Source organism: Entelurus aequoreus, linkage group LG11 (genome assembly GCF_033978785.1).
Source record: "Entelurus aequoreus isolate RoL-2023_Sb linkage group LG11, RoL_Eaeq_v1.1, whole genome shotgun sequence".
NCBI classification, from domain to species: Eukaryota; Metazoa; Chordata; class Actinopteri; order Syngnathiformes; family Syngnathidae; genus Entelurus; species Entelurus aequoreus.
In genome coordinates, this window is record NC_084741.1 from 36,729,249 (window position 1) to 36,790,028 (window position 60,780).

The window sequence follows — 60,780 nt, forward strand, 5'->3', positions numbered from 1 at the left end:
ATGTAAATTGTAATGTAAAACTGCATAATGGATTGTGATTTAATTAAAATGCTAATTTACTGTATCACCAGATTCTAATTTAGCAAATTGAGGTTGTATTGCGAGCAAATGTTTGCGGGATTTCAGACGAGTGGAGCCGTGCGCTTCTACCCATGTTTACAAAAACACCTCACATGTAGACATGGCGATTACTTTTCAGGTGCCCCTCATATTTTTTTAAACAACAATAAGGTGCAAATTATATTGAAAGATTTAGTGTACATCGAGTTTCATGTTTAACTTCTGCCCTCAACATCCAGCGCAGACGTGAGCGGATTGTGTTGCACCATTTAAAACCATCCCCGGTATGAAAATGGCGCCGAATGTGCGACGAAACCAAATAAACAAACTCATCCGTCAGCACTAGCGTCATCTTTACATTCAGACTCACCTGCTGCGGGTTTGGCATCAACTAGGAAAAGCAAATGAGAACACAATTAGGAGCCCTCGGCAAAATAAATCCAGTATTGGTCACGTTCACAAGACGAACAATGTTGAGGCGACACACATGCTTTGTTGTGTTCGAGGTGTCCGACGCTCGTAAAGGAGGCGGAGCCAAACCTCCTCGGTCTCGGACCCCACTCGAGCCACATGCAAGGTGCACACAACCGAGGATCGAATCGAACTTAAAAACTTACAATGCACTCATGCATGGATGTCTCCTTCAAAAAAATAAATAAACAGAGTTGATCTTATATCCCCGTATCTAGATGGCTTGCAAAACATAACTCAACCTCTATCTCATTATGTTTTCATGTCATCTGCATTATTCAAACAAGTTATTTTATTTACTTTCCTAACAAGAAAACGATTCAAACTTAAAGGGAAGCTGCACTTTTTGGGGAATTTTGCCTATCATTCACAATATGACAAGCACACATATGTTTTTCTTTACTTATGCATTCTAATTCGTAAAATATAGCAAGTACGAGGTGGATAACAAAGCAGCTAATGGTAGTCACTATTGCGCCCATAAACCCTCTAAAAAACATCCATAAACGCTAACGATACTCCATGTACATCTTGTGACCTGAATATTAACCAAGTGTTAGCAATATTTTTAAGCCCTAACACAGACAAACTATTTTAGTGGTGTCGTGATCACAGATAGCTAACTACCATGCTAACGTAGCTAAGGTATTAACATACTGAGTTGGTAATAGTTAATTATAAATTAAAAATCATGCCTTTCACCTGGATAAGCTTGTGGCCATAAACCGAGAAGTTTTGCGGCACCTTTTTTTATTTTTACCTGCGTGAGGATTATGATTATTTCGTCATCAAAACAGGAAGATAGGAACATCCCACCACCGGCATCTCAGTAAAAGCAGACAGTGTACAGTAAGTGGTTGTTTTATTATGTTGGTAGTTTGTATTTCCTTAGCAGTAGCGCCACTAGCTGGATCTGCTTAACAAACAGCTTCTAAAACTTGTAGCTCATCCTCCGTACATTCAGGCTCTCTGGATCATCATTCGTACCAAAGTAGTTTTTATTGTTTCTCAGAGTGCCATGATTTGTAGTTGTTGTTGTTGTTGAAGGGAAAAAGAACGTTGGGATGCGTCTGTGAAATTAATACGCCGCCGTATGCATAAAATGAGCAAAAGAGGTAATTTTTACATGTTATTATGAATGTGCCTTTTACAACATTACATAGATATTTACACTGTGTACATAAAACGATGATGGAGATTTGTGGATGTTTTTTAGAGCGCTTCATAGGCGGAATAGAGCAAATACCATTAGCTCCATTGTTAGCTGACTTTTGCTAGCGTTTATTTACAAGTAACAATGCATTAAAAAAAGAAAAACGTGTTATTGTCTTACATAAATATTTTTAACAATAGGCAAATTAAAAAAAGTGCAGTTCCCCCACACATACAATGAAGTTGCATTGTCAACCACTTTCATCCAAAAGTGTTACAACCTAATAATGCCAAATTCAAAAATGCACACGCTCGAGCGGCGTCTTAATGGACCCCTAAATGGTCTCCACCCATCTGCCTGACCCCATTAGGGACATACGGCTGATAGGCAGTGTGGGGGTGGAGAAGGGGAAGTGAAGGGTTTCATTATTTCCTTTCAGACACCATCACCGTCAACTCACACAAGAGACAAGTGCACAGTGCAACCACCAGCTATCTCTGAAGCAACATTAAATCAAAGAGCTTACCAGGAAATGGGTGATTGTGTCAATGAGTCCGAAGCAAATCAAGTCCACGGAGGAAAAATCCAAAAATACCCCCGAAACACAGCAACAGTCGTGTTTTTCTTGTAGACTTTGGTCACAGAGCAGCGTGACGTAAAATCGGGGCGTCCAAAGAGCGGTTAAACATTTACTAATGCATTAACAGCACAGACCTGCCTAATCCCGCCTGGGTGCAGACGGAAAGCAATCACTTAGTTTGTTCGTTTCATCCCAGTATGAGGTGGTTATATAGTGAAAGAAACAAAAGGTGATATGAGGCTCAGTTGCTTAGGAGACTGGTGGGGCCGTGCTGCAAAGAGCAGGTGTTGAGCAGGACCCAGGAGAGCGACGATGAGACGGAACCAAGGAGGGGAGGAGCGGCATCCACAGACCCCAAATCCCCTGAGACAACGCCAGATTGAAGCCCTAGACTCCCAGACACCAGCTCACACTCACAAGGCGGACACACCCTTTAAAAAAAGTGGCACACGCTCTTGGGTTTGTTTTCATATGCCTGCCCCCTCACACAAAAAACGGGTACATGCATGATGGTGCATTTCCAGCAGAGTGCACAGCGGATGGGGGTGGGGGTGGGGAAGGGACTATGTTTGTTTGGAACATCTTTATCCCTCTCTGGCTCCCTCACTCAACGATTACGTAATAAAGTTCATTCCACTTCCACCCAGTTCATCTCCCTTTGACTTTCAGCGCTGCATCTGGGCACACATTTCACATCATAAAGCGCCTTTCCCAACCCATACGTCTTATTTATTTATGTAAAACTACACGCCGCTAGGAAAATGCTGCAAAATATGAATCGTGAGTGCACGCTCGGAGGGCATGGTTGCCGCGGTTTTGTTTGTGCTCCCACCCAGAGTTTTCAAGAGCCTTAATGGGATTGCAACCGTACATCAATATTCATAAAGGCACTGTTATATCATGAAGAATTCATAAAGCGAGAATGTTGTATGTTACTGCTTCAGTCTACAAGCAGACATGTTGTCTCCCCTCATTGTTGTCTGGTTTTTGATCATGAACTTGCATTAAAATATCATATATATAACATTCAGTCAGAAATTAATACTAAGTTGCTCTTTTATTTCGTGGGAACTAGCGGCAAACATTATTTCATAAAAGCAATTAAAAATGTCTGAGAAATATCAATAAAAATCCCAATTCTTTATATAACATGTGTTTGTTGTTGAAAGAAGCAACAATGAGATTGCACTGACAAAAACAGGGATGGCCACTTTTATTCACCTCAGTACATCACAATGTATCAAGATAAACTAGTGTGTACTACCACCTAGTGGACAAACACTACATGAGCACATTTTCCAACTCCATTTTCAAATATTTACATTATAACTAAACATGGGAATCTTTGGGCAATTCATGATTGGATTACGATTAAGATCCAGGAGCTACGATTCAATTAAAAAACGATTATTGATGCATCTTTAATTCATGTACATTGATACAGTTTTACTTTTCACTAAATAAGCACTAATGACTTGCAACTTTTAAAAACAGCGCATTTGAAATAAGAACAGTTGAATAATTCCCATTACATGTGTTGAATTAATGGAAATGTGTGCAAAACTGAAACATAAGTGCCCTAAAATAAAGGAGCTGGTCGGATCTTTCGGTGTGGTGCCTCGCTGCGGTCAGCCACATTTTAGAACTGTCGGCATTACTTTATTTACAATGAAATTTGTTTTTTTTTATTGACGTTTACTTTTTTAAATCGCCCATGTTCGAATTTGCAATGCATCCAAAAATCCCCCACCTCTAATTATAACCGAAGACAATTTTACTTTGGTATTGTTTCATCTTATGTATTAATGCTATGACTATCATCACAATAATTAAATCAATTTATTTGTTGACTGGGGTAAAAAAAAAAAAAAAAAACATGTTAGTTACTATGTTTGTAAGGTTCTACTTTAGTCTTTTATTAAAATGAAGAATATGCACCTGGCAAAACATAAATAGCATATTAGAGCAAGGGAATCCCCGCCATTTCCTGGCTACGTTAACACATTGCTTGTAACATGTGTTCACAGAAGATAAAGATGTGTTTGCGTCCATATGCCTCAGGGTAATTCTGGACCCCACCCCTCTCGAAAAAAAGCTGCATAATGTGAGTGCCGGAAAGCCAACAGCAGTGTCCCCAAAATGTTTCAATTTCATATTAATATTCCCACCCCTCTGTGCTTTGCTACCCTATTCCCCTGTCAAATATTGTTAAATATGACTACACTACACTTGTGTATCAAACAAAAAGTGCTCGAGGAATCCATCCATCCCTTGTCTACCGGTTGTCCTTTTTGGGGTCGCCGGGTGCTGGAGCCTCTCCCAGCTGTACAAGGGCGCAAGGCAGGGTATACCCTGGAAAAGTCGCCACCTCATCACAGGGACAACACAGATAGACAACCGTTCACACTCACATTCACACCATCCATCCATCGTGCTGCCCAAGAGGCAGTTACATAAAAATATGCGTAGAGATGGTGGACAAATGGTGCCAGTGGTCTAATACACCAGTGTCAAACTCAAGGCCCAGGGCTAGATCTGGCCCACCATGTCATTTAATGAGGCCCGCGAAAGCCTTGAAATATTATAAAAGTATTTTATCCTTTCTTACTAAATGTATTTGTTCTTTCCATTTTGACAAAAAAATTACATATATTGCATGCAATTGAATATATTTTAAACTTTAATATTATCTAATAATTAAAAAAATATTATACCATCATAAAGTTCAAACTTGTTTTAGTTCAAATAAAAATAATAATTAATATCTGCTTGACTTATAATTTTAAAGCAAGTTATCCCTCAAACTACATAGTGTAAAAATGACAATAGATTTTGACGTAAAAAAAAAAAAAACACTGGGAGCTCAGTTTCTAGAGTTTTACTGTAAAAAAATATAGTACCGTTTTTAAATTTACAGTAATATGCTGTAAAAAAACAAAAAAAACACACACCATAAATTGTACAGTAAAATTGTGGCGACTGAGCTGCCTTTTTGACTGCAAAATCAAGGGTTTTTTTGTGTTTTTTTACAGTGTATGTAAAAAATATAATAATCAAATGCATAGGCAATTGTATGAAAATATCATAAGGCGAATCCCTATTTATTTATTTATTATTTACGGTTACAAGCGGCCCTCTGACGGCAGCCATAACTGTGATGCAACCCTCAGTGAAAAAAAATTTGACCCTCCTGGTCTGAAACATTTTTTTTCAAGGTAAAAAAAAATAGAATGGATACTTACCACATCAGGTCACCAAACATCCCACAGTGTCCATATGAAAAGGTGAGAAAAAAAAGAGTGTCAATTTTGCAAAGAGATATAGAAAATGCATATTATATCCACTTTTCCTCTACAAAAAGCCATAGTAAGAGCATAAGCAATGACAAAAATATAAGCAGTGTCCAGGTAAAACCAAAAAAAATGTAATATCGTCCATTAATTTCAGCAATTCAACTTTAAATGTGAAACTGATATGAAATATAAACTCATTACATGTAAAGTGAGATATGTCGGGCCTTTATTTGTTAGAATTTTGATGATCACAGCTTACAGTTTTTGAAAACCCAACATTTTCTGAGATTTTTAAGTTGAGGTTTTCATAAGCTGTAAACCGTAATTATCAAAATTATGTCAAAAGAAAACTTGAAATATCTTCAGTTGCATGTTATGAGCTATGTCTTATTAGCTTCACCTTATATATTAAATTGCTGGAATAAACCATCCTTTGCACGATATTAAAATGTTTTGAGTTTCACCTGTATATAACTAAAATATAGGGGTGTAAAGATTAATCGATATATCAATTAATTTTCCTTAGATTCAACTACATCTATCTGTGCCCGGCATCGATACTAGAAAAAGGAAACATTGGATTTAAGAATGGCAGACTGACTATACGTATATGAAGATTTTATAGTAATCTTCGGAGTAATAATTGATAGTAAACTATCATGGAAACCCCATGTCAGACACATTAAAGCAAAAATCTCCAACAGTCTCTCAATTATAAACAAAGCAAAACTATACCTTAATGAAAATGCACTGCGTACTTTATACTGCACCTTGGTACTGCCATTCCTTACATATTGTGTTGAAGTGTGGGGGAATACTTACCACAACATAATTAATCCTCTGATCATGTTACAGGAAAGAGCTGTGCGGATCATTCACAACGTTGGTTTTTTAGAACATACTCATAATCTGTTTATGCAATCAAAGGTGCTCAAATTTGATGATCTTGTTAAATATAATACATCAAAAATCTTATACAAAGCATTGAACAAATTATTGCCGCCTAATCTACAACGTTTTTTTATAACACAAGTGCAGGCTCAAAACTTGAGAGGTTTTGGATATTTCTCCTTGCCGAGAGCTCAAACCACTCGTAAACGTTTTTGTGTGTCTGTATGCGGAGTAAAACTATGGAACAAACTGGATTTACAACACAAGCAATGCCAAACTATTAATCGATTTAAACTAGTATACAAACATCGGGTCTGGTTCAAATATAGAGATGAGAGTCTTTCATTTGACTTGCTGTTGTACTCTGTCTCAAAGTGTGAACATGTGCTCAATGTTTCTTTACCATTATTGCTATGTTGACTATTACCATTGTTGGTATTTTGTCCCTTACCATTGTTGGTATTGTTCATTCTTCCTACATTGTTGATACAAATTATTGTTACAGTGTAATAATAATTGTTACCTGTGGTAATGCCACCATCATACAACATTTGTATTATAATCCTTAAACAGAGTAACAGTGAAACTCAGTGTATTAATCACTGAATGAAGAACTGGGGGTGGGATTAAATAAATTATCTTCTTCCCACTCCCTTATAGGGAAGCAGGATCACCATGCTTACATACTGTACATAACCTTTTGCGTTATATAAATGTATACTATTATGTACTTTTTTATGTCATTGCCTGAAATAAATGAATAAATAAAATGAATTAGCACTTGTAATGATAAGGATGTTAATCGTTATTCAAATATGGCTGCCCATCAAAACAAAAATGGCGGATATCTAAGGTAGTTGAAAAATGTCACAACAAATCCAAACCCCACAAGACAATATCACAAATGAAAACACAAAAACTTTCAGCTACAGCACAATTGTAAAGCCACAACAAAGACAAACGACGCAATACAATAGTATAAAGCGGCAACCCAACTTTAAGCCACAAAGGACGCAACCGACACAAGGGATGTGACAGTGGATTTTGTTACGGCAACGGACCAACTTGCAGAACACAACACTATGAAGCCACAACACAACAACTGGCACCCCAAGGAAAAGTCTTTCAATCAGAAACAAATAAATAGCTCTGCTGCTCAGGCCCTTACAAGAGATGGATGAAGGAGGCTATTATACTGTTAAAATGTTGGTTACTGTTCTTTTATTGAAAATTGCTTGAATGTTGAGAATGTGAGCAGAAAAGTCACACAAAAGTCAAGATGTTCATCATAATTCTTGTTCACAAAGTACACAGAAGAAGAATTATGACAAACATCTTGAACCCTTTCTTTCCTTTTATAAGATTATTTATGTATTTAATATTTGTTTGCTTACTATGGTATATTATTTATGTATTATTTATTTGTTCACTGTTCTGTTACAGAGAACAGGCAAATTGTATAAAATTGCTACGGTATGAAAAGGGGTAGGATTAAATAACCTCTGCTTCTTCCTACTCCTTTTCGGACGTGCTGTAATGAAACAACTGGAATTGTGTGACGCATTACATTGTATCATATGCATGTTCGAAATAAACTGAAACTGAACTGAACTGAACACTGATTGAATTTTGTTTTCGAAAAAGTTACTGAATCAATTTTAACTTACTGAATTGTTTCAGATTGTATTGTTCTAAAAAAACAACAATATCATCCCTGAATCGTTTTGTCAACCATAGGTTCTGAATGGAATGGAATCATTGTTAAAACTAATCGTTACACCCCTACTAAAAAACAAAACTTCCATAACAGAGAGCATATGCTGACAATTCCATTTATCTTAGGATTGCCCAGTGATTATTGAAGACATGCATGGACAATTACAATAGAAAGGAAAAGAGCATTTAACTTAACTCTTACAACTTTTGACTCAACGTGAACGTTATTTTATCAGAAATAATTATATGTGACATAGTGCTAGCATACTTTTTGTCAACACAAAAACAATGCCAACTTGACATAAAGTATATGTATACGTATAAAACAAATATTTAGGTAAACACTGAAAATGGAAAGGATTAAAAGAGTGTTATAGAGGGTAATAGAGTGTAATATTTATAGTTGATGTGAGTCTAGCTGAGCAGTAGCACAAAAAATGGAGGTCTTGTTTATTTTTAAAAGCGGGATATTAAGTTGTAAAAACAAATATGCAAAGAATGTCATTATAGAGGTTTCCTACCTGAGGGTAGACATGGTTGGAAGATGTGTTGTCACCATCTTTAGTGAGAAGCCAGGTCATTAGTTGGCGTGTTTCCCTCCTAAAGGGGCAAGACTAGGGAGTGGCTCGCAGGTTTCCACGGACGCGATGACGCAGCCACAATGACCAAGCAAATCCACGTCCTAATGGGTGGGGTTAAAAATGTTGACTTTACTCATCATAACCACTCGTTTCTAATTGACGGTCAAAAAATGGTCATTTGGAACGCACCTGTCGTGGTAAGATGGCAAAAATGTCGTTGCTAATGTGGCTAATGACGCTAGCACAGGTGATCCAGCTGGAACTACCTAATGGTAGGCAGGCGCATGCGCAGATGAAGGGAATATCACCCAGGCAGGACCAACAACAAAGCATAGTCTAGCAATGAGTAGCTGTGCAATAAGTGTGTTTTTATAATATTCAGTGAACGTTATACCTCCATTCAGATGACACATTTTCACAAATTACCAGAAGAAGATAACTGCTATTGCCTTTCACGATGTTAAAGTAGATTGAATAATGATGCAAGTTGGAGGCTCCCAGTCAATCACAGGGCACATTGTGAAACAAAACAAAACATTCAAACCAATGTACAATATTAGATCTCTAAATAATTGTTGAACAGTATTTAAACAGTAGGACTGAAGTGCCATATTGCACACACTGAATTGCATGAATATTCATACAATGGGAAATATGAATGTGTGTGTTTAAATGCATTCCACAAGTTATCTTGTGAAAAAAGGTTGCAGGACCAGTCTTCACCTTTCTCTGTGTGTGATCAACTGGCAGTCCCTATTATCATACTAAGCAGTCACTGGATCCACCCAGTGTGCTTAATGTTACACACACACACAAATACATACGCATACATACACACACACACTGCTCTGGGCCTCCTAGATGGTTGCATATAATGATAAGAGCAACTGTCGCTTGCAAGGGCAGTACAAGTGTACTTCGTATACTGTATAGTACATGAGGGTGTACAGTAATGGCCATCGGGATGGAATAAAAAGTGCATCCGTGATCAGCTATGTTATTGTATTGTCCTTGCAGCCCATTGAATAAAGTGATTGAGTACTTTTCTGACAGCATACCTTTTAAAGATACTTTTTTTTGTCTATAACGGTATATAGATTCCATGTTATGATCTAATATTCAATATTTTAACCAGAAGAAAATAACATATATTGCAATTATGATACTGTACATAGTAATACATTGAATAAAGTAAGTCTCTTTGTCAACCAAAAATGTGTAAAATAAAGGCCACCTCTATAAATACTGTACTTCAATGATGATGTATTATCCAGCATTTTAGAATGGATACACATTATAATTTTAATACATAAAATATTTTGACTACATTTTAACTTTTAATTAGAATTTTACTTTAAATGTTTAGTTTAATCTAAACATTTGTAATCAACTATTGTAACAAATTATTATCATTTTATCATCCATCCATCTATCCATTTATTACTGCTTGTCTCTTTCAGGGTCGCAGGGATGCTGGAGCTATCCCAGCTATGATATAAAATAATGAATTAATATTATATCACAATATTGACACTATACATATTAAGCAGAAAAAAATACACATGACAATTATAATGTAATAACATTTTATCGCAGCTAACTATAGTATTTCTAACATACGTTAACTAAAATTTTAAATTCCTAATTATGTTTTTTATAAGTCAATACCCGCCTTCCGCCCGATTGTAGCTGAGATAGGCTCCAGCGTCCCCCGCGACCCCAAAGGGAATAAGCGGTAGAAAATGGATGGATGGAATATTATTTTTTATAAGTCAATATTATTAACTTATTAATATTGTTTACTTTTTATTGGGGTTTTTTTTACACTGAATTGGAGACATTGCAGACTTTTATTGTTTTTTTAGTGTGTGGTGGTGAACATTAAATATATCAAATATGATACCATGCCTATTAAGTTTTAAAAAGCAACAATGCAGACAATAACATGATATTTAACAGGTTCACATTTACTTAGATCAAATACCTGCCATAGAATAGTATGCCAGTCTATATTACAGTGATTATATTTGCTCACATAATCAGATATTTTGATAGAATTAATGGTTTATCGTTTAAGTTTATTTCGAACATGCACCCACTTACAACATGATACGTCACAACTTCCAGTTTCTCTTTACAACATGTCCAAAAAGGAGTAGGAAGTAGCAGAGCTTATTTAATCCTACCCCCATTCCATTTCATAGCAATTACTAACACACTTGTTAACTTCCTGTTCTCAATTTGCACACAGCTTAAATCCATAATTAATAAATAATCAAGCTGTCAAGAAAATAAATACTTCAATAAGTTGTAATTAACGTAGTCTTCTTTAACAAAGTTTATAATATTTATCAGAGTGCTCCTTCTTTGTACTTTGTAATCACCTTGTGTTTGAACAGCTTCTTAAACCGAATCATATTGGTACTTTGTTTGACTTCTTCGCTTAATCCATCCCGTAATTTAATTTCATATACTAAACGTTTTAAGTGTTGTGCGTGCACACATATGTTTTATATTCAAATTGTCTCTAAGTTTATATTTCCCCCAATTAAGATTATAATATTAATCAAGTATTAATGAAATAATGTGTATCTTCCATGCAATTAAAAATATTTAATAATCACATTTTGTGAATAACGGTATTTTCTTGCTTTATAGTGTGGTGTGCATTAAAAATGGTTCACGGGAATGATGCACAATGAAAGTTTTTAGAATTAGACAAACTTTATTGATCCACAAGGGAAATTGTTCCACAAAGTAGCTCAGTTACAAAGGATGGAGAGGGTAAGGATGGAAAGGATAATGCAGGTATAAAGTAGACTAAAAATGTACCATAGTAGCAATATAAAATATAACATACAGGTAATATTTACATTATGTATATACAGAAATATTATATTATATTTGTATATAATATATAACAAATCCCAATGACTATGTACAATATTACAGTATATATAACAGCTGCAGCAAAAAAAAAAGGGCAGCATAAAATAGAGAGTAGATCCAGCAGAAAATATACATTATAAACAAAGAGAGCACAAAACTATGAGATATTGCTATTATAGAATATTGTGTCACAGTTTACAACGGCATTGGGTTTTTTTCCTTTTTGCTTACAAGAAGAACAAACAAAAAAGTTTTTAACCAATCAAATCTCGCCAACCTTCACCACCAAATGACGTCATTCAGGTGCCTAAACAATAAGAGTTTGCAGGGAGAATGTGTGTGCGCACTGCGTACTAATGTGTGTGTGAAGTCAACTAAAGGCATGTTTTACCGGGCAGAGAGTCGGTGAAGGACTACCAAGCCTAGAGAAACCGGAAGAAGTGAAGTTATGACGAGAATATGGCTGATAAAGGCCCTTTTTTAACATCGTGTATCATCTTCTACTTGTCCATCGGAGCGGCGATATTCCAGATCCTCGAAGAGCCCAACTGGGAGTCAGCCCGCAGCAAATATCTTCTTCAAAAGGAAGATGTTTTACAGAAGTACCCTTGCTTGAGGAAAGAAGATCTGGATGAGATTCTGAAGGTATATGGCCTCTTTCAAATACATATTTAGTTCACTCGCTCTTCAAGAGCTGGAGATGAAAGTTTAGTTCGTCGTAGTTTAAAAGTGAAAAAAAAAAAAAACCCAGCAAGTTGGAATGTTGGGACAAGGTGTGTCTCAATCGTGGGGTGGACGAATGTGTCGATACTAATATCCACACTGACGATGTTAATGATATCAGAACTAGGTCTATACTTGCCCAGTGAGGTGAATGTTTTGCAATTATTTTCATAAATATGTGTGTTTGTTTTTTATTATTCATTGTACAACATCGTTGTTATTGGTAGATTATGTTACAGGTGGGTAGTACCATTTTAATGAAGGTGTCAAACTCAAGGCCCAGGGGTCCAGATCTGGTCCGCCACATTCAATATATGTGGCCCACCACATCATTTTATGTAGACCGCTCTATTATTAAATGTGGCCTGCCACATCATTTATGCAGACTTTGAAAGGCTGGAAATAATAAAGCACCTCCTGAATACATGTATTTTTGTTTTAAATTTTTACAGAAAATTAGTTGCATGAAATTAACTTTAATATTACTGATCATGCAACAAGATGTTCCAAGCATTTTTTTAAATGTTTATGGTCACATTATTACATATGGCCCACTATCATTTTTTGTGGCCCACCACATCATCTAGCCTGTCATATAATTTTATGTCACCCACTGCATCATTTTATGTAACCAGCCACATCATTTTATGTGGCCTTCCTTATCATTTTATGTCGCCCACTGCATCATTTTATGTAACCCGCCACATCATTTTATGTAACCTTCCTTATCATGTTATGTTGCCCACTATATCATTGTATGTAACATGCCACATAATTTATGTGGCCTTCCTTATCATGTTATGTCGCCCACTGCATCATTTTACGTGGCCTTCCTTATCATTTTTAAGTGGCCCACTACATCCTTTAAATTTTTTCCCCTCTATCGGGATTGCGGGGGGGCTAGCTGCATTTGGGCGGAAGGCGGTGTACACCCTGGACAAGTCACCACCTCATCGCAGGGCCAACATAGATAGACAACATTGACACTCACATTCACACACTAGGGACCATTTAGTGTTGCCAATCAACCTATCCCCAGGTGCATGGGAACCCATGCAGTCTTATCAAAAAATAATTTTACAATATCTGTTTGTCACCTTGACTTAGGATTTTAGAGCAAGTTATTCATCAACCTGTTAGAAAAACATATACAAATCAAAATAAGCTGCCGATGCAAATTGTGTAATGGAGCTATTTTTATGTGTATATTAATATATAATTTCTGTTGCAAACGGCCCACATATATACAATTATACAATTATATATAATTATACATACATATAATTACGATGTGGCCCTTTAGAAAAGTGTGTTTGACGCCCCTGAAGTAAGCACAAAATGTTATTGTTACATCAATACAAGTATATTGCCGTTGTATTTACATATTGTTAAATAGATCACAAATAAATGTGTGTTGTTTGACAAAAATCATTTTCGGTGTTTTTTTCTGTTTAATAATGAGCAACAAAATAAAAAAATAATAAAAAAAGAAGTAATGGTATGACTACTATTCGTAACCCTGTATTTACTTGCTATCGAATCGATACCATATGTCCAGTATCGCCCAACCCCAGTTTCAATGGCTCACAAAAGGTGTGCTTGTTTTTGTTACCTCAAATCAACATTTTTAATCCCATTCAATCTTTTGTACAGGAAAGAACACACAAAAGTTCAAAAAGATACTAACAGAAAACAAGAACAAAAAAAATAAAGAGGTGGTTCGACACAAACAGGTTATTCTTGAATTTAAGTAAAACTAAAATAATGCTATTCGGTAAACAAAGAATAGAAAGTCAAACACTAATAGATCAGTGGTCCCCAACCTTTTTTGCACCACGGACCAGTTTAATATAGGCATTATTTTCAGGGACCGGCTTTCTACTTGTGCCAGATAAATACAGCAAAAAATAAGTGCATGAGAAATACAACTCATTATAACGCTGAATTAGTGGGAGCCCTGGGCTTGTTTCTTTGCAATGAGATGCAGATGGAAATCAGCCTTTGGCTACAATCTGTCACATATATATATTTTATATGTTCATTAATGTGCATTGTATCATGTCACAAATGTATAACAAATATAACAAATGGCAACTTACAATGAGGAGTGTTATTGTACATCTATAAACAAGCTTACTGGTGTGTATAATGGGACAGGCAAAAGTTAAGTCAGAGAAAATGCAGTCGTTTATAAATTATTTAATGTTTCTCTGCGGCCCAGTAGCAAATGCGTCACGGACCGGTAGCGGTCCCCAGACCGGTGGTTGGGGACCACTAAAATAGATGGAATAGACAATGATAGTGTACAAGGAATCACATTTCTAGGTGTGATTATAGATGATAAAATTAACTGGAAATCTCATACAACAAATAAGAATCACACATTATTATCTAGTCATGTGAACCTTATGTATGTTTGTTTTATATGTTTGTGTAACAGTTTGAGTACAGGAAGTGAACAAGTGTATTACAAATGACTCTGAAGCAGAAAAGGAGTAGGATTGAATAGGCTCTGCTTCTTCCTACTTCTTTTTGGACATGTAATGTGAAAAACATGTGATGTATACACTGTAACTGTGTGCATGTTCAAAATAAATTAGGAACAATAAATCTCAACGGGCCTTTTTAAAGATTATAATGCGCACTTTTGACAAAGTCATAGAAGTATTTATTTAACAATATGTTAATTTTTGTATTGTTTATTTGCAGGTAGTGTCGGATGCCGCAGGCCAAGGTGTGTCCATCACAGGGAACAAACACCACCACATGTGGGATTGGGGCAACTCTGTCATCTTTGCTGCAACTATTGTCACAACGATAGGTATGTGCGCTTAATATTTAACATGCGCGTAAATCAATCATTTTTATTGTGTAGAGTTCCGTCATAAAAAGATATCAGCTATTGAAAAGTGTGTGTCCTGTGGATTGAGTGTGACCTTATTCGTCTGTACGCGTCCATTGGTTTTCATGCAAGTGATATTTCTAACACCAACATGGAAATCAGATGTCTCATCAGAGCGTAGCTGCAATATATCAGTCTGTGCAGTGCAGTCAAATATTGCGGCTTCACCACATCGCTGATTGTTTTTGGACATAAAAAAAAATAAATCAAGTATGTAAAAAAAAATGTAGGTCTAAATTAGGCATTTTCAGGCATACAAATGGCTAAATGTAGAAAATATTAATGCAAGTCACTGTCACTACTATAGTGAGCAGGAAACGCACCAGAAAGAACATTTGTTTTTCAGGGAGTTGTGAAGAATCCAGCTGGATGATATTCTCTCATGGTTGAGTTGAGTTGAGTTGAGTTGAGTTTGTGTTTATTTCGAACATGCAAGCATACAACATGATACATCACAATTTCCAGTTTCTCTGTTCAACATGTTTGAAAAGGAGTAGGAAGAAGCAGAGCTTTTTTAATCCTACCCCTTTTCCTTTACATAGCAGTTGCTAAAACTTTTGTTCACTTGCTGTTCTCAATTTATTCACAATATACTCCATAAGTAATAACAATAAAAAATAAATAAAAATAATTGGTGAAGTAAGTTAAATGTCATATGGTGAGATGAGTAAGATTATCTAGAAAATTAATGGATGGATGAAATAAATTCAGAATGTTTATCATGGTTCTTCTTCTTTGTACTTTGTAAACACTTTAAGTTTGAAGAGTTTCTTGAAGTGGATCATATTAGTACATTGTTTGATTTCTTTGCTTAATCCATTCCATAATTGAATTCCACATACTGATATACTGAAGGTCTTAAGTGTTGTACGTGCGTACAAATGTTTTAAATGAAATGTATCTCTGAGATTATATTTCTCCTCTTTTGGTGAGAAGAATTATTGTATATTCTTGGGTAGCAGGTTATAGTTTGCTTTGTGTATAATTTTAGCTGTTTGCAAATTCACTATGTCGTGTATCCACTAAAGTCTATTTGTGATCTTGTTGTGTTGTGTAGGCTACGGTAACGTTGCTCCAAAAACCAAAGGAGGCCGTGTGTTCTGCATCCTGTACGGTCTGTGTGGGATTCCATTGTGTCTGGTGTGGATCAGCACACTGGGTTCATTCTTTGGAGACCGAGCCAAACGCCTCTCCCAAGTTCTGATCCGTAGAGGTGTGCCAGTGGTAAGTTGAATCCAGGATATCAGTGTGTTGAAGTCCTATTCAGATCTTATTCCGTTTATTTCTCTGTTCTTCTTCCAGAAACGTGTTCAGCTGATCTGCACAGCAATCTTCCTCTTATGGGGGCTCTTTGTGCACCTGGTGTTTCCGCCATTGGTTTTCATGTCCATGGAAGGATGGAGCTACTTGGAAGGCCTCTACTTTTCCTTCATAACCCTCACAACTGTTGGATTTGGGGATTATGTAGCAGGTACGGTTTGATTGGTGCCGTAAAATTTGCATGTATGTATTTGTATTTGTATTTGTTTATTTGAAGGAAAATGTGCAGAAGATGGCTGCACCAGATTTAGCACCATGCTAATTTCCATCCGTAGTCCTTTTATGGTGCATCTAACATCCACAATAACATTACACAGGATTGAAAATACACAACAATATTAAAATTACATAATCATAAACAATTTAAAATACAAGTACAATACATAGAGAGTATGTGAATTACAAATCAGTGGGCGGTCAAGTTACAGTATTTTAGCAGCTTCATTTAAAGTGCAGAAGTATATAAAGTGCAGCAGTTTGATGATACCCATAAAGATATCATTCAATAGCCATATACCACATTGATATTGCATACATAAAAAAGTTTGCGATGTTACAAGATTGGAATTGTACTCTGGTGGCCATCAGACTAGAGATGTCCGATAATATCGGCCGATAAATGCTTTAAAATGTAATATCGGAAATTATCGGTTCGGAAATTATCAGTATCGGTTTCAATAAGTAAAATGTATGACTTTTTAAAACGCCGCTGTACATAGTGGTACACGGACGTAGGGAGAAGTACAGAGCGCCGATAAACCTTAGAGGCACTGCCTTTGCGTGCCGGTCCACTCACATTATACCTACGGCTTTTCACACACACAAGTGAATGCCTGCATACTTGGTCAACAGCCATACAGGTCACACTGAGGGTGGCCGTATTAACAACTTTAACACTGTTACAAATATGCGCCACACTGTGAACCCACACCAAACAAGAATGACAAACACATTTCGGGAGAACATCCGCACCATAAAACAACATAAACACAGCAGAACAAATACTGAGCTGGATTGCTGTCCAATTACGTTGTTTCCATACAATGACAATAAAGGTATTCTGATATTCAGAACAAATACCCAGGACCCCTTGCAGCACTAACTCTTCCGGGACGCTACAATATACACCCCCCACCCTCCAACCCAGCCCACCTCAACCTCCTCATGCTCTCTCAGGGAGAGCATGTCCCAAATTCCAAGCTACTTTTTTGAGGCATGTTAAAAAAAATAATGCACTTTGTGACTTCAATAATAAATATGGCAGTGCCATGTTGGCATTTTTTTCCATAACTTGAGTTGATTTATTTTGGAAAGCCTTGTTACATTGTTTAAGGCATCACAACAAAATTAGGCATAATAATGTGTTAATTCCACGACTGTATATATCGGTATCGGTTGATATCGGAATCGGTAACTAAGAGTTGGACAATATCGGAATATCGTCAAAAAAGCCATCATCGGACATCTCTACATCAGACGGCTTCCGCCAGGGTATCATCTGATGGTCAACTACCTGCCTGGTATTTGCAGCACCCATGGTAGTATTGTTCAATTTGCAAATGCGTATCTCTACTTGTGTGCGTGTAATCAGATCTGCATGTCTGTGTTCAGATTTGTGTGCAACATAACCTGTCTCTTTAGAGTGCGCCGTTTTGTGGGTGGTCTTATTTACGTGCCCACGTCCTCCTCCAGGCCAAGCACCCTTCGACTGTCTCCACCCCGTCAGCCATGTTGTAGTTTTTAAGCGCTTCCATATCGAGTCTACTGACAGATATAAGACAGAGCTTATGCTACTTTGTATTAGAAATGGCAACAGTGGAGGATTTTTGCATACATGTGCATGTACAAGCCAGTCTGCCCCACAACAGGATAAAAAAAGAAGGAACACATTGACTACAACTGAATAAACATGGCGGACTCGCCGAAAGCGGATATGGATATATCTGCTGATGTAACTGAGGCAATATACATCACTAAGTCTCAAATTCCAAACGGCTGGATTGGAAAGAGGCAAGATGTTTTATTAATATCTGCGCCACGCCTCCAAGGTTTGAATTAAACATTTTGGGGACTTATGGGGATCCCAAATACACAAAAACAGATGCTAATAAGTAGGGAAAGTTGGTTTTGCATAATAGGAAACTTTCAAAATGTCATTAACATTGACAATTAGTCACTTTTGTGGTGCAAAATAACAAAAAAACAGCAATGTAACAAAAAAAATAAAAATAAAAGTTATGTAAAGATGAATTATAACAAAGTTTATGGTTTATGAAAACTTCCATCTGTTTGTGAAAATAGTTTAAAGTCATTTTAAAGCCCTTTTTACCACGTAGAACAGTGTTTCTTATAGGGTCGGAGCCCATTGTTGGGCTGCGAGCCCAAAAAATATCTGTTTCACAGCTGTGATCCGTATCGGCTGCAGCGGTTCTCAGTTGTAATGCACTTTTCCACCACTTGTGGCAATAATAACATTGATTGATTGATTGAAATTTTTTATTAGTAGATTGCACAGTACAGTACATATTCCGTACAATTGACCGCTAAATGGTAACACCCGAATACATTTTTCAACTTGTTTAAGTCGGGGTCCACGTTAATCAATTCCTGGTAGAATAACAAACAAAGAGAAGAAGACTGGAGCTAAAGTCATAGTCAAAGTTTCTTACAGCAAACATGACTAAAGTGGTGAAGATGTATTTTTATTTGCATTTTAATTTTAGTAACAGTTTAGTTTAGAAACATATTCATTATTAATTTTAACACAACATAATTGTAAGTAAATGTGTTTTCCATTAGTTATTTATGAGCCACTTCTTATGCAGTGTGGACTTAGACTTAGACTTAGACAAGCTTTATTGATCCACAAGGGAAATTGTTACACACTGTAGCTCAGTTACAAAGGATGGAAAGGATAATGCACACAAGGGCACAAAAAGAGGGCGAGAACAAAAGGTATAAAGTCGACAAAAAATGTACCATAGTAGCAATATAAAATATAACATAAATGTAATATAGTTGATTAGTACTTATTATTTCTAATCAGCCTAAATTAATGATACGTCTTTGTGATTAACACATGCTTTCATATCATTTGACAAGGTTGTAAACTGTAAATAGGTTAGGCATAATTATTGAATACGATTAAAATCAAGCGTAAGATTACTAATTCAGTGTTAATATTTGAGTGGGCCCTGTGCCCACCTGTAGTAGAAAAGTTGGGCCCCAAGGTCAAAAGGTTCGGAATCTGTGATGTAAACCACATTAGTTCAGGTCCAGATTAAAAATAACTGCATTTAAAATTCTCAAATCTGGATTACATCATCCCACAGACTCTCAGGATTAAAAAAAACACAATATGTGATTTGTTAAACTTTTATTCCATCTCTGAAATTATTTTATTATTTTTAATAATTAAATACAGCTGGCTTACTCTGGGATGCATTTTCAACAGTGAATAACTGATATGTGTAATATAAAAGTGAAAAATGAAGAGAGACATGTGATGGATCGGATCATTAAGGGTATCCATCCATCCATCTTCTTCCGCTTATCCGAGGTCGGGTTGCGGGGGCAGCAGCCTAAGCAGGGAAGCCCAGACTTTCCTCTCCCCAGCCACTTCATCCAGCTCTTCCCGGGGGATCCCGATGCGTTCCCAGGCCAGCCGGGAGACATAGTCTTCCCAACGTGTCCTGGGTCTTCCCTGTGCCCTAAACACGTCCCTCTTTGTCTGATCCCTCACCTAGGACCAGTTTGTCTTGGGAGACCCTACCAGGGGGCATAAAGCCCCCGGACAACATAGCTCATAGGATCATTGGGACACGCAAACTCCTCTACCACGATAAGGTGGCAGCTCAGAGAGGAGATCATTAAGGGTAGAATAATATATTTAATGCATACAAATAGGAATATTGCCTTGTCAGTAGAGATGTCCGATAATATCGGCCTGCCGATATTATCGGCCGATAAATGCTTTAAAATGTAATATCGGAAATTATCGGTATCGGTTTTTTATTATCGGTATCGTTTTTTTTTTGTTTTTTTTTTAATTAAATCAACTTAAAAAACACAATGTACACTTACAATTAGTGCAACAACCCAAAAAACCTCCCTCCCCAATTTACACTCATTCACACAAAAGGGTTGTTTCTTTCTGTTATTAATATTCTGGTTCCTACATTATACATCAATATATATCAATACAGTCTGCAAGGGATACAGTCCGTAAGCACACATGATTGTGCGTGCTGCTGGTCCACTAATAGTACTAACCTTTAACAGTTAATTTTACTCATTTTCATTAATTACTAGTTTCTATGTAACTTTTTATTTTGTTTTACTTTTGTTTTTATTCAAGAGAATGTTTTTAATTATTTTTTTTTTAAAAAAGGACCTTATCTTCACCATACCTGGTTGTCCAAATTAGGCATAATAATGTGTTAATTCCACGACTGTATATATCGGTATCGGTTGATATTGGTATCGGTTGATATCGGTATCTGTAATTAAAGAGTTGGACAATATCGGAATATCGGATATCGGCAAAAAGCCATTATCGGACATCCCTACTTGTCAGCAATTTAAAACAATGATTGTTGTTATTATCTTGCACTACAATAGTGACAAAATAATTCAATGATTATGACATTTCAAGTAAAACAAAAGTATCAGCCTGGTTCGGATCAGAATCTAACCTCAGCCTGCACTTGGTCCTCGGTGAGTATAAGCAAATGAAAGGTGAAGTTACAGCTTAATGTCTTTTACACGTACAGATTACTGCACACACGCTCACACCTGCCACAGCAGAAGTGTTGCAAAAGTCACATGTAAAAAAAAAAAAAAAAAAAAGGAAATCGTGGGTTCCTGCCTCACGGGTGGACAGATTGTTTTTACACAGTGTGTCCGTGTTCAACCTTTCCTTCCGTTTCGATACCGAGTAGAATTCAGGCTGGTAGCGTGGATACCGATCCAAATATACCTCATGTGTTTGGTAAAAATGTAAAAAAATTTGCATTTCAAGTGTTGCTGCTCTTGGGGAATCATCTTGAAATTATATAAATTCCCAGAGTGAAACAAATGATGGCGTTAATCTGCACTGAACGCATTATTATACACTATATTGCCAAAAGTATTTGGCCACCTGCCTTTACTCACATATGAACTTGAAGTGCCCATCCATCCATCCATCCATCCATCCATCCGTTTTCTACCGCTGGTCCCTTTTGGGGTCGCGGGGGGTGCTGGAGCCTATCTCAGCTGCATTCGAGCGGTAGGCGGGGTACACCCTGGACAAGTCGCCACCTCATCACAGGGCCAACACAGATAGACAGACAACATACACACTCACATTCACACACTAGGGCCCATTTTTTTTAGTGTTACCAATCAACAAATCCCCAGGTGCATGTCTTTGGAGTGCCATCCCACGGGATTGGCCAAAATGTTTTGGTATCCTGGAGCATTCAAAGTTCCTTTCACCGGAACTAAGGGGCCAAGCCCAACTCCTGAAAAACAACCCCGCACCATAATTCCTCCCCCACCAAATTTCACACTCGGCACAATGCAGTCCGAAATGTAGCGTTCTCCTGGCAACCTCCAAACCCAGACTGGTCCATCAGATTGCCAGATGGAAAAGCGTGATTCATCAGTCCTGAGAAGGCGTCTCCACTGCTCTATAGTCCAGTGGCGACATGCTTTACACCACTGTATCCGACGCTTTGCATTGGACTTGGTGATGTATGGCTTAGATCCAGCTGCTCAGCCATGAAAACCATTTCCATTAAGCTCTCTGCGTACTGTACGTGGGCTATTTGGAAGGTCACATGAAGTTTGGAGTTTTGGAGCAACTGACTGTGCAGAAAGTCTTTGCACTTCAGCTTCCGCTGACCCCTCTCTGACAGTTTATGTGGCCTACCACTTGGTGGCTGAGTTGCTGTTGTTCCCAAACTCTTCACTTTTCTTATAATAAAGTTGACTTCGGAATATTTAGGAGCGAGGAAATTTCACGACTGGATTTGTTGCACAGGTAGCATCCTGGCCCATTCTTTCACAAATGTTTGTAGAAACATTCTCCATGCCTAAGTGCTTGATTTTATACACCGGGCCAAATGATTAGGGCACCTGATTCTCATCATTTGGATGGGTGGCCAAATACTTTTGGCAATATAGTGTATCTATATTCAACTCAGTATGTAATGCCTCCAAATGGCTTACGATAAAAGGATACATACAGTACACCTGCTGTTTTATCATACTGAGTGACTCATTTTAATAGATAGATAGATAGATAGTACTTTATTGATTCCTTCAGGAAAATTAAAATTCCAGCAGCAATTGCTAGTAGTTATCTTTAATAAACAAATGACAGACTCAACGACTGAGCACAGCACAATGTGCCGCTGGGCTTGTACATTACGTACTTGCCCATGCGGAAGCAAAAGTTGTTCCCACCAATCGCCTTTCATTTAGACAAGATCTCAATGATTGAGTTACTTTACACCAGTGGTGTCGAACGTACGGGCCGAGGGCCGGATCAGGCCCGCGAACAGGTTTTATCCGGCCCGTGGGATGAGTTTGCTAAGTATAAAAATGTACCTGAAATTTTTGAATGAAAGGAACTGCTGTTCTAAATGTGTCCACTGGATGTCGCAATAGCAATTCTGTGTATCTTTGTAGATGATGCTACATATGTACAAAATAAACCACATGATGTTAGTACATCAGTCGAGGAAAATGATCAAACTACATAAATAACATCCTGTAATTTGATTTTGATATAAAAAAATGTTTATCTTGATGGACACCAATGAGTTGACTGATGAACATTATCACATCATTTATTCAGAAAATATAAATAACGACAAATAAATGCTTAACCGCAACATGTAAGTGTAAAGAAAACCTAACAACATTATGATTTGTACATTTGTGCTTGTTCTATTATTAAACTAAGAAAACAATCTGAAGTTGTCTTTATTTTAAGTTATCCTGCCATGATTTTACCAGTCCGGCCCACTTGGGAGTAGATTTTTCTCCATGTGGCCCCCCATCTACAATGAGTTTCACACCCCTGATTTACACAGTGTTCCTGTTCATGTAATATATTATCTCAAATAACTTAAGTATCAATCTTTTTCTGTGAAAGATCAGAGCATAATGACTAGGTATCAGCTGTGTCAATCTGCACATCACTAACAGACAAATATTTTCTACACGTACAGATTGCTGCACGCACAGGTCTGCCACAGCAGAAGTGTAGCAAAAGTCACGTGTAAAAATGTAGATTTGAACGTGGACGCACGGATTGTTTTACACACATGCACAGATCGCAACACGGACAAACACACAAACACACACACACACAGAGATAGCAACACGGACATATTTCTTTGTCTACACACACACACACACACACACAAACACATCTAAACACACACACAAATCTAAACACACATTCACAGATCGCAACAACGACGTATTTCTTTGTCTACACACACACAAATGTAAAAACACAGATCGCAACACAGGCATATTTCTTTGTCTACACACACACACAAATCTAAACACACACACACAGATCACAACAACAACATATTTATTTGTCTACACACACACACACACACACACACACACACACACATCTAAACACAAACACACACACACACACATATCGCAACACGGACATATTTGTTTGTCTACACACACACACAAATCTAAACACACACACACAGTTCGCAACAAGGACATATTTGTTTGTCAACACACATACACAAATCCAAACACACCCTCACACAGATCGCAACAAGGACATATTTCTTTGTCTACACACACACAAATCTAAACACGCATACACAGATCGCAATAAGGACATATTTCTTTGTCTACACGCACACACACACACACACCTAAACACACACACACACACACAAAGATCACAACAAGGACATATTTTTTTGTCAACACACACACACAAATCTAAACACTAATTCACAGATCGCAACACGGACATATTTTTTTGTCCACACACACACACACACACGCACACACACACACACACACACACACACACACACACACAGATCACAACAAGGACATATTTCTTTGTCTAGACACACACACACACAAATCTAAACACACATTCACAGATCGCAACAACGACGTATTTCTTTGTCTACACACACACAAATGTAAAAACACAGATCGCAACACAGGCATATTTCTTTGTCTACACACACACACAAATCTAAACACACACACACAGATCACAACAACATATTTATTTGTCTACACACACACACACACACACACACACACATCTAAACACAAACACACACACACACACACACACCTATCGCAACACGGACATATTTGTTTGTCTACACACACACACAAATCTAAACACACACACACAGTTCGCAACAAGGACATATTTGTTTGTCAACACACATACACAAATCCAAACACACCCTCACACAGATCGCAACAAGGACATATTTCTTTGTCTACACACACACAAATCTAAACACGCATACACAGATCGCAATAAGGACATATTTCTTTGTCTACACACACACACACACACACACACCTAAACACACACACACACACACACACACAAAGATCACAACAAGGACATATTTTTTTGTCAACACACACACACAAATCTAAACACTAATACACAGATCACAACACGGACATATTTTTTTGTCCACACACACACACACACACACACACACACACACACACACACACACACACACACACACACACACACACACACACACACACACACACACACACACACACACACACACACACAGATCACAACAAGGACATATTTCTTTGTCTAGACACACACACACAAATCTAAACACACACACAGATCGCAACACAGACATATTTCTTTGTCTACACACACACACAAATCTAAACACAGACACAGATCGCAACACGGACATATTTCTTTGTCTACATAACACACAAATCTAAACACACAACCTCAGATCGCAACACGGACACATTTCTTTGTGTGTACACACACACACACACACACACAAATCACAACAAGGACATACTTCTTTGTCAACACACACACACAAATCTAAACACTAATACACAGATCGCAACACGGACATATTTTTTGTCTACACACACACACACACACACACAGATCACAACAAGGACATATTTCTTTGTCTAGACACACACAAATCTAAACACTAATACACAGATCGCAACACGGACATATTTTTTTGTCTACACACACACACACACACTCACACACACACACACACACACACACACACACACACACACACACACACACAGAGATCACAACAAGGACATATTTCTTTGTCTAGACACACACACACAAATCTAAACACACACACACACACACAGATCGCAACACAGACATATTTCTTTGTCTACACACACACACAAATCTAAACACACACACAGATCGCAACATGGACAACACACAAATCTAAACACATCCTCAGATTGCAACACGGACACATTTCTTTGTGTGTACACACACACACACACACACACACACAGATCACAACAAGGACATATTTCTTTGTCTACACACACACACACACACACACACAAATCTAAACACACACACAGATCGCAACAAGGACATATTTGTTTGTCTACACACACAAAAATCTAAACACACACTCACACAGATCGCAACAAGGACATATTTCTTTGTCTACAAACACACAAATCTAAACACGCATACACAGATCGCAACAAGGACATATTTCTTTGCCTACACGCACACACACACACACACAAATATAAACACACACACACACACACACAGATCACAACAAGGACATATTTCTTTGTCAACACACACACACACAAATCTAAACACACACACAGATCGCATCATGGACATATTTCTTTGTCTACACAACACACAAATCTAAACACATCCTCAGATCGCAACACGGACATATTTTTTTGTCTACACACACACACACACACACACACAGATCACAACAAGGACATATTTCTTTGTCTAGACACACACACACACAGATCGCAACACGGACATATTTCTTTGTCTACACACACACAAATCTAAACACACCTACACAGATTGCAACACGGACACATTTCTTTGTGTGTGTAGATACACACACACACACACACACACACACAGATCACAACAGGGACATATTTCTTTGTCTCCACACACACACACAGATAGCAACACGGACATATTTCTTTGTCTACACACACACACAAATCTAAACACGTATACACAGATCGCAACACGGACATATTTTTTTGTCTACACACACACACACACACACACGCACACACATGCACAGATCACAACAAGGACATATTTCTTTGTCTACACACACACACACACACACACTCATCGCAACACTGACATATTTGTCTACACACACACACACAAATCTAAACACACACACATACACAGATTGCAACACGGACATATTTTTTTGTCTACACACACACACACGCACAGATCACAACAAAGACATATTTCTTTGTCTACACACACACACACACACACTGATCGCAACACGGACATATTTCTTTGTCTACACACACACACAAATCTAAACACACACACACACACACAGAGATAGCAACACGGACATATTTCTTTGTCTACACACACACACACCTCTAAACACACACACAAGGATCTCATTACACACACACAGATTGAGATACGCATCCGCATATGGTTTTGCAACAATCCACTTTGGGTTTCAGGTGTGAATCCAAACATCGACTACCCGAGGCTGTACAGAGTGCTGTCAGAGATCTGGATCTACATGGGCCTGGCCTGGCTCTCGCTATTCTTCAGCTGGAATGTCAACATGGTCGTGGAGGCCCACAAGGTTTTTAAGAAGAGACGATACGAACGCAAAGGCAAACACGTCGAGACGCCCGTTGACACGCCCAGAACGACCGTCGTCGACATATTTAAGTTCTTATCAGAGAAAGAGGAAGACTACAGCACCGTCATCAAGGAGATCGGAATGACGGCACCAAAGGTCAAAGCGGCCGATGTTTTCAATCGCTCCAAGAGCTGCAGCGACATCTTGACCACCAACATCGAGACGCTGGATCACTCGCCGCGGCACGGCGGGCCGTTGAGCATCAGCGAAGTGTTTCTGAACTCTGTGGGCGGCAAGGAAGAAAGCCAAGAGAAGTGCGGGACGGGAGAAGCAACAGAGAGCGCGGGTAGGGACGACACACACGGCGATGGTGTCAGCGCCACGAGTGAGGGCATTGAATTTGATGTAGCAGCCTCAACAACGCAGGAAGGAAGGTCACAACTTAACGAGAGTGCCACTCGGTTCACAATTTGCAAAGTAGAAGAGGAAGATTTATCTCACGATGAAATGGGGTAGTTTTTTTTTTAACATACGCTCATAAAAAAAGATAATTGGCTTTCGGGTGGGATTTCAGAATAATTGTAAAATGCACTTTAATATTCACAGGTGAACTTAATTTGGCCTTCTCGAAAACTTTGAATGCCAATGTTCAATATTGTAGTACTTACCAAACTGAATAACTGTGTGATCCATGAATGGACCAATAAATATTACTGTTTCATTCAAATAGGAAATGTATCAATCTTAATCATGATGTTCACATTTTGCATTATTGTTGATCAACAGCGTTGCCACGGTATGTTCTCACTGATCAAATGTAATTATATTGCACTTTTTTCATGCACAGGCAAGTTGCAACACAAAGTGCTTAGTTTAAGAAAAAACAAACACATGCAAGCACAGCACAATTGACAATAACTAAATATGGCACTCAGGATTCAGGGAAAAACTTCACCTTTGAGGCGTCCACACTGAATAATGACCAAAAAAAAGTTTACATTATTAAAAAAAGTTATTTAAACCATATTTTGAAATATGTGTAAAAATATAAATAAATAAATATATACCATATTTTCGAGACTATAAGTCTCATTCATTACATTTTAGAAGAAAACCATTTTTTTCCCATATATTAGCTGCACTGTGGCGACTTGTCCAGGGTGTACACCGCCTTCCGCCCGAATGCAGCTGAGATAGGCTCCAACACCCCCGCGACCCCAAAAGGGACAAGCGGTAGAAAATGGATGGATGGATGGACTACTTTGTATAAACCGCAGGGTTAAAAGCTTGGGGGAAAAGTAACGGCAAAATAAATAAAATAGTGAGAATTACTGTTGCAATAAAATCTAAATTAAGATTGTTGATAAAAATATTATCAGGTTGCAACTGAGATACAGAAAAACTAGAAGAGTGTATTTGTCCATTCATGGATTGCACAACTGTTGGGCATTTTGCTGTTTTTTTCGTTTTTTTTCATTGGAGAACAGCAAGTACATTCGTCCCTCACCACATTGCGCCTCAAATATTTTACCACGTTACAGATTGTTTTAAACCCCAATTTATAACATGTTTGCCTTAAATTAAGCCTTTTCAAGCATAAAAATGGCTAAATATAAATAAACATTACTATATAGGATTAAAAGAGTGTAAAGGTGAATAAATTGTGTGATTTGATGTGCAGAGGGCTCTCAAAATGTTAAAATTGTATTTAGAAGCTTGTAAACTAGGGTTTCAATGCTCTAATGATGGAAATATTATAATTATAATTGATTACTACTTTGCGGAAATTCATTTATCACAGCCATGTCCTGAATTAATTAACAGTGATAAACGAGGGATTAGTGTAGTGTAACAGTAGAGAAACAAATAAATGCATTCGGAAGTTCAGAGAAGGTCAAATAAAATTCATCTGTGAATTATTGAGCAGTTTAGGTTTATCCTAAAATTTCACTTAAAAGCCGAGTAACTTTTTGTGAAAGGTGTAGTCAGGACCTGTTCCACACCTTTTTGGGAAGTATTATAATGTTGATGCATTAACTTCAGGGGTGTCCACTTTTTTCATTGAGGGCTGCATAGTGACATTGGAGAATGCTGGAAGCCTTTTAGATATGTTTCATACACTTAAGACGCTAATTAATAACAAAGTATTTACTTTACAATAGACCAAGGGATAAAAAAAACAACTATCCACACCCAGAAAATGGCCACTAGACCACACTTTGGACGGCCTTTACATACTTGAACTGAAGATCTGTCTCTCTCTTCATGGAAGAACTCTGAGAGTGTCTGATTTCCATCCATTCAACATTTTCCACAAAGTGCCACCCATATTTCTTTGGACACCTTTGGAGATGTATCAACTTTTCTCTGAAGTTTACTGTCTTATCAAATATTGATGTCACAGGCTTGCATTAAAGACATTGCACAGATTATAGAAAGGCATTTTGTACAAAAAAACTTTCTTATATTGGCGATATGCTGACAGTGCAAGCACAACCCAGCTTGTGAGGGCTTGTAACTTCAGCTTTAGGTATGCGGTTAGTTCGAATTCAATTTCAGCAAATCCTTGGTTAATACATTTGTATATTTGTTCGTCATACACGGTGTAGTTGTCCCATCAGGGGTCACCACATGGAGTGATTCTCAGGATTTCTTTGGCTTAGTTTTTACACCGGATACCCTCCAAGGATTTCCTTCCTGACAAAGCACTGCCATTTATCCGGGCTTGGGACAGAGGAACGCCAAAGGATGGGAATCGAACAATGGGCCAAAATTTCCCACATATTGTCGTTTATTCTCTGAGGGAAGGCTCACTTTAATAAACAATTCAATGGTAAATCTGTCACACATCTTCTAGCATCTTGTGATCCACATCATTGCCAATGTATACTCAAGGCTAGGGACATTTGACAAAAATTATAGGGGAAATTAACAATACATTTTTAAGTTATTTATATTTATCATTTATACATACATGTCAGAATAATGCTGCCATAGCAGCATTCTGCATGAATGTAGTTCAACTTCCTATATAGCCAATTTCTGCTAAGCGGTAGAAAATGGATGGATGGGTTAATTGCCATCACCTCTGCTGGTTGCAGAAGAGTACTGCACCTTATCTGTAACAAGTACCAAGTAATCAATGACTTACTCTATTATTAACATTATCCCTACTTATAACATCACACTTGTATTTACCTCACAAGGGCTGTAAAAAATAATGGATGTAACTGTATTGTGGTCACAGATTTTGTTATGAAATTCGTTTTTTGTTGATTTTTTTTTTGTCTGTTCAATGACGTTTTACTGCCTACTCCAACTCACAGCATAAGGCTTTATGAAAAACTGAGCCAATGAGGAGTTTGCTTCCATAGATCGTAGCAACAGAGGAACTCATGATCACATGACCGTCGTCAGCATACACCTGAGTCACCAGTGGGTCGTCTGAGTGAATGTTCTGGATGCGGACGACCTGGAGAACACGTATCAACACATAAAAGAGAGGAAATGTCATATTTTCATTAGGGCTGTCTTCAAATAGCCGAAGATTGGACGATTCGATTCAGAGGAGTATTGTTCACCCTAAATAAGTCGCCACCGTTTGCAAACAATATGTTACTAATAGTGTTGGGAGGGTGTTTCTACATGGGGAACGTGATTACGGGAGGCTACGGAGTCAGACACGAAGCTCATCGTGTCATCGCGTGCCTCTGGCCGGCCGGATACCGTCGTGGACGCACCGGAAATTGGACCATGGCGGGCAGCGGGACACACCACCTCACCTCGGAGTTGTAGCTCTCTTCTTGAAAAGAGTAATGATCCTTCCGCACGTTCACATATGGAAACTTTGTTATGGCTTTTACTTCCTCCATTTAGTCAAGTACGATGTCCTCTCGGTGCTGCGCCAGAGCCAAAACCCACTCAAACTGTGGTTTAGCCTTTTTTCAAGGTGTACAAAGTTGCAAATTGAAATCTTTTTTTGGTAACGTAAATGCAGAGGTCTTCATGACCACCAAGGGTTGATCTTTTTTGAATATTTTTTATATTCCCATGCAATTTTTGCACACATTTTAATACACACTAACATTGATCCAACACACTGCAGTGTAGTTTAGAAACATGGACCCCCAACTCACTGTACCATGCAGTTTTAGAATAAAGATAAGTATAAAGAAGTAGATTACTGTATTAAGTTTAGCATTTAAGAAGCGCTCTAATTAACTGTAAGTGATTACCGCGCCAATTGCCAGTTAGCAATTAGCAGTGAAAGATGCCAGCTAGCAATTAGCATGCCAGTTTTCAGCTAGCGATAAATGCAATAGTTTTCAGCTAGCGATTAAAGCACTAGTAGCCTCTTGCAATTAACGGTGCAAGTTGCCAGCTATATTATATTATTTGAATATATTAGTATTGCACAATAACAAGGTACCTTTGAACTATTTTAATTTAAAACACAATTTTATACAGGATATATAAGTTGGGGGTCCCAGCTCAGTTTGGGGATCCTTGGCCTGTAAAACTTTGAATACCCCTGCTTTAATGGAAGACTGTACTCCTACATTTAATGAACTTTGGAATATTAACGTGTATAAGTGTTAGAAGTTAGAACATACCTAGGTGGTGGTACTAGTGACCAGTCAGTATACACAAATAGGGGCGTAAAAAAATAAAAATAAAATTCGAACGAATTGCGATTCTTATTTGTAGCAATTCTTAATCGATTTAAAAAAAATAAAAAAAATCGATTACATTTTTTTTAAAATTGTCCTGTCCAGCCACTCAGGCAAATCATATTTTTGACGTACATGCCCATATTTGCTGTGGGATCCTTCCTTTGTTTGACTTTATTATAAATAATTTGGTTTTGTTCAATAAAATTCTACCAGCTTACTTTTAAGTTATATAGACATTTATCACAGATGTTCATCAATTTCATGGAGGAATGTAGTTAATCATAGAACTGGCATCCAAAGTAATTAAAAAAGTATAGATTTTGAATCGACAATAATTTTCAATCGAGAATCGAATCGTTACCCCGAGTATCGAATTGAATCATGTGGTGCCCAACGGTTCAAAGTCCCAACCAATACATATTAACATTTGTTTATTTCTCTTTAAAAAAAAACGCCATAGATTTGACGGATGGTCAACGATGGGTAAAATCTAATGAATCAGATTCAAATATGAAAATCTTTAGTCGAAGACAGCACTAATTTTGGTGCGACCACACAAGTCACATTTGTTATGAGGTTCATCACTAAATAATGTGGAGAGACAAACCTCTGAGCCAGGTGGATCTTTGGGGTCAAAATGGAAAACTTTCCATGCATTAGGTAGACACCCAATCCATAGGTCACCGGTTTTAGGATCTACTTCGATGTTGTCACAGAGTGAACCTAGAAGAATGGACTGATGACATTATAGAATTAAATCAGAATTAATATACACCTTAAATGTTTACATGTATCTCTATGATATCAATAGTAATATTTCCTAGTGATTCACCTTCACAGAGACCAATGCATTGTCGTCTTTCCTCTCCAACACATGCACATTATGAGCAAATATATCGGTCACATAGATATGCCTTTTAATGACACATACATATTACTAAATCATTCATATCTCAATGGCACAACTCTCTGAAGAACTTGCTGACCTTTTGTCTGGTGAGACGTTGATACCATTTGCAAAGTGATACCCCTCAGAGACCACTTTGACGGTCTCTGGACTGTAATACACAACATTAGCCCCAGGTTGACCTAGAAGAGGCTCCACTATGGTTTTAATGAGTTCATTGGAGAAATAGTGATCATTGGTGGCATAGAAACGATCCACTCCAAACGCTACAATATCGTTGACACTACAGGGGAACGCAGGAAAAAAAAAGGTACTCATTACACACCACATGACAGGATGTTATTATATTATATTACAGTGCACCTAGAACAGTGCTCACAGCTCTTCATTTTGTTTTGTCATAGCCTTATTCCAAAATTTAAATAATCTGTGTTTGTCTTCAAATACCTACAAATAATACCCAATAATTACACTGTGAAAAGTTTTGTATTTTTTTAATTTTAGCAAATTCATTAAAGATTAAAAAAAAAAAAATGAAATCACATGTACATAAGTATTCACAGTCTTTGCTCAATACTTTGTTAATGCACCTTTGGCAGCAATTACAGGCCCAAGTCTTTTTTAATATGATGCCACAAGCTTGGCACACTTTGGGCAGTTTCGCCCATTCCTCTTTGTAGCACCTCTCAAGCTCCATCAGATTGGATGGTTTTCATCCAGGATGTCTCTGTACGTGGCTGCATTCGTCTTTCCCTCTATCCTGACTAGTCTCCCAGTTCCTGCCGCTGAAAACCATCCCCACAGCATGATGCTGCCACCACAATGCTTCACTGTAGGGATGGTTTCCTCCAAACATGATGCCTGGCATTCACGCCAAAGAGTTCAATCCTTGTCCCATCAGACCAGGGAGTTTTGTTTCTCAGGGAGGTGACCAAAACCCGATTGTCACGCTGTCAGAGCTACGGCATTTCTCTGTGAAGAGAGGAGAACCTTCCAGAAGCACAACCAACTCTGCAGCAATCCACCAATCTGGCCAGTACGATAGTTTCCAGACGGTAGCCAGTTCTTAATAAAAATTTGCTAAAATGCACCTGAACGACTCTCAGACCCATACTTGCCAACCCTCCCGATTTTCCCGGGAGACTCACGAATTTTGGTGCCCCTCCCCGATAATCTCCCGGGGCAACCATTCTCCCGAATTTCTCCCGATTTCCACCCGGACAACAATATTAGGGGCGTGCCTTAAAGACACTGCCTTTAGCGTCCTCTACAATCTGTCGTCACGTCCGCTTTTCCTTCATACAAACAGGGTAGCAGCCCAGTCACATAATGTATGCAGCTTTTACTCACACACACATAAGTAAATGCAAGGCATACTTGATCGAGAGCCATACAGGTCACACTGAGGGTGTCGTATAAACAACTTTAACACTGTTACAAATATGCGCCACACTGTCAACCCACACCAAACAAGAATGACAAACACATTTCGGGAGAACATCCGCACCGTAACACAACATAAACACAACAGAACAAATACCCAGAACACCTTGCAGCACTAATTCTTACGGGACGCTACAAGATACACCCCCGCTACCAAAAACCCCCGTTTTCAGCGGTAGGAACTGGGAAACTATCAGGGTAGATGGAAAGATGAATGTAGCAATGTACGTAGACATCCTGGATGAAAACCAACACTTCCCATCAAACTTGATGGAGCTTGGGAGGTGCTGCAAAGAGGAATATTTGGAATAAGGCTGTTATATAACAAAATGTGGAAAAAGTAAGTATGTTAAATAAATATGCAGCAGTACCTGTAAAGAAGTTTATGTTTGAATGTCTTTAGATGAACAAGGAAGTGCTCCTCTTCAACAAATTCAAACAACTCTACTTGGCTGTTGTGGTGAGGATGATTCACAACAAACAGGTAGACTGTCCCATCTGAATTCATGAGGAAACAAAGCATACGCATGCATTGACTATGCTTCAATTCCACAGTGGAGAAACGCTTACAAATTTGAGTGTGTAGGTAGTGTGTTGTAATACAATTGGTTAAAACTATCAAACCAAAAAACCCAATTGTAGTACTTTATGCGTATTTTTAAGGCAGACATACAAAGTTTCTAAATAAATTGTGAATTATTACATTTTTAAAAATCAATCCAATCCACTATTTAAAGTTAAAGTTAAAGTACCAATGATTGTCACACACACACTAGGTGTGGCGAAATGATTCTCTGCATTTGACCCATCACCCCTGATCACCCCCTGGGAGGTGAGGGGAGCAGTGAGCAGCAGCGGTGGCTGCGCCCGGGAATCATTTTTGGTGATTTAACCCCCAATTCCAAAAGGGACAAGTGGTAGAAAATGGATGGATGGATAACCCCCAATTCCAACCCTTGATGCTGAGTGTCAAGAAGGGAGGTAATATATAACACTATTCAAAAAACAATATAAGTTTTACAAAATGTTGAACAGTAGTTACCAGACATTTAAAGGATAAAAGTAAGGACAGTCTAGTGTAAGAAAAAAATAACTTAAAAAAATAAATACATAAAACACAAAATAAACTAAAATAGACTAAGACCACACAAGTCATGCTGGTCACTGTGGTAGCAAAATAACACTGATAGGTTGTTTAATGCCAATTTACAGTATATTCAAACTTGCACCAATAGTTTTGTCAAATGTGCATTGTATGTTAAAAAAAACAGTTAACATATTAGTTATCTTCTTTACATATTCATAGCATCAGATTTACACCTTTGAATTTTGATTAATCTTGACAATCACATGCTTACATAGTATATAGTAAGTTAACTCGGGGCTGCAGCTATCGATTACTGTAGTGATGATCAAACAATCCATCGATTAATCTGTTCAAATAATCCAGTAATCAAACAAAGCGCACTTTTGAGCCTCGATTCGTATTTTAGGGAAAATAGTAAAAAAATATTTTACATACACACGCACACACACAGAGTTGTATTTGTTACTGTATTTACAACATTAATATATGCATACTATGCAAATATAAAAAAAGGTAAGGTTAATTATAATTTTTTTGCATTTTTTGTTTGTAATTGGTTTTTAATCGTCATTAGTTACTTTAAGTTATTACAGTATGTCTCTATATACATATTTATTTTATTTTTTTGATACATTTTGGCCGAAGGGGGCGCATTTCAATTTCTTACACACACTTATTACATATGTTGGCCACTACCATGAATTGATTTACGTGGACCCCGACTTAAACAAGTTGAAAAACGTATTTGGGTGTTACCATTTAGTGGTCAATTGTACGGAATATGAACTGAACTGTGCAATCTACCAATAAAAGTTTCAATCAATCAATCAAACAGGGGGAGCACTTAAAATGTTTACACACACTTGTCATTTCATATGTTGACCAGAGGGGAGCACTTTTAAAACCGACACACAGTCAATTTGAAAAATCCCTCCTTTTTGGGAACACCCTAATTTTTATAGATTTCACCACCAGGGGTGCAAATGAGACATTCTCAATTAAATGCAATGGTTTCCCTTATTGGGACCATGATTTATGTCCTAACTTGTTTACATATGGAAGGTACTTTTCCTTGTTGATGTCTCAAGAAGGGTAGGAAGAAAACTCACACACACACTTTTTTTTTGCTTGCCATATCTACAAAATGCACACCATCAACATTGAAATTGCACTTTTAAAATATGTGCATTAATAAAATTAAAATTAAACAGTGTTCGCCACCACACTGACCATGGCACCTGCACAACACCGCTGTCACGTGTCCTGTAATGCAGAAACCATGAGGAAACTATGTCCGCGTATTTAAAGTTCCAGGCAACCCTAATGGTTTGGATTAGATCAATTTACAGGTATATTAGTTTCATTCATTCCACGACTAATTGACCCAACAGAATATAAATCAAAGCTTTGTTGTAATGAAATTCATTGATTAATCATTGCAGCCCGAGCATTAACTTTAAATAATACTATTTAATTGTTGGAATATTATGCACAAACATTCTATGAATATTTTTGCTTGAAAGTATATCATCTGCTCAAAACATGGTGCATGTTTATATGACGTGCATCATTTGAAAAATTCTGTAATCATTTTGAAAATAACAAGGTACATGAATAGATAACACAGATTTATAAACATAACTCAGAGGACTCTTAGTCTGCATTTAACCAGTTGCTTAGAAAGCCAATTTGCCGGTGAGCACACCAGTCGGCGTCTCCTCACTCATCTTTGCACTAACGTATGCATTGACCTGATCACTGACCGTATAACAACCCTAGCCGCATTTCAGGTAATCATCCACGGTAAAGGAGCGTGTGCGGTCAAAATAAGCTACGTGATTCTCCTGCCTGTAAACATGACTAATGCAATATTGTTTTGTGATTAATTGCATGCTTCAACATTGACAGGCGGACAGCCCGAGCTATGACGTGAACGGCGATGACGGTTCAGCTCAAATGCGATGAATGAAATGCAGGAGTGTTCATACTTGTAGCGTCTGTGTAGACACTGATGCCGTGAGGGTTAAATGTCTTCAGGTCAAAGTTTTTGGAAATGAGCAACTCCACTGGTTCCATCTCAGAGTCTTTCAGATTGAGAAGGAAGATCTTTCCAGGAGCATCTGATGATGGTATTCCTGGGTACTTCAAACCCTGCGAATACATGCAAAAACACAGCACCGTATTTTTCTGAGTATAAGTCGCACTGGCCGAAAATGCATAATAAAGAAGGAAAAAAACATATATAAGTCGCACTGGAGTATAAGTCGCATTTTTTTGTGGAAATTTATTTGATAAAACCCAACACCAAGAATAGACATTTGAAAGACAATTTAAAATAAATAAAGAATAGTGAACAACAGGCTGAATAAGTGTTATATGAGGCATAAATAACCAACTGAGAACGTGCCTGGTATGTTAACGTAACATATTATGGTAAGAGTCATTCAAATAACTATAACATATAGAACATGCTATACGTTTACCAAACAATCCGTCACTCCTAATCGCTAAATCCCATGATATCTTATACGTCTAGTCTTTTACGTGAATGAGCTAAATAATATTATTTGATATATTACGGTAATGTGTTAATAATTTCACACATAAATCGCTCCTGAGTATAAGTCGCACCCCCGGCCAAACTATGAAAAAAACTGCGACTTACAGTCCGAAAAATACGGTATGTACAAAACCCAAAACCAGTGAAGTTGGCACGTTGTGTAAATCGTAAATAAAAACAGAATACAATGATTTGCAAATCCTTTTCAACTTATATTCAATTGAATGGACTGCAAAGACAAGATATTTAATGTTCGAACTGAGCAAGTAATTTTTTTTTTTGCAAATAATCATTAACTTAGAATTTAATGGCAGCAACACATTGCAAAAAAGTTGGCACAGGGGCATTTTTACCACTGTGTTACATGGCCTTTCCTTTTAACAACACTCAGTAAACGTTTGGGAACTGAAGAGACCAATTTTTGAAGCTTTTCAGGTGGAATTCTTTCCCATTCTTGCTTGATGTACAGCTTAAGTTGTTAAAAAGTCCGGGGGTTTCCTTTGTGGTATTTTAGGCTTCATAATGCGCCACACATTTTCAATGGGAGACAGGTCTGGACTACAGGCAGGCCAGTCTAGTACCCGCACTCTTTTACTATGAAGCCACGCTGTTGTAACACGTGGCTTGGCATTGTCTTGTTGAAATAAGCAGGGGCGTCCATGATAACGTTGCTTGGATGGCAACATATGTTGTTCCAAAACCTGTATGTACCTTTCAGCATTAATGGTGCCTTCACAGATGTGTAGGTTAACCATGCCTTGGGCACTAATACACCCCCATACCATCACAGATGCTGGCTTTTGAACTTTGCACCTATAACAATCCGGATGGTTGTTTTCCTCTTTGGGCCAAAGGACACAATGTCCACAGTTTCCAAAAACAATTTAAAATGTGGACTCGTCAGACCACAGAACACTTTTCCACTTTGCATCAGTCCATCTTAGATGAGCTCGGGCCCAGCAAAGCCGGCAGCGTTTCTGGGTGTTGTTGATAAATGGCTTTGGCTTTGCATAGTAGAGTTTTAACTTGCTCTTACAGATGTAGCGACGAACTGTAGTAACTGACAGTGGTTTTCCGAAGTGTTCCTGAGCCCATGTGGTTATATCCTTTACACACTGATGTCACTTTTTGATGCAGTACCGCCTGAGGGATCGAAGGTCCGCAACATCATCGCTTACTTGCAGTGATTTCTCCAGATTCTCTGAACCTTTTGATGATATTACGGACCGTAGATGGTGAAATCCCTAAGTTCCTTAAAAATAGCTCGATGAGAAATGTTGTTCTTAAACTTTTTGACAATTTGCTCACACATTTGTTCACAAAGTGGTGACCCTCGCCCCATCCTTGTTTGTGAATGACTGAGCATTTCATGGAAGCTGCTTTTATACCCAATCATGGCACCCACCTGTTCCCAGATAGCCTGTTCATCTGTGTGATGTTCCAAATAAGTGTTTGATGAGCATTCCTCAACTTTCTCAGTCTTTTTTGCCACTTGTGCCAGCTTTTTTGAAACATGTTGCAGGCATTAAATTCCAAATGAGCTAATATTTGCAAAAAATAACAAAAGTTTTCCAGTTCGAACGTTAAGTATCTTGTCTTTGCAGTCTATTCAATCGACTATAGGTTGAAAAGTATTTTTAAATGAATGAACATGCGTCACATTTACTTTTAAATAATGCAACACTAATGTGTCCCTACAGCCTTTTTATGAGCACCAAATATAAAACCTTTAAGGGAAACGGCACGTTTGAAGTTCCGGATTTTTACAATATCAGAATTTAAAGTCATTCCTCTTCTAATGCAGAGAGGAGATGGAGGGGGCTTTGCTACACATCTTAAAATTAAGCTGCTGACTATGCAGTCAGCTAAAGGCATGGAAGCTGTAAGTTTGATCATTGGGTTTTTCTTCTGTAACTGGGTTAAGTTAGAATGAAGTTGCTGTAAAAATGTGAGTGTAATGTTAGCATTTTAGCTCTCATACATGAATGTTACATTGCTGTATGACATATGGCATTTACTACACGTGCATAGTTACAGTGCACCTGTGAAACTGGGATAAAGTGCACAGTAGCACGTCTTGAAAACACATTCTGCCTTATATTTGTGTGAAACTATTTAATGTTGGACCTTAAACTAAATTTAATAGGATGCATGTTTTAGCAAGGGTGTAAAACATTTATTTTTATTATTTTTTTATCAAGGGCCATATCGCAATTATGTCGGCCCTCAGAGGGCCACATTAATTGATGTAGCTGTTGTGGCGGACCGCATTGAATGAAATGGCGGGACGTGGCGGATCACATTAAATGATTTGGCCGACTACGCTGATTGACAGGCCACATTACATGATGTGGAGGACCACCTTAAAATTATTTGGCCGACCATATTAAATGATGTGAAGGACCACGTTGAATGACATGGCGGACCACATTAAATGACGTGACGGGCCGGGGTTAAATAATGGGGCGGACCACCATAAATGATTCGGCGGGCTATACTGAATGACATAGCGGGCCACTTTAAATTATTTGGCTGACCACATTGAATGGTGTGACGGACCAAGTTAAATGATTTGGCAGGCCACATTACATGACGTGGCGGACCACCTTAAAATTATTTGGCTGACCATATTAAATGATGTGAAGGACCACATTAAATGACGTAACGGGCTGAGTTAAATGATGGGGCAAACCACAATAAATGATTTGGCGGGCCACACTGAATGACACAACGGGCCACTTTAAATTATTTGGCTGACCACATTAAATGACGTGACGGGCCGAGTAAAATGATGGGGCGGACCACAATAAATGATTCGGCGGGCCATACTGAATGACATAGCGGGCCAATTTAAATTATTTGGCTGACCACATTGAATGATGTGACGGACCAAGTTAAATGATTTGGCAGGCCACATTAAAATGATTTGGTTGACCATATTAAATGATGTGAAGGACCACAATAAATGACGTGACGGGCCGAGTAAAAATTATGGGGCGGACCACAATAAATGTTTCGGCGGGCCACTTTAAATTATTTGGCTGACCACATTGAATGATGTGACGGACCACAATAAATGGTTTGGTGGACCACTTTGAATGACATGGCGCTCCACATTAAATGATGTGGCGGACCACAATAAAAGATGTGGGCCACAAATGACGTGACGAACACGTTAAAAAATGTGGCTGACCACTTTGAATGACAGGGGGGGGAGGGGCCACAATGACATAGCAGACCACATTTGTACAACTTATTTAGTTATACGAGTGGTGTTCCTCAAGGTTCCATTTTAGGTCTTCTCTTTTTCTTCGTTTGGTCTAATTAACTGGTGACCACGATTTCAGTTCAAAACTTGGCAGACAAACATTTTTGCAGCCATTTCCAAAAAAAGACTAGCGTGCTCATGATGTATAGAAGAACTTGGAGCCCTGTAAACACATTGGGAGGTCCTTGCGTTGACATTTTAACCTTGCTAGCAAACATAGAACACTTGGGTCCAAACTTGTGATTTGCATAACTGAGGTGTTCCTCAAAGCACTCTTTAAAGTCCTCTTCTTTTTGGCATTTAAAAAAAAAAAGTGATTTATGTAAGGTGTTGCTGTAGCTTGTTTATTTCAGATGTCACGTTCGCGGGTCGCGCAGTAGCAACGGTCGTGTTCCCGGGATTAGAGATGTCCGATAATATCGGGCTGCCGATATTATCGGCCGATAAATGCTTTAAAATGTAATATCGGAAATTATCGGTATCGGTTCGGCAATTATCGGTATCGGTTTCAAAAAGTACCATTCATGACTTTTTAAAACGCCGCTGTGTAGGGACAAGTACAGAGCGGCAATAGACCTTAAAGGCACTGCCTTTGCGTGCCGGCCCAATCACATAATATCTACGGCTTTTCACACACACAAGTGAATGCAATGCATTCGACGGACAAGTGTCAATGCCCTTCCTCCTTCGTCATCCCGTTGGCAAGCAACAACATTTGTCCGGGAGGGCGAGGGTCAAGCCAACCTCACCCCCACAAGACCAGACACTGGACAGCTAGGCGGGGCACGGGACTGGAGACTGCTGGCAGACCTGGGCCAGAGACTCTGCTTCCCAGGTGAGATTGCGTCCACCAACCTGCGGCCAGATCTTGTTCTGTGGTCAGCTTCGCTCAGGCTCGTGTACATCATAGAGCTCACGGTGCCCTGGGAGAGTGCAATGGAGGAGGCCTACGAGCGCAAGAAGTTGAGGTACACTAAGCTTGCAGCCGATGCGCAACAACAAGGCTGGAAAGCGAGGGTACGCCCAGTGGAAGTAGGCTGCAGAGGATTCGTGGCCACCTCAACATCCAGGCTCCTCAGGGAAATGGGAGTGCGAGGGAAGGCCCATCGACAGGCAGTGAAAGACCTCTCAAAAGCCGCTGAAAAGGGGAGTCAGTGGCTGTGGGTCAAGCGAAGGGACTCCACCTGGGCTTTCAAGTGAGTGATGCCATCTAGGGAGTGATCCTGGGACGCTGGGACTCACTGCTGAACCCTCTGGAGGTGTCGTGGGCCTATCAGCGAAACACTGAGGATGGGGGGCGCCCACTTGATAACCCAGAGGTTGCCTTCACTCACTTGACCATCCCACTAAGTCGCATAGGTGTCTCAAGTATGCATTAGGGGATTGTAACATCTAGTCCTACACAACAGATCTGATCATCTGGTGAACCAGTGACTGCTGTGAAAGGGCAGCTGACAACAAGGGAAAGACCTTGCGACGGCATGGAAAGACAGCTGGCAGGAGGGAATAGACCCCAACGGGGCTGCCATGGGCTAGCTACCCGTGGTGGCAGGATCCAGCACGAACGGTGTATGGGTTCCACCCAAACATGGCTACGAAAAGTTCTAAGAAGAAAATACCCCCTGAGTCAGCGAGAGCGGGGGCGGAAGATGGCTCATCGGCAGAACACCCGGTAACGAACACAGGAACGGAACAGACTACGAGTTTGATGATCAGCATACCTGAGGCTCCAACAGCCACAGCAGGACACAAGCTTCAGAGCTGCGTATGTGGTTGGACAAAGGTTACTTCCACCCAAGGCCTGAAAATACACCAAGGCAAGAAAGGGTGCCTAAAGAAGGGTCAACAGGGAACTCGCATCGACAGCTACTTTTTGAGAAGCAGGTCGAGTCAGTCGACTGAAGTTCAGCAGCAGGACAAACCCCACAGTCTGCAGGACATCAACACCCCTGTCCCTGAGGAGGCAGAACTAGGCACGGGAGAACAACCTGAACCCAACCCACTACGACCTGCAACGGAAAAGAAGATCCGGGGGCGAAGGCCATTTGTCAAGTGGCCAAAATCCTGCGACGGGACACTGTGGAAGGAGGTCAACACTGATCTCTGCAACATCATAGAAGGGATCAGAGGCACCGCCATGAAGAAGTTGGAGAGAATGGGGGATCTAATCTATGCCTATGGAGTGGAACGGTTTGGAGTGGTCGAAGGAAAACGATCTGCTCCATCAATCCCCACTAAGTCCAGAAGACAGACAGAAATAGACCGCCTAGTCAAGGAGAGGAGACAGCTGAAGAAGCAATGGAGGAAGGCCACAGAGGAGGAGAAGGAGGGCATAAACCTGCTGCAGGGAGAGATCCAGAGTAGACTTGCAACACTGAGGAGAGCGGAAAACCTTCTGAGGAAGCACAGAAGGAAGGAGCAAACAAGAACACGCTTCTACAAAGACCCCTTCAAATTTGTGAAGAGTCTGTTCACAAAGGAGAAGTCTGGAAGTCTCTCAGTGTCAAAGGCCAACCTGGAAGAACATCTGCAAAAATCCAGCACAGACGACCGACACCATGAAGAGGTTACACTCCCACCTGACATGCCACCAGTCAATCCACCAGAGCACGATCTAGACATCAGCCTACCCAGATGGAGTGAAGTAGACAAAACCGTGCGTAGAGCAAGGGCCGCATCAGCTCCAGGTCCCAACGGAGTTCCATACAGGCTCTACAAAAACGCACCAGATGTCCTGCGCTTCCTCTGGAAGCTGATGAGAGTCGTGTGGCAAAAGAAGGAGATACCAACTTCCTGGCGAAGAGCCGGTGGAATCCTTATCCCCAAGGAAAAGGACTCATCAGAAATCGGCCAATTCCGCCAGATCAGCCTTCTAAATGTCGAGGGAAAAATATTCTTCAGCGTGGTTGCTCATAGGCTGGCAGGATATCTGCAAAGAAACAACCTGATTGACACATCAATCCAGAAAGCAGGCATCTCAGGCTTCCCCGGTTGCATGGAACATACTAGTGTCATCTGGCATCAGATCCAGGTTGCCAAGAAGGAGAGAACAGACCTTTATGTGGTTTTCCTGGATCTCGCCAATGCCTTTGGCTCAGTCCCTCACAACCTCCTGTGGACAGCTTTCGACTACTTCAGGGTCCCAGCAGCTCTCACAACCCTTGTCAAGGCCTACTTCCAGGACGTCCAGCTATGCGTGACAACTGCCGAGTACACCACAGCATGGCAACACCTGGAGGTGGGAATCATGGCCGGCTGCACCATCTCCCCGCTGGCCTTCACCATGGCCATGGAGGTGATCATCCGGGCATCGCGATGGGTGGTTGGGGGACAGCTAATAAGACCTGGCCTGAGGCTGCCGCCTGTCAGAGCCTACATGGATGACCTCACAACACTCACCACAACCAAGGCTTGCACTGTACGGCTTCTGAGAAAGCTCCAAGAAAACATCGAACTGGCTCGCATGAAGATCAAGCCAAGCAAGTCCAGAAGCATCTCTATTGACAAGGGGAAACTGTCACACCACCGCTTTCACATTGGTGAGGAACCTATTCCAACAGTCTCCGAGAAGCCTGTGAAGTCCCTAGGTCGTTGGTATGATGCCTCCCTCAAAGACAAAGAGCAGGTAGATCAGCTCAGGAAGGAGGTAGCCAGCGGCCTGGAGAACATCGACAGAACCCTGCTTCCTGGCAAGCTGAAGCTCTGGTGCATGCAGTATGGACTACTTCCACGCCTATTGTGGCCACTAACCCTCTATGAAGTCCCGCTCTCTAAGGTGGAAAAGCTGGAGAGACTGGTTAGCTCATATGCAAGGAAGTGGCTTGGCCTTCCCAGGTGCCTCAGCAGTATTGGACTCTACGGCAAAGGAATGTTAGAACTGCCCATTTCCAGTCTCTCAGAGGAGTTCAAGTGCGCCAAAGTCAGACTGGAGATGATGCTACTGGATTCGAGTGATCCATTTGTAGCCCAAGCTGCCCCCATTCTGGCTACTGGGAGGAAGTGGACCCCACTGGCTGCAACTGAGCAGGCTAAAGCAGCACTCAGGCACAGAGACATTGTGGGCCGAGTGCTGCAGGGGAGGAGTGGTCTTGGCCTTGGGGCCAATACACCAGCCTGGAGCAAGGCCACTCCATCTCAGAGACGCAAGCTGGTGGTCCAGGAGATACGTCGGGAAGAGGAAGCAAGAAGGTGCGCACAAGCTGTGGCGCAGGCAAAACAAGGGCAGTGGATGACATGGGAAGGAGTAGAGAAGAGGAAGATCTCCTGGAAAGAGCTGTGGGAGATGGAGGCATTCAGGGCAAGCTTTACCATCAGGGCTGCCTACGATGTCCTGCCTTCTCCAAAAAACCTCAGCCAGTGGTATGGTGAAGACCCCACATGCCCTCTGTGTCCGAGTCCAGCAACACTGAAGCACATCCTGGTGGGCTGCAAGACCAGCCTCACCCAAGGCCGTTACACCTGGCGGCACAACCAGGTGCTAAAGTGTCTTGCAGCAGTGCTGGAAAGTCGACGGACAAGTGTCAATGCCCTTCCTCCTTCGTCATCCCGTTGGCAAGCAACAACATTTGTCCGGGAGGGCGAGGGTCAAGCCAACCTCACCCCCACAAGACCAGACACTGGACAGCTAGGCGGGGCACGGGACTGGAGACTGCTGGCAGACCTGGGCCAGAGACTCTGCTTCCCAGGTGAGATTGCGTCCACCAACCTGCGGCCAGATCTTGTTCTGTGGTCAGCTTCGCTCAGGCTCGTGTACATCATAGAGCTCACGGTGCCCTGGGAGAGTGCAATGGAGGAGGCCTACGAGCGCAAGAAGTTGAGGTACACTGAGCTTGCAGCCGATGCGCAACAACAAGGCTGGAAAGCGAGGGTACGCCCAGTGGAAGTAGGCTGCAGAGGATTCGTGGCCACCTCAACATCCAGGCTCCTCAGGGAAATGGGAGTGCGAGGGAAGGCCCATCGACAGGCAGTGAAAGACCTCTCAAAAGCCGCTGAAAAGGGGAGTCAGTGGCTGTGGGTCAAGCGAAGGGACTCCACCTGGGCTTTCAAGTGAGTGATGCCATCTAGGGAGTGATCCTGGGACGCTGGGACTCACTGCTGAACCCTCTGGAGGTGTCGTGGGCCTATCAGCGAAACACTGAGGATGGGGGGCGCCCACTTGATAACCCAGAGGATGCCTTCACTCACTTGACCATCCCACTAAGTCGCATAGGTGTCTCAAGTATGCATTAGGGGATTGTAACATCTAGTCCTACACAACAGAACTTGGTCAACAGCCATACAAGTCACACTGAGGGTGGCCGTATAAACAACTTTAACACTGTTACAAATATGCGCCACACTGTGAACCCACAGCAAACAAGAATGACAAACACATTTCGGGAGAACATCCACACCGTAACACAACATAAACACAACAGAACAAATACCCAGAACCCCTTGCAGCACTAACTATTCCGGGACGCTACAATATACACCCCCTGCTACCCCCACCTCAAACCCGCCCACCTCAACCTCCTCATGCTCTCTCAGGGAGAGCATGTCCCAAATTCCAAGCTGCTGTTTTGAGGCATGTTAAAAAAAGTCACTTTGTGACTTCAATAATAAATATGGCAGTGCCATGTTGGCATTTTTTTCCATAACTTGAGTTGATTTATTTTGGAAAACCTTGTTACATTGTTTAATGCATCCAGCGGGGCATCACAACAAAATTAGGCATAATAATGTGTTAATTCCACGACTGTATATATCGGTATCGGTTGATATCGGAATCGGTAATTAAGAGTTGGACAATATCGGAATATCGGCAAAAAAAACATTATCGGACATCTCTACCCAGGTTGCAAAGAGACGGCAGGACTTTGGCATAAGCAGCGAAGCAAAACAAAGAAGACGTGCCACTCAGAAGCGCAGGAAAAAACACAGAAATATCAGTGCGAGTTTAACAACTACAGAACTTTCAGCTGTCACTAACTAAGCTAGACATGAGGCGCATTTAGCAAGCAGTGAGCAACGTGAACGCACCTGTCGAACAATGGTATGGCGCCGGGTGAATGGTGAGACGGGCATAAAAAGGGCATGATTAGCTGGCGGCAGCCGGTGTGGATAATAATCAACAAACAAAAAGAGGTGTGTGAGCTCGAGCATTCAGAGCAACAAGAACGTAGAAGGACTAGTAGTGCTGGTAACCTAATACACACTAAACCAGTGATTCTCAAACTGTGGTACGTGTACCACTCGTGGTACGCGGGCTTTGTGATGAGTCTTTTATTTTCCTACAGTAAATTTAAACAGTGTTCCTCATCAAACTGTGTGTACTCATGTGGCCAAAATATTAAATATACCTTTTAAATTAAACCACTGCCTTGTTTTTATTGAATACTTAAGCTTACTGTGCTACTGTATTTCAATGTTGGTCATTATGGTGATACTTGGAGAGCCAAGTGTTTTCTGAGGTGGGACATGGTGAAAAATGTTTAAGAACCGCTGCACTAAACTAAGAAGAACATCAACAAAACCAACACAGGACATGTTCAGGTTCAGTAGTCATTTGCTCAACTTCTTTAGTTATTCTAGTGGGGTTACTCAAGGTTCCGTTTTAGGTCCTCTCTTTTTTTTTTATCATTTTGGCTACTCAACTAGTGGCCCGCGAGCACAGTGAAACAAACTCACATTTTTGCAGCAGATTCTTAAATACACTAGAGTTATTTTTTAATTTTTTATTATTGAGACAAAGATTATTCATGGCTTTAATATTGCTTTACATACTATGGTATATTATGTGTTTATTATTTATTTGTTCACTGTTATGTTACAGAGAACAAAGAAATAGGATAAAATTGCTCTGGCATGAAAGGAGTCGGATTACCATGAATTGATTAACGTGAACCCCGACTTAAACAAGGTAAAAAACTTATTCGGGTGTTACCATTTAGGGGTCAATTGTACGGAATATGTACTGTACTGTGCAATCTACTAATAAAAGTTTCAATCAATCAAAATTAAATAAGCTGTGCTTCTTGCTACTCCTTTTCGGACGTGCTGTAATGAAACAACCGGAAATATGTGATGCATTACATTGTATTGTACGCATGTTCAAAATAAAATGAGACTGAACTGAACTGAAGAGTGGTGTCATACAGATGATCTTTGACTTGCTTTTTTGCAGAAGATCCTTAAAAACAGCAGAGCGCTCCTGTAAGTCTGCAAAAATAAACAGACCAAAACCAAATGTCTCCTGTGGAGGACGCTGGTTCTTGTTGAACAGTGTTAGACCTTCAACTTGAGTACTTACAGAGCTTATCAAGGCGAGTCCATCTCCAAAGACAGTTATATCCTCTGCACCGTTATCTGAGTGAAGAGCACACACACTCTTCAACCCATGCTTAAGAATAAGCAGTGTCGTTTTTGCAGGAGCTTACTTAGATTCTTCAGTGGAACACAGTTGGGGAGATGGTTCTTGACTTGTTCCCGAGTAGCCATGTACATCTTCCTGCAGGGTTTGCATGGAAAGAAGTTATTTTGCACAAACATGCGACATAATGCAATGCAAAGTGAATGACGATTACCTCACATTGACCATCCTCTCGCCAAGCAGGACATAAATCAGTGTTACGCCAATTGTCATCAAGCCAAATGAATCCATGTCTAAATGGCGAATGGCAAACCGTACTAAAGGTGAGACGTAACCCTGCAGGGGAATATGGCAATCGTGTTGTGAAGCTTTGCGCTGTCACCTCATCTGCTCTTGCCAGCAAACCAAGAGAGAAAGTCAATAAAAGATAGGATTAGATGACCTTTTAACCTGCCGGTTGACGCTCAACGGGATGGCTTGTTTAGTCGTGCATCAATTCGTAGAAGAAATCAAGACCAGTGGCCTTCACCTGAGTAAACCAGGATATACATTGAAGGGGAAAATGGTTATTTGATCACATTTACTGATTGATTAATGCACTGTAAAGGGAAATATGCAGGATGCATAAATCAATAAGTAGAAAACACAGTAAGTGCCAGTATATCAAAGGTCTTTTTTGATGCAACCTTACCAAAGTCCCTTGTCTGGCTTTCATTAGTCTGGATTGTCATGTACATCGAAAGGGACAAGCGGTAGAAAATAGATGGATGGATAGTGTATATAGTCCCTCCCCCTCCCCATTTTTTTGTATATATTGTTTTTCAAATCACCTGACATGTATACTGTGTATATGTACATAATTTATCCATTTTTTTAAACATAATTTTTTATATACATGTTACAGGTTGTATAGATTTTATTATTGAATGTATCAAATGTGATGAATATATAATTGACCACAATGGAAACAAGCCTTTTGGCTTTTTGTGCCATCCATTTGTCTTTTTAAAGCATTACATGGATTCAATTCTTTAAGATGTCAATAAACTTCTCAATCAATCAATCAATCAATCAATCAAAGCTTTCAAATGTGTTTTCATTTCAACATGCCAGATACAAATTGTCTATTGAATTCAAATACATGTATTTCAAGATTATTTGTACCAACAAATGTTTTTTTAACCAGAGACTGTAATGCACAATACTAGTCCAAGGTTGACCCAAAGGAGGCTCCTTGATGGTTTTAAGGAGTTTGTGTGAGAAATAGTGATCCACGATCCATTTCTAATGCCATAATATCATTGACACTACAAGAGAAAACAGAGAGGAATACTTTTGGTTCAATATTGCTTTTATTTATGAAGAAGTTCCTGCTTGAAGGTCTTGAGAGGAATTACCCCTTGGGAAGACCTGGGACCTTTGTGGGTCATTTTATTGCCTTTAAAGATCACACAATGCAACAGAATGTTCATTTTAAAGGTTGGCCGAGTGAAATATGGCATCAGGAGTTGTTAAGAAATTCATATCAATATTTGCATTGTCCGTTCTAAGTTATTTTGAACACATGAGTGAGTGAGTATTAGGGTTGGGTATCGAGTATCGAGTATCGATTGGAACCGGGACTAACTTTCCGATTCTCCCGGAATCGTTCAAAAATTTAAATTTCGATTCCTATTTTCGATGCTGTCACGCCAATTTAGTCCGCCGACCGGTAAAAAATATGTCCGCCGAACCGGAAGAAGTAGCCGCTGAACACCAACGAAGAAGCGCCCACCGCCGGAAGTGTTAGCATAGCCGAGCGAGTCAGTCAAGGTCAAGCATGGATAGCGGGCGTCGGCGGTCGAAAGTGTGGCTTTACTTTACAAAAAAATTGAAATAACCGCGAAATAACAGAGCTCCATGTCCATCAAGAAACGAGTGGAGAGAGAGCTGCAGATGTACCAGGACGTTCCACCGATACTTATGTCTGACGACCCTGCTGCATGGTGGTGGTTCGGTGGAACCAACAAAAGACTTATCCTTTGCTGTCAGATCTCGCTTTTGGTGGACAAAATGAGACAAAGAAGGAGTGGAAGATTTTACATGTAAACAAACTGTTGCGTCACAGTCCACACTGTGTTGAGTTCAAGAACCGCCGAAATTAGTAGGACAAAACGATGTTCACCAAATACTCTCATCAGTGAAGCACACACACAAACACATTAAACAGTGGGCTTTCTTACAATCGGGAAAGTTTGTGTCATGTTTGTCCTCAAACAAAAAACATACTAAAACAAAACAATATTTTTCCCCCCATCTTTTTCCATTCTCAAATCCTTTTTTAAAAATGCTGTGGGTTGCTGACCCCCGATCCAGGCGATCATTCTGCCACCCCTTGCTGTCACAATGTGTTTCTGTGACTATAGCACAGTCAGCGTTGTGGTATATTACTGGCAAAGGAGACGGTGGAGGAATGACCTGCCTTTGTGTAACGTACGGCAGATACTGCAAGCTGTCTTGTGTTTTAACAATAAATTGAGTAATCAAACACCAGTCAACATTTTTCGTACCATTTTTGATATGCTTGCATGTTTAGATTGAAAAGATTTCCAACCAAATCCTACCTAATTTTTAACCTGACTCTCGCCAGATCCCTGTAGTTTGCTGAGCTACTTGTGTGGAGCTCAGGGAACTACAAGGATCTGGCGAGAGTCAGGTTACCTAATTTTCCCATGAAACTCTAATCTGGCTGTGAGCAGGCTACTGTATTAACACATTTTGTTGTAAATTACACAACTTATATTCATATTGGGGTTAATCACCCACATGTGCTCCCACCTCTGTAATATTCATAGCCAATGAATACCCTATGTTGGATGAGTGGCATTTTAATCAGGCATCTGTTTAGGCAACTACATACTCAAGGTGGCCCGGTAGGGGTCCTGGCTTGGAATGAGGAAGTCAGTAGACAACACAGCTAACGGTAGAGAAGTTGGATAGAGATGACCTGTTGGAATAAAAACACAACTCAAAGCCTGAAGAAATCGTCCTGCAGTTTATTCCATACATGGGAATATTACATGGTGTCAGAATAGAGGAGCAGAACAGACACTAACATGGAACCGACATGAGTGCCGTCGCCCCGCATGGATTGGGACTCTCTCGATTTACCGGGAGAATGGAGAAAGTTCAAGCAGCATGTTGGACTGATGTTTTCCGGCCCGCTACAAAGCAAAGGTGAAGCGGAAAGATGCAGCTATTTACTCCTGTGGGTAGGAGAGAAAGGGCGAGACATTTTTAATACGTGGGTCCTGACTGCGGAGGAAGTAAATGTACTGACAGGGTACTACGACCGTTTTGAAGCATATGTAACACCCAAAAAGAACACAATATTTGCTAGATATAGGTTCCAGGAAAGAGTGCAGAGACCTAGTGAATCATTTGAGCAATTCGTGACCGGATTGAAGCTGCTAGCAAAGGATTGTGATTATGCGAACAGGGATGAGATGGTCAGAGACCACGTTGTGTTTGGGATACATTCAGCTAAAGTGAGAGAAAAGCTCTTAAACGTTGGATCCGAGTTAACGCTAGACAAAGCCATAGATATAGCTAGATCACACGAGTTAACCCAGACGCAGACTAAGGCTCTCAGCGGAGTCACCAGTAGCCCGCGTGAACAGCAGCTAGTACATGCGGTACACTGGCGCGCATCAAACGGTGCCGCAGAGAAAACGGAAAACATGCGAGTAAGTGATAGAGGCGCAAAACGGACAAGGAACTGTAGCTACTGTGGTAATAAATGGCACAGGAACTTAGACGACTGCCCAGCTAAAGGAAGACAGTGTGCTAAATGCTCAAAACTAAATCATTTTAGTGCCGTTTGTAAATCTAGCCAGTACACCAGGAAGACAGTGCATGAAGTAAGCCAAAGCCCTGAGTCAGACACAGACGAATTCTTTGTAGATGCAGTTCAGAGAGAGCGTGTTGCAGAAGTAGAGCAGGCTTTTGCATGTATTGAAATGGGCAAGCAGGGAACAGAGCTGAGGTTTAAGCTAGATACTGGGGCCTAGGTTAACATAATTCCTCTGAGAGAGTACCACAGCCTTAAACAGGAGTCTAAGCTTCAACCCACCACACGCAGACTGACAGGCTACGGGGGAGAACAGCTAAAAGTAAAAGGCACATGCACAATAAATTGCAAATATAAAGCATGCTGCATGATGTTGGACTTTTACATCGTAGAAACGCAAGCGCCCCCTGTGCTAGGTCTACAAGCATGCCTGGACATGGATCTCATCAAGTTAGTGCTGTCAGTCACTGCGCCGCCGCCGCTTGAGAAAAAGACAGTGATGGAGGAGTTTAGTGACGTGTTCAAAGGGATCGGATTATTTCCCGGGGAATGCAAAATCCACCTGGACCCGAACGCAATACCCGTGGCGGCCCCTCCAAGAAAACTTCCACAGAAGCTACGCTGTCAACTAAAGGTAGAGCTACGAGAGATGGAAAACACACACATCATCGCCAAGATAACTGAACCAACAGAGTGGGTAAATCGGCTAGTGGTCGTCGAAAAACCACGGACAGGCAAGCTCAGAGTATGCCTGGACCCTAGAGACTTGAACAAGGCCATTATGCGCCCGCACTACCCACTACCAACACTGGAGGACATCACGTCTGAGCTAGCCGGAGCGCGCTACTTCAGCGTAATGGACGCCCGCTCAGGATATTGGGCCATCAAACTGTCAGAGGAATCGTCCAAACTCACAACGTTCTGCACGCCGTTCGGGCGTTACCGATTCCTGCGGTTACCATTTGGACTCATCTCAGCACAGGACGAATTTCAGCGGAAAATAGACGAAACCTATGAGGGCCTTGACGGCGTACTCGCAATCGTTGACAACATCCTCATTTACGGAGCGACCAGGGAGGAGCATGACAGAAGGCTCCGTACTATGCTGCAGAGGTCACGGGAGAGAGGAGTCCGGCTCAACCCGGAAACGAGCACCGTTGGAGCCACTGAAGTAAGTTACTTCGGGCATCGGCTCTCAGCAGACGGTCTCTAGCCAGATCCAGACAAAGTATCCGCCATCAAGAACATGGAGCCGCCAAAGAACCGGGCAGAGCTAGAGACTGTGCTAGGCATGGCCAAGTACCTGGCCAAGTTTGCCCCCTGCCTCTCCGAGGTGAACGCGCCCATGCGACAGCTGCTGAAGCAATCCAGCGAGTTCCTGTGGGACAAACAACAGGACGCAGCGTTCCAGAAGATGAAAGACGTGCTCACCATAGAACCGGGCCCAGTCTTGGCCTATTTCGATCCGGAGAAACCTCTCAGTCTACAGGTGGATGCTTCGAAGTACGGGCTCGGAGCCGTGCTGCTCCAAGAGGGCAGACCCATCAGCTATGCGTCCAAATCCCTTACAGACAGTGAGATCAACTATGCGCAAATAGAGAAAGAAATGTACGCAATACTCTTCGGCTTCAAACGTTTCCACCAATACGCCTACGGGCGCCATGTCCTTGTGGAATCGGATCACAAGCCACTCGAGTCGATTTTGAAGAAACCCCTTGCTGCAGCCCCTCCGAGGCTACAACGTATGATACTCCAGCTCCAAAAGTATAGCTTCACAATCGAACACCGTCCTGGGAAGGACATCCCGGTCGCTGACACACTCTCCAGAAAATCCCTAATCTCCCACGGCAACGACAACCTTAGTGAAGGAATGGACTGGCAGGTGCACATCGTGTACCACAGCTTGCCGGTGAGTGACCCTAAACTGAAAGAGATTGCAGCAGCTACAGAGAATGACACACAGTTCAGGCAGCTGAGCCAGGTGATACTGTACGGATGGCCGGAGAAAAGAAAACAATGTCCCCAGAGTGTGTCTGCGTTCTGGAACCACCGGGACGAGCTGTCAAAAACGAATGGAATTATTTTCAAGGGAGAGAAGATCGTCATTCCAGCCAGCCTCAGAGAGGAGATGCTGTCAAAAATCCATGCGAGACATATGGGAATGGAGAAATGCAAACATAGAGCCAGGGACATCATATTCTGGCCAGGGATGAGCAAAGACATAGAGGTCATTGTGGAGCAATGCTCTGTCTGCCAAGAACGACGCCCAGCAAATGCCAAGGAACCCATGATACCACACCGGATCCCGGACCGGCCCTGGCAAGTAGTTGGAACGGATCTCTTCATGTGGAACAACCAGGACTACCTGGTAACTGTCGACTATTACAGTCGTTTCTTTGAACTAGACAAACTCACCAGCACCACGTCAACCGCAGTCATTCACAAGCTCAAGGCAAGTTTCGCCAGACACGGCATCCCAGAGACCTTGGTCTCAGATAACGGCCCCCAGTATACGTCCAAGGAGTTTGAGTCCTTCACAAAGTCATGGGAGTTCAGGCACGTCACATCGAGCCCATTTTTCCCACAGAGTAATGGCCTCTCAGAGAAATCAGTACAGACCGCCAAAGCTCTCATGGACAAGGCCAAAACTGATGGACGAGACCCATATATCAGTTTTTTAGAATATCGAAACACACCAGTCGACAATTTCAAATCACCAGCACAGTTGCTGATGAGCCGCAGGCTACGCTCCATCCTGCCAATCACCGACCAGCTGTTGCAACCAGAGATCGTCAGTCACCAAGAGGCACATGCAACGCGAGTAAAGAGACAACAACATCAAAAGAGATACTTCGACAGGTCAAGCCGGCCACTACCACCACTACACAGTGGAGAGCCCATCAGACTCCAGGAACAAGGGCACTGGAAGCCAGCAGTGGTCGTGCAGCCTGCTAACACCGAACGATCATACATCATCCGCACTCCAGAGGGACAGGTGTATCGCCGTAACCAGAGACACCTCCGAAGCACCAAGGTACACCACTCTCACCCACCTGAACCGACCTCATACTCACCTGACGACAACACACCGGAAGAAAACCACGCACCTGTCACACACACAAGTGAAGAAATGGACTTGCCTGCTTCGCATGCACCAGAACTGTCATCTGATTCAGAAACAGAGGCTTCATACAGCACCAGGTCAGGCAGAGAGGTAAAGCCTCGAGCCATTTTGGACCTGTCAATTGTAAAGGGTGTACGCCGAACGCTGCCCTGAAAAAAAAACAAAAAAAACCCCCCAAAAAACGAATGTAACCTTATATGTGTAAGCTGAAACCGTCATATTTATCGGTGATTCTGATTATTTGTTGGGAATTTACAGTCAAGACTATTCACAAATGTGCTTGATATGTTCATACAATATCTTCTATTACAGTGCAATGCATACTGCATATGGGTTCACTGCCGCACTAAAATGTTGAATGATGCATTCTGGTATTGAGACACGTTAGACCAGGGGTCACCAACGCGGTGCCCGCGGGCACCAGGTCGCCCGTGAGGACCAGATGAGTCGCCCGCGGGCCTGTGCTAAAAAAAAATAAATAAAAATTTTTTTTTTTTTTTTTTTTTTTTTTTCTTAATTAAATCTACATAGAAAAAACACAAGATACACTTTCAATGAGTGCATCAACCCAAACAACCTCCCCCACGCACACTCATCCACACCCACTCACACAAAAGGGGTTATTTCTTTCTGCTACCAATATTCTGGTTCCCACAACATAGACAACACATCTGCAAGGGACACAGTCCCTGAAGCCCACATGATTGTATAGGCTGCTGGTCCACTAACATTTTCATTAATTACTATTTTTTATGTAATTATTTTTATATTGTTTTACTTTCTTTTTTATCCAAGAAAATGTTTTTTATTTATTTATCTTATTTTATTTTATTTTTAAAAAAAGGGCCTTATCTTCAACAGACCAGGTTGTCAATGAAATTAGATTTGTTTAAAGGGTTTTTTAAACCAGTCCCAGTCCAGATAATGTCCAAGTCGGACTCAGCAACACACACCTTCATTCATGTACACAGAAAAAAATTAGGGAACACAACAGATTGCATATAATTTATAAACAAAATTACATTTTCAAAATAAGCATTTATGTACAGTCCAGATTATGTCCAGGTCACTCAAATTAGGAAACACAACAACAGATATCATATAATCTATAAACATAATTATACTTTCAAAATAAGCCTTTGAGGACTTCTCATCTTTTTTTTAATGTTTTTTGGCATCATTATCGTTTTCAACCATGTAACTTTCTAAAGTTAGAAAATACTGAATAAATGTTTTAAAGAAAGTAATACTAAGTGAATATCTGTTTTTGGCCTTAAAAATAAACATTTTACCGAGTACTATAATTAAATTGACTAAATCATGACCAAACAAATGCAGGGTGGATTCAGGCTCCTGACAACAAAATCGGCAATCATCTGACTCTGTCATATTCCATAATTTTAACATTTTCCCTGTGGGTAAGAAGTTATAAATAATTTTAATTTGAAAATAACGATTTTGCACATCGATAGTGGTTTTATAGATTAGTTTGAATATGGCATCCCATGGCAACGGGCTGTCAAAAAAGTCCTCCCATTTTCCATTTGTGTTGTATGAGGCAGCCTTCAAAGATTTCTTTATTAAATAAAAATTATATATTTTTCTATTTATTTTAGTTCCTTTTTGCCAACTAGAATTTCTTATTAGAGGTTTACAAACTAATAATTTAGTAGTTCCATAATTAATTATTTGTTTCCATCTTTTCCCAATTACTCCAGTTAGTTGATAAAATGAAAAGCTTGAGCAAGCATCACCATACATAGCTCTAAATTCATCATACTTCATAATTTTACCATTGTCATTGATAATATCGTTGACAAAAATTATTCCTCTTTCAAACATATTTTTCCAAAAGAAAGGCTTTCCATCTATTACAATATTAGAGTTCATCCATATTAACTTCTGCAAAATATCGTCTCTTTTTTCTGGCACATAAAATTGAAAACACCACTATGAGTGGATTGTTTCCTTTATGAACCCCGCCATGTTTCCCAGCAGACTCTCTGGGAGGGGATCACTTGTAAAAAAAGGATACAATTTATTTTGATATAGTACATGTTTTTTGTCCAACAGGACATTTGTGTACCACTCAATGTTTAAATACATCTTTGGAACAATTGATGCTTTTAAAGACAGACACATAGCTTCAAAGTTGAGAAGTTTCAGGACCCCATATTCATACTCTTTGTACAAAACCTTTCTTTTAATCTTTTCTGGTTTGCCGTTCCAAACAAAATCGAAGACCCTCCGCTCATAAATCTTAAAAAAGTTTTGTGATGGAGCTGGTAATGACAAAAACAAATAAATAAATTGAGGAATAATTAACGAGTTGGCAATAGACATTTTACCATACAAGGTTAGGGATTTCCCTTTCCATAATTGCATAATTTTGTCCAGCTTTCTTAGTCGATTATCATAATTTACTGAGCCTAGATCTTCCAGATTTTCTGGGACAACAACACCAAGTATGTTAACTGGTCCATCTGTCCACAAAACAGGCACTTTGCATTCCATTCGAAAGGACGTTCCCTTTAGATTTCCGATCCTTAACATTTGACATTTATCATAATTAAGCTTAAGGCCAGATTGCTGTGAAAATATGTCCAAAAGATTAGGAAGGTTCCGCAAACAATGAGGAAAAATCTTATCTTTGTGAATCAGCCTTTTCTGACATGAACTTCATCAAGAACAAACACAGAACACGCCTCACTGATGCACATCTGCAAGACTCACTCAGAGTTGCAGTGTCAAGTTACACACCAGAGTACAACACACTAGTTAACAGCATGCAATGCCAGGCTTCCCACTAACTGACAAAGAAACAGATAACAGATTTGTTGTCCAGTTCAAAGTGTGACATGATTTAAAAATTTGAGAGTTGACTTTTGTATTTTACATGAGTTATTATTTGTACAAACATGGTGCAAAGTAATTCATGATTTGTTAAAAAATGTTAGTGGCTGGCTAGTTAAAATGGGATATTGTGATTTCACAAGACTGTCTTAGAAGTGATCATTTGAAAATGTTCAATTTGAAAAATGTGCACTTAGAGAAAATATAAAAATAAAGTGTTGCATATTGATGTTAATCTGTTTCTATATATATTTATTGTGAGAAATCATTAAGATGATCAGTGTTTCCACAAAGATAAATATCATTAATTATTAATAATAACAGAGTTAAAGGTAAATTGAGCAAATTGGCTACTTCTGGCAATTTATTTAAGTGTATATCTAACTGGTAGCCCTTCGCATTAATCAGTACCCAAGAAGTAGCCCTTGGTTTCAAAAAGGTTGGTGACCCCTGCGTTAGACCGATACCTGTGTAAGTTCTTCACTACGTTCCAGTCCTTTTATAATACCGTTTTGGACTAACCAGGTACCTCACACAGAATCTGTCTATTGTGCCATGTTTATTCATTTAATATTTGTTCCCAGTTTACTTACCTGATATGATGCTATTGTATGCATACATGGTACAGGCAGCACTTTACTATTTCGTTTTGTTTGTTTCCATAAAAAGGGGGATGTAATATTCATAGCCAATGACTACCCTATGTTGGATGAGTGGCATTTTAATCAGGCATCTGTTTAGGCAACTACATACTCAAGGTGGCCCGGTAGGGGTCCTGGCTTGGAATGAGGAAGTCAGTAGACAACACAGCTAACGGTAGAGAAGTTGGATAGAGATGACCTGTTGGAATAAAAACACAACTCAAAGCCTGAAGAAATCGTCCTGCAGTTTATTCCATACATGGGAATATTACAACCTCTTCTAAAGTTTTACATATCATTGCAGAGACTATCTTTTCAGCACTAATATATGTCCTGTCCCCTGCGTTTTGGCCACATCAATCTTCTTTTTAACCATCTTCCTAAAGTCCGACCATTTGACTTTTACTTCAGCCTATGTGCTGTTCTTGGAGCCCACAGCATTGACTGGCTCAGCCTGCACACGCTATTCCACTCACTCGTCTTTTGTTCGCTCGAAACACGAGAAAGAAGCTCCTCCAATTGAATTCTGATTGGGCTGAGTGTGCAGCTCTCAGGCACATGACTAATTTCTAAATGAATTGCATATTTATAAGGGGGCGTGGTGGAGGCGTATTCAGCCACGCAAACATCTGTGGTCAATTCCAAGTTGATTGGGATGTAACAAAGAAATGTGCCTGCACACACTTTAATGCTTCTGAATTTTTTCTTGCTTACGTACTTTCTAAATTTGAACGTACGCCTATATTTAGTAGAAATCCAGGCAACTCTTCATACCCTGGTCTTTCTCACCTACATTAGCTTTAGCGTTCTGGACCAAAAATCACTCACTTTACTTCTGGCTAGTGCAAGCATGTGATTTGACCACAATGAAAAATTCTGAAAAAACTTCCGGGGGTCTGGGGGACGAAGGTGGTGGGGGGATAAGCTCCTGGTTTTTCACCAATTTAACATGCTAAAATTAACAAAGACAGCACCATTTGAAGAAAATATTTTAGTGTTTAAAGACATGAAAACATCATTAATAGAACATACACAACCCAATTATCCTAATGAATCACTGTGTATGGTTCAGTCCCAACAGTATTTAGTCACTAATATTTACATCTTGTGTTCATTTCACATCCACAGGTGTCACATTGATCAGTGTTATTATCTACAGTTTATTTACAGTATTACCACATTACTTCAGTTCATGTAATGTAAACATGTCATTCTTTTCGCCAAAATAGGATATACATTTATGAAAATAATTAAACATGTTTAGTATTGTTTACTCATATTTGAAAATAGGAAATAATAATAATGTGATGACACTGACATATTGCATGAAACAAGTGTGAAAATATTTACCTTCAAGATTGTTACACCACTGACAATAGTTTCAACAGACTACATAAGAACTTAATATTACAAAATAGTATTATATGCACATTTATTTCAAATAAATTGTTAACTGGAATCAATAATGCGACTCTTTGAATTTCTGTAATTTCATAATATATTTTCATGTGGCTTTTTATTTTTAGAAAAACCCATTTATATTTCGCTAAGCAATAATTGGTTAATATTT

The 60,780-nt window shown here is 40.0% G+C and overlaps 3 protein-coding genes across 16 annotated transcripts in view; 1 reads left to right on the top strand and 2 right to left on the bottom strand.

Annotated features, from left to right (window-relative positions):
- LOC133660052 (uncharacterized) overlaps positions 1 to 2,640 on the bottom strand; it is a 33,251-nt gene extending 30,611 nt beyond the window's left edge. For 7 of the 13 annotated variants that reach the window (XM_062063133.1, XM_062063132.1, XM_062063131.1 and 4 more), the window contains exon 1: positions 431 to 616. The gene's annotated coding sequence lies outside the window, so the exon portion shown is untranslated. Of the gene's footprint in view, positions 1 to 430; positions 618 to 2,210 lie in introns of those variants that run through there. The other 6 variants (XM_062063129.1, XM_062063128.1, XM_062063127.1 and 3 more) reach the window with 2 other exon arrangements.
- A 9,304-nt stretch (positions 2,641 to 11,944) lies between these two features.
- Positions 11,945 to 30,312, top strand: LOC133660058 (potassium channel subfamily K member 5-like). Its single transcript, XM_062063144.1, has 5 exons — positions 11,945 to 12,279; positions 15,067 to 15,178; positions 16,317 to 16,483; positions 16,562 to 16,730; positions 27,347 to 30,312. The coding sequence occupies exons 1-5, from the start codon at positions 12,094 to 12,096 to the stop codon at positions 27,988 to 27,990; spliced, it is 1,278 nt and encodes a 425-aa protein (XP_061919128.1). The 5' UTR covers positions 11,945 to 12,093; the 3' UTR covers positions 27,991 to 30,312.
- On the bottom strand, positions 30,243 to 49,142 carry LOC133660059 (serum paraoxonase/arylesterase 2-like). Of its 2 annotated transcripts, XM_062063145.1 has the most exons (10): positions 48,978 to 49,142; positions 48,831 to 48,901; positions 48,704 to 48,759; positions 48,527 to 48,583; positions 37,573 to 37,735; positions 34,869 to 34,995; positions 33,134 to 33,337; positions 32,980 to 33,061; positions 32,755 to 32,883; positions 30,243 to 30,946 (listed from the first exon to the last, which is right to left on the bottom strand). In XM_062063145.1, exons 1-10 carry the CDS (start codon positions 49,052 to 49,054, stop codon positions 30,785 to 30,787), a joined length of 1,128 nt encoding a protein of 375 aa, XP_061919129.1. In that variant the 5' UTR covers positions 49,055 to 49,142; the 3' UTR covers positions 30,243 to 30,784. The 2 variants fall into 2 exon arrangements, with proteins under 2 accessions (XP_061919129.1, XP_061919130.1); XM_062063146.1 differs by lacking the exon at positions 48,527 to 48,583 and having other exon boundaries at positions 30,254 to 30,946.
- Positions 49,143 to 60,780: the final 11,638 nt, after the last annotated feature.

Excerpts from the sequence above, each read along its gene's own strand:
- LOC133660058 (XM_062063144.1), top strand. The coding sequence starts at position 12,094 with ATGGCTGATAAAGGCCCTTTTTTAACATCGTGTATCATCTTCTACTTG. Across the intron at positions 15,179-16,316 it reads AACTATTGTCACAACGATAG|GCTACGGTAACGTTGCTCCA; the intron begins GTATGTGCGCTT and ends TGTGTTGTGTAG. Across the intron at positions 16,484-16,561 it reads TCCGTAGAGGTGTGCCAGTG|AAACGTGTTCAGCTGATCTG; the intron begins GTAAGTTGAATC and ends TTCTTCTTCCAG.
- LOC133660059 (XM_062063145.1), bottom strand. The coding sequence starts at position 49,054 with ATGGATTCATTTGGCTTGATGACAATTGGCGTAACACTGATTTATGTC. Across the intron at positions 48,760-48,830 it reads TGTTCCACTGAAGAATCTAA|ATAACGGTGCAGAGGATATA; the intron begins GTAAGCTCCTGC and ends CTCTTCACTCAG. Across the intron at positions 33,062-33,133 it reads AACGTCTCACCAGACAAAAG|GCATATCTATGTGACCGATA; the intron begins GTCAGCAAGTTC and ends TGTCATTAAAAG.